A 69956-nucleotide genomic window follows, 5' to 3' on the forward strand; every position below is an offset into this window, starting at 1 on the left:
CTCAGTTACCCGGCCTCTGCTGGGACGCGGGTCCTGTAGGGCTGAAATCAAACGCGTGGCTTCTGCAGAGAGAGAGGAGAGGAGAGGCGGCTAATGAGCTGCTCTGCACATCCTGAGTCCTGGGGGTTAATTCCCGAAGAGCCAGATCAGAAACATGCCTAAAAGCCCAGTTTGATAAATTTCCAGGACGCCAACCCCGAGGGGAGCAAGGAGAGCTTGAAAGGAGGCGAGGCCATTGATGTGTTCCTGTTTGTCTTCGCTGCCGCTGCGGCTGAGACGCGGCTGGGATGTAGCTGGGATGTGGCTGGGGACGTGGCAGGGACGTGGCAGGGACGTGGCAGGGACGTGGCTGACACGGGGCTGGGCCAGCCTTTGAAGTGCTGTCTCTCCTGCATTCTTCATCTCACTATGTCCTCCTTCATCTTCACCTGCCTCCCCGGGAAGCTAACTTGGGAATCCGCGGTGGGTGAACACAGCAAGGTCCTCCTTGGTGTCAAGGCCCATCCTGAACCCATGTTCCGGGAGCCTGGGGGGCCGACCCCAGTGTCACCTAGCTGGACCCGCAGGAGGTGCGGAGACAGACTGCCCAGCTGGGAATCAGGGCTGCAGCGATGGGCAGTGGTCCCTGATGGCCCCCAGTGGGCCCTGGGCTGGCAGCCAGGGACAGTACAGTGACACTGCCATGGACCTCGTGCCCAGGAGGTCCCCAGGAGTGGCGGGAGGTACTGATGCAGTCGGAGACCTCGGGGTTCAGTCTCTGAGGCTCCCCGGAGAAACCCGGTCCAGCAGGCAGGAAACATCTCTGAATATGGGAGGACGTCCCTGGAACTTAGCGGGCCTGGAAGGAGCATGCGGCCTCTCGGCCTCCTGAAAACCCCGTCCCCGCTGCTCCCCAGGGTCTGCTTCCCTACACACCCGTGCTCTCCCACCAGGGCACCTGGAAATCAGGATAAACAAGCCAACTTCTCCCAGTCCCAAGCCCTGGGTTCCTGTCCTTGTTAATATTCCTTCCCTTCCGCTCAGTCCGTTTCAAAAAAAGAGGACACAGAACAAGGCGGGTGGGCCTGCTAGCCCCTGAAGTCTCCCAGGAGGGCACGGGGGTGGGGGGAAGAGCAGGGCTGATGGGGCTGAGCCACCTGGTGGCAGGACGGGGGGGGCGCGGTGGGGGGTGCACAGGACGGGTCGTGGCAGGGCTGCAGGCTGCGGGCTGTGGGCTTTTCTGTCCCCCAGGGCCCCTCTCCTGCCTCCTCCTCCACTTCCTCTTTTTCTCTCCTCACCTTGCCCCTGCATACGGGGCCACTCCCAGCTCCTCTCCTGGCCGGCAGCCTCTCAGGCCCAGGTCCATGTGCCCGTGGCAGGTGCTGCCCGCTCCTACTCAGGATGGAGAGGATGGAGTCAGGCACCCAGGCTTCCGGGACCGCCGTCCCCAGTCTCACGGCTGTCTGTGGGGTGGGGGGGGCACAAGGAAGGAAGGAGAGGGAGGCTTGCGGCCAGCTGTCCCCTCTTCTCTCTAGAGGAGACCCCAAGACCTAAGCACCCCAGGTCTGCACTGGGAAAGATGCTGTCCGCATGCTGCTGGACCCTGCCGATAGGGGCCACCCTGTGCCTGCCCCCACGGAGGGGACTGAGCCCAGCCTGTCCTTGCGCCCCTCGGCCCCCCCCGGCCTCCCAGCCCCTGCGGCTTCCCCTCCTCATCACCCAGCAGCCCTGCTGTGCCCTCGCCTCCAGATGGCCCCCTGGGTCCACTGTCCCCGAAACACCAGCTCTGGAGCCCACGTGCCAGCCCCGTCTGCTGCTGTCTGTCACTGCCTCCGCGATCCCACCCAGGGCCTGTGTGTTTAGCTGCTTATTTCCGTACGCGGGACGACAGAACGGCAGCGGGGCCCCGTGCCCCTCCCCGACGCCTGTGGAACCGGGAGGACAGAGGCTCATTGCTTCCCCCACAGACTGAGCCAAGCCCAGCTCCGCTGCGAGCTCGCCGCGGACTCGGCCGACCCACAGCCTCTCGGTCCTCAGTTCCCCCAGCGGTGGGGGTGGGGCTACCTGAGCTCCTGGGTCCTCGTCATCCCGACGATCCTGGCAGCTTGCGGAGCAGCCGCTCTGTGCCCCGTGCTTTGGAGGGGCCGGGGCGAGCCCTGCGGGCGCGGAGGGTGTCGCTGCTTTCACGTCCATCCAGAGGCCAGAACGTGACCTCGTTTGGCCACAGGGTCTTTGCAGGTATAACTCATTAAGGATCCCGAGATGAGATCCTCCTGGGTTCGGGTGGGCCCTGCCCTGCATCTGAAGACTGGGGTGCTTGCGAAAAGAGGGGGGTGCAGACACAGAAGGACAGGCCGTGTGACGGCCGAGATCGGAGGCCCGTCAGCCACAGGCCCAGGAACCCTGGGGCCGCCAGGAGCTGGAAGAGGCAGGAAGGGTCCTCCCCTGCAGCCTCCGGAGTGAGGCCCTACCCACACCCGAGCTCCAGGCCTGCGTGGCAGCTGTGGGGCGCTAAGCAAAGCCCCGAAGAGATTGCCACGGGGAGAGCCCCCTGTCCCTGCTGCACGGAGGGGCCCCGGCTGCAGGTGGTTAGTGAGCGGGAGCGCCCCTCCCCCTCCCACCGGCGGGGTCAAAGGGCATCTGGTGTCGGGACGGGCTCCCTTGAGGGGGCCACTTTGTACTTTGTCATAGCTACTCAGGCTCACGGCATCTGTGCGTTCCTTTGTTCCCTGAAGGGGAAGGTGGCTGGTTCTGGTCCCAGCAACCCCGATGTGGGGACACGGAGAAGGTGGGGAAGAGACGGGACCACAACTTGGCTGGTTAATGCCTCTGGGCACGGGGCTCTGGAGCCCGCCTGCCTGAGCCCTCCGGTGACCCGTCCAATCTCGTCCCTTCTCTCTCTGTGAGCCTGCAGCGCCGGGCAGGGGTCAGGGCAAGGAGCAAGGGGACAGCCGTGGCTCCCGTGGACAAGGGACAGCAAGCACACTGTGCAAGGGGCAGGCCACGTATGAGGTCAGACAGGTGCCAGGGAGGTGACCCTGGCAGCCAGGACGGCTGGGTCTCCCGAGGAGCATGGCCGCTTGTACCCCCTGCAACCTTGTGCCTTTCTCATGGCTGGGAGGAGGTTTCTAGCTCTGTCCCCCTTCTGACCCTACGCCCCAGCATCCCTGTGTGGCCGTGGCAGGGGTCCGTGGACACACTCTTCCCTAGAGGCACAGCCCAGCCCAGCCATGCTCGCCCACAGTCAGTAACACCTGTGCTCAGACCAGGTGCCACAGTCCTGAGTTGGCTCCGGGACTCCCAGATCATTCATTTAGTCATTCACCAAACATTCAGTGCAGACTTCCAGGGACTGGATTTGTGCTGAATCCTGGGACACAGCCCGAGTCCTGGGTTAAGGGGAATCCGCCCCATGGAAGCCTGGGGATAGCTGGGATGGGAGGCACCTAGGACCAGAAAGGGGATGGGGTGGAGTGTCTGCCTCGGCGCCCGCGTCCAGGACAGCTCTTGTGGGAAAAGTGGTGGGGGGCACAAGGTGTGCAAAGGCCTAGAGGGGGTGAGGGGCATGCAGGTAGTGTGTGGACACCAGCAGGAGGACGGGGACACCAGCAGGAGGACGGGGACTCCAGGCCATGAGCCCCGCACAGAGGTGGCCCTGGAGGTGGAGCTCAGGGGTCTGCTTTATTCTGAGCCTGCAAGAGGCTTCAGGCAGGAGAGGGTCCCCCAGGAGTGGGGACAGACTGGGGATGAGACTGAGGTGTGGTGACAAGACAGGCATCGCTGGGGTCCTCCAGGCAGCAGAGGGACGAGGGACGGGGCAGTGGAAGGACCAGAGCTTGGCAGTGGAGGGCGTGGGGTGGAGTGGTTTGTGGGTGAGTGGTGGGCAGGCGAGAGCACATGAGACGGTGTAGGGGGAGATGGTGTCTCCCCAGGTCCTGCTGGGGTGACGTCCTCTGCTCCCACCACCCCAAGCCTGTGCCAAGAGCCTGGCATCACTGTGGCCACAACAGAGCCAGGCCTCGCCCCTGGGCTGCAAGCTCCCGGCTGCGGGAACCCTGTCTGCCGGGCGTCAGCATCCGGGCTCTGCCTGTGCCCGGGGAGGGGGCATTTTGCAGACAAGAAGACGGTGGTCAAAGGCATTCAAGCAACGGGCCTCCCTGGCAGCTGGTCACCGTGTCTCCACCAGCGGTTGCTAATTCCAGAAAGACCCCAATGCAGCTGCGCGCAGGCTTCGCACGGCCAGCGGTGGACTAGTGGCGGCTCATGTTGATGCGTCTCAGGAGCATTGCTGAGGCCAAATGGGCCGTGGCTCAGGTTCTCCCGCAAGCCGGCCGAGGGCCACCCCGTTACACGGATTAGGAAGCCGGGCTGTGAGCAGAGCTGGGGTCCACACTCTGGTCTGGTGGCCGGGGAGCTGCGTCCATCTGCCCCGGACACCCCCGCAGCCCCGAGTGCCACCTCTGCCACTCCCTGGCATCTCACGCCCCGCGTTCTGCAGACACTTTTCACTTTGGCCTGGCCAGGGGCGTGAGGGCCCTTGATGCAACCCGCTGGTGAGCAAGCAGGGACATCGGGCACCTGTCCTAATCAGTCTGAGGTCAGGGATCTCTCGGAGGCTGCGGGCCAACCCTCCGTCTCCTGCCGCGTCGGCCTGGGGGAGCTGCGGAGCCCGGCCGATGGCCGCCTGCCGGCTCCAGGCTCCCAGCCAGAGTGGGGGACGGCGAGAGGCAGCCGAGTGAGAGGAGCCTGCTCTGTGGGATGAAGGAGAAGATGGTTTTCTAAAAGCTCATTGCTCTTTGAGACCAGAAAAGGGTTTCCCTTAGCTCACCCGGGATATGATGACACACGGGCTGAATTATAGGAACTTCCCAGATCACAGAGCGGAAAAAAGCACCGTCCATCACAGAAAAGGAAACCACACTCTGCCTGGAGCGCCGAGAGTCCCGGTTGGGGGAGCCGAGAGCCTGCACCTGCCCCGAGGGTGTGGGGGGGCGCCCTCCTGAGCAGAGCCGCCGCACGGGAGGTCACGACAGGACAGACCAGCCACCAGCTGCTCCGGCGTCCGGCGTCCGATTCAGCCAAAGCACACCACAGCCAAGGCGTGGGGTGGGGTAGGTCACCTGGCTTGGAGTCAGTCCCGAAGTCCGAGCTGGAAGGGGCGGCGAGAGCGCCCTCCTGCAGGCCCTGCCGATCTGGAGAGACGCAGCTGGAACCAGGCTGTGCTCCCTGGGGCTGAACCACGTAGGCGGCCAGGAGGGAGCCCTGCAGGTGCCGTGGGCGTGTCCTTCTTTGGACTCGGGCCTGGGGAAGTGAGGGGCTGGTTTTGCTGGAGCCAAAGGGAGTGAAGGAGGCCGCCCTGGACTCTGCCCATGGGCTTTGGATGCATGAGCTCGTGGATCCCAGGCTGCCCTGGCAGGGTCCTACTGAGGTCAAGTCAGCATTTGGAACCCCAAAGAGGATAGCTTGTGGGCATGGAGTGCATTACTGGGCATGGGGGGGTGTCACCTTCCAGAGACGGGCCACAGATAATCTAGAGCTGGCTAGAAGTAAGTCACCTGGTAAGATTCCCTTGCTGCCCTGGAAGGAAGTGAGCATGCTGTCACTGGAGGTGTGCAAGGGAGTGCCGTGGTTGTGAGGGAGCTGTGCACACGTTGTCGGAGAGGAGAGCTGCAGGGGTGCTCAGGGATCATTTGGTCTCACTCTGTGGTTTCCATGAGGAAGAACCACAGCTGAGAAGATAGCGTCCTCCCGCAGAGCCTGGCCAATACGCCAGCTCGATGCCTCGGGGCCCTCCTGGAGGCTCCTCTTGTCCTGACGCAGAGAGGCCCGCGGCAGAGAGGCCAGTGGCTGAAGATCAAGGGCAAGACTGAGTCCCAAAGGCAGGCGGGAGGAAGCCCCAGGCTACCTGGGACTGTAGGTCTGCTTCTGGACGCTGGACCTGCTACCAGGTCCCTGTACAGCCCCAGGATCATGTCACACCATCTCCTGGCCATGGCTGACATGTCCCCACCTTCCTTATGCACCCCTAGGTGTGCGCCTCAGCCGCTCTGATTTCAGGAGGAGACGAAAGCCCAGGCCTGGAGCCCAGGGTCAGACCTCCCATGTGGCTGAGCTGGGGTTTAAGGGGGGGTCTGGCTGCCCCGCCCCCCAGGCACTTAGGAGGTGATGGGGCAGGGGTGAGGGAGGGAGGGAGGGAGAGTGAACGTGTGAGAGGAGCCCAAGGAGGTGCAGAGGAGGTGATGGTGGGCCAGGATCAGGGCCTGGAGGTGGGGGACAGCTGTGTGGGAGCACCCTGGGGGAGCTTTGCTGGGCTGGGTGGCCTCAGAGGGGACAGCAAGGATGGGGCTGATGACAAAAGGCCACTGGGGAGCTGGTCTGGGGTCTGAGCTAGTGTGTGGCAGGGACACAGTGTGAGGCAGCACTGGGGCTCATGAGATGGGGTTGGGGGTGGCCAAGAGTGGAACAGATGGCCAGGACACCTACGGGACATCGGGTTCAGGGGGCACACTCAGGGGAGAAGCAACCTCATTCCCCTTCCACAGAGGGGTTTGACAGTGCCCTCCCCTCCCCCCGGACACACACACATTCCAGATTTCTTCCCTAAGCACTGAACATCCCTGGCAAAGGCCCAGAGGTGCTGGTGGCTTCTCCCCACCACCCCTAGCGTGGCCACTCCCGTACCTCCCTGCTCCCGTAGGCTGCCTGGGGAGCCGCCCTGCCCGGCACCCATCTCCAGCCCGCCCGGCTTGGAGGCACGTGAAGGGAGACGCTACTTGAAATGCACAGGGAAGCAGAGAGGCGGGCCTGGCCGGACACTCTGCAGGTGCTGTGCGTTGGGCAAAGGCACGGGGGAGAGCAGTCACACCTTCCAAAGACAGTGACAGGGGCTTTGCTCTATGGGAAACAGAGCGAGGTTAGATACGTCCTTGAAAATCCTCCCACCTGGATCCCCAGCGATGGTTGGATCTCAGCCAACTCCCACTTTGGGAGCAGAGCAGCCACTGGCTGTGGCCGGCGCCCATGCCACCCCCGGGCACCCAGGCCAGGCAGGTGGGTCTCTCTGGGTTGATCAACACACAGGGGGCCGGTGCCGGGGCCGACTTGGTTGGGGCTGAGCCATCTGCCCAGTTCTTGGCTGGGTGGGTCTCCTGACCACTACCTATCAGGGCCAGAGCTCCCCCTTCCCCCCGCCTCCCACAGCCTGCCGGCCCCTTCCTCCTGACCAAGGCATAGGCAGCAGGCTTGGCTCCCTTGGAGGGAGCCTCCAAACCTGTCCACATGGAGGCGATGCCCTAGAGGTAGGGGCACCCCTTTCGGATGGCTCTGGAACGGAGACTCAATGCCGATGTGTCAGGCTTTGGAATAGACTGGCCTGGCCTGATAGCCTGCTGGGTCCAGCACTTTCTTGTAGGGTTTCCAGCACCTCCCATGGGCCGGCCCATGTCCCCGCACGTGGCTCTCCTTGGCCTGGTGGTTACTGCCCTGTTTCAGCAGGAAGGACACGGAGGGGAAGCTGCTTGTCCCTGGTCATATGTTAGGAAAAGAAGGGCGGATCTGGAGCCCGGGCTCCGACATCTGTGCCCCTTCCACCATGCTGGCGGAGCTGTGCTGGAGATGACCTTGAACATCCCCGGGGACTTGAAACGAAAGGGAGGATCCAGTGATACCAAGCAGAGGACCCTGGATCCTTTAAAATGCATGTCAGAGGCGTGGCCTCTTTCCTGCGCCTTTTATGTCTTACCAATGCACCACCAATTCTCCAAATAGCCAGGATCCCCCGCCAGGATCCAACCCTGGAAATAGTCAGAAATTGGGACGGGGCAGCGGGGAGCGGCTTTCGGCAGAAGGGTGGTTTGGGAGACTCGTGCAGAACGGGGGAGCCCGGGCTCCCCTTCTGGAGCCGCGCGAGGGGGCGGTGTCGGCTGGGGGGCGGGTCCAGCTGGAGGCAGCTGGGACCGGCTTTATATTTAGGTGGGGTAGGTGGCCGCCCACTCAGTGCGATTTCACAGGCTCTGGGGCCCCTTCCAAGCCCCAAAATACCTCCTCCACCTGCTCCCTGGTGCCAGCAGTCTCTCTGGTAAGAACAGCTTTCTGCTTCTGAGTGAGAAGGAAAGCCGGCCGCCCCTTGGTGTCGGGGCTGACACTGATCTCGGCCAGCTCTCCTTCAAGGAGCAGGCGCTCCACAGACGTGCGGGCGGGAAGGGGCACTCCAGGCCTGTCCCGGGTGCTGTTGCGACTCCCCTCCATGGCCTCTGTGTCTCCTGGGGGAAACACTAGGGGCTAAAGGCCGTGGATTCTTAATGCACACTGAGCCCTCTCCTGAGCCAGGACGTCTGCCAAACCCTAGGGAAGCTCCTGCATGTTCCACGCATCCCCGCTTGGAAGGACGCTGCTGTCCAGGGGGAGAGACGGAGGAAACGGACAGCCTCACACGTAAGTTGCTTCACATCTTGACATGCCGAGAGAGAGAAAGGACAACGTGCTACAAGCCACACGACAGGGCACCCCAGTTTTATACGGTTGATCAGGAAGGGCATTTTAGCTGAGGCTTTGTGGGTGAATAGGAGTTCTCGAGGTGATGAAATGGAAGGAGGCCTCCGTGCAGGGAAAGAGCACACGAGACAGCTCGAGGCAGGAGGAAGATGGGATACTGAAAGACCTCACAGAAGCTAATGGGCCCAGAAGGGAAAGTTGGAGCCGTAAAGCTGATAGGCGGACAGGAAGCACCTGTACCTGAAGCCAGCCCACGCACAGCAGCCGCACCTCCGAGGTCTGGACACCTGTCGGGGCGTCGCCGTCTGGCCCGCTCCAGCATGCCATCTCCGGGTGACCCCCCAGTAATCCTGCACACCTTCGCCTCTGAGATGTGCCGCTCCAGGTGGGAGGAGAGAAGACGGGCTTTGTGCAGAGACGATGGGATCAGCCTGAGAAGCAGTCATGTGCTCAGCCGCCCTCCCCCCGCAGGGCCCCCCGCCCCCGCCCCCGCCCCCGCCCCGGCTCAGAGGGCGAAGCGCCCAGCTGTGGTCGGTGCTTCCCGGAGGTGCTCTGTTACAGATGAGAGCCTTCCACAGACGGGGACACGCATGTGGCTTTGCTGTATCCTTCAGAGAACACGAATTCATCCTGGGCCCGGCCAACATGTGTTGAGGACTCACTGCGGAGTGGAAAGCAACAGAGACCCGGCCGCCTGCAGGGCCGTGCGCTCAGATTTCTCTGGTTTACCCTTTTGTAAACTATTCTTTTTCTCCTTCTCTGACAATAAAAAGCTTCAGATCATTAGGACAAAAATGTTCAAAGCAAAGTAAAAATTCATCAGTTCTGGTCCCATTATTTGGGAACGTGGACTATGAAGGCTCCAAGCATCTGCTTTGATGAACCAATTTCCAATGTAAAACACTGACAATTTTTAGTTTTCCCAAACACCAAAGCCAGCTGTCTATCCCACCTGCTAACCCTGTGGTATAGAATTCTGTGATCACACCAGTGGAAATGTACTCACCGAGGGGTTGGAACGCCCTTCTGAGGTGCTCACGTGGAGGGGGAAGCTGAGATCAGGTGGTGGGGCGGGGCTCGGAGACAACCGGGGACCCCCTTCCTGCAGCAGACTCTGTATATCTGGACCCTTGCTTCATTCCTCACCGCCCTACGTCTCGATGGCTGCCCTAGGTGGGGTCCCCCTTAATCCTGAGTACAACCAGGTGTGGAAGGAGGGGTCAGGTGGTGGACAATCACTAAGCAGAACTTGCTTAGGCCTCCGAGGTGGGTGTTCTGCCAACCTGGCCTACAGGGCTCTTCCGAAGGGCAGCCCGGGACTTAGTTGTGGAGGGCGGGGATGAGGAGCCCCGTGGGTCTCAAGGGTGGGAGATGCTCCCCACCACACTGATGTAGCAGCACGTTGCTGAAACTGGGCTTTGGAGGATAGAGATAGGCCTCAGGGTAGAGCCCCCTGAATAGAAGGCCCAGCGAAGCCTGTCGAACATTTGGTCAAGGTGGGAGTCCTTGGCAGTGTGCTGTGGTGAGACGACAGGGGGAGGGAATCAAGTCATGAGTCCCTGTTATGGGGCCTGATGCTCACAGACACCGGCCATGGAGAGAAGGGATCTGGGTAGAAAGCACATCTGCCACTTACTCAGGGACATGGGTCCCTTCTCTCTGACCTCAGGTTCTGCGTCTGTAAAGTGGGGACAAGAATTCCAGCTTCACAGGATGTGGAAATGCTTGGCATGGGAACTGGACAAACAGTGTGCTTTGTTTGCTATCAGTGGTGTTACTACATAAATGGTAAACACATTTTAATCTTGAATTATTCAAGTAAAAATGTCTTTAGAATAAGATTTGGAAGTTCCTTTTCTTTGCCATGTGCTCCGCCTCAACCACCTTAATTACCTACATTTTGTTGTGTCTCCTTCCAGTTCTCTGTTTCTATGCATTCACATGTCTCTCTGATATCACCATTATCATTACCGCCGTCACCATCATCCTCACTGTCACCATCATCATCACCATCACCATCAACACCATCATCACCATCATCACCATAACCATCATGACCATCACCACCATCATCACCATCATGACCATCACCACCATGACCCACCATCACCACCATCATCACCGTCACCACCATCATCACCAGGTTCATCATCATCACCATCATGACCATCACCACCATCATCACCATCATGACCATCACCACCATGACCCACCATTGCCACCATCATCACCATCACCACCATCATCACCATGATCATCATCATCACCATCACATCATCACCGTCATCACCGTCATCACCATCATCATCATCATCATCACTACCACCATCATCACCACCATCACCACCACCATCATTACTACCACTACCATCACCATCATCAGGATTGTTTTGCATGAATGGAATTATCCTATACATATCCCCAGCTAATCAATGTGTCTTAGGAGTCTTTTCATGTCAGTATGAAGAGGTAAGTTTAATTCTTCTTAATGATTGAATAGTATGCCATTGGATTGGAGCAGCTTCTGTCTTTTCATGGATCCATTCCCATAGTGATGGGCCTTGGGTTTTCCGGTTTTCTACATTTGCAAATAATGCTGCAATTAACATCCTTGAACAAGCTGTGTGGTAGACAGACTAACGGTTCCCCCTCCCAAAGATGTGCACTTCCTAATCACCAAAACTGGAGAATGTGTTACCCAGCAAAAGGCGTTTTGAAGATGTGATGAAGTTAAGTGCCTTGAGATGGAAAGTTTATCCTGGTTTACCTGGTGGGGCCCAAAGTAATCACAAGGGTCCTCCTAAGAGTCCTATCAACACCTTGATTTTAGATTTCTGATCTTCACACTGTAAGGAATAAATTGCTTTTTGTTTAAGCCATGACGTTTGTGGAAATTTGTTACAAAAGTAATTGGAAACCAATATATCCACATTCAGGATCATACACTAATTTCTGTACGTTACAATCAAAGGGTCTGCTCACTTACAATTTTTCTTAACATTGGAAAGTGCCCAATAAATAGAGTTTACAAACATACACACAATCACACATATGGTCTGACTGGTTTCATCCCCACACAAGAGCCAGCACTGGATATTTTCACTATTTTCCAGTATTTGTCAGTTTAGAGACAAACTGTGATCTCACTAAAGTTTAATTTTAATTTCTTCGAATGATGCTAATTGCATTTTCTCCTCTGAGTTGCCTGTTTGCTGTTTGCAATCTTTGCTCTGTTTGTTATGAGTTTCTTATTTACTTGTAAGAACTCTCCGTATTTTCTAAATAGTAATCCTTTATTTACCTTAGGGATTGCAAATATTTTTTCTCAGTCAGTTGCATGTCTTCTGAATTTTTAAAACAGTGTCTTTGGTCAAGGAGAAGATTTAAAAAAGGTTTTTTACAAGTAAAATATGTCAATCATTTTCTTTATAGTTTCCAGGTTTCTTGTTTACTTCACACATTTTTCTTTCCCAAAGGATATAAAAATGTACCTCTCTGCTTCCTTCTAAAATCTTTATAGTCTATTAAAATGTATAAGTCTTTAATTATTTTAATTTCTGTGAGTGGTGTGAGGTAGGGATCCAATTGTTTTCTTCATAAGGACAACAAATGTCCATGCATTTGTTGAAAAGATTATCCTTTCTCCATTGTGTTTGCTGCATTTTTCGTATGTCAATGCCAGGTATGTTTGGGTCTATATCTGGAATTCCTGTTCTACCCCATTAATCTATACATCTGTCTTTACATCAGAACCTCTTTGTCTCAATTACTATGACTTAATAATAAATCTTGAAGCCAGGTCACGTATGTCCTCTAGATTTGGTTTTTTCTTTCTTTCTTTCTTCTTTCTTTCTTTCCTTCTTCCTTCCTTTCCTTCCTTTCCTTTCTTTCTTTCTTTCCTTCTTTATTCTTTTTTTTCCTGCAAGTTCTGAAATTTTGTTCTAAAATATTCCAGGGGTTTTACTTGTCAATTTCTGGGATTTTGATTGGGATTGCAGTGAATCTATAGATTAATTGGGGAAAATTGATACCTTAACATCACTGAATCTTCCAGCTCATGACCATGGTCTCTCTCCCTTTGCTTAAAATTTCTGCAACGTCTTTCAGCAAAATGGTGTCATTTTCATCACACAGATCTTAAGCTTGTTCTGTCAAATTTGTTCCTAAGTATCTCATTAATGCTGCTTCACTCAGTATTTTAAAAAAATGTCACTTTCTGATTGTTTGTTGCTGGTGCATAGAAATAAAATTGATTGCATCTCCTCGTGTCCTTGGAATTGATACACCGAGTTTGTCTATTAGTTTTTCCTGCCTAGACAATCTTGTTCGTTGTGAATAGGGACCATTTGCTGTCTCCTTTCCAATCTGCATGCCATTCCTATCCTGTTCCTGCCAGCTGCACTGAGTGCGATCTCCAGGACAGTGTGGAAGTGATGAGTGGACACCATGCCCCATTCCGTCTCTGGTCACACCACTAGGTCTGTCGGCACCGAAGGACAGTGGCAGCCCCAGACACCCGGAGGTACCCTTGTCAGACTGGGCAGGTTCCCTTCCACTCCTGAGAATTTTAATCATGACTGGATATTGGATCTCGTGAAATGACTCTTCTGCATCTGTTGAGTCGCTCAAGTACTAATGTCAGTGTCTACGATTTGGAGTACTAATGGAGCAAATTACCTTGATTGATTAGCAAAGGTTAAGCCAGCCTGCGCTCAGGGGATAAAACCTCCCCGGCTATGGTGTGTTATCCTTGCTGGGTGTTGTGGGTTTCCCTTTGCTAACGCTCTGTGGAGGGTCTGCGTGACTGCGCTGTGAGGGCGATGGGCCTGCCATTTCTTTGCCTGCCATGTCTTTGTCTGGTTTTGTCTGGAATCAGAGTAACAGCAGCTTCATGGAATGAGGTGTGGTGTCCCCCCACCCCCTGGAACTTTCTGGATGAATTAGGGTGGGAGCTGGGTAGCATCTGGTGAACTTTGACCCCACCACGAGGTCGGACGTTCCGCGCTTCTTATCGTGCCACATGTACCGGGAGTCTGGGCTGCGGCCCAGGGACCTCTCCAGGCACCGGCTGGGCCACAGGCAGGGCTCCTTGCTCGCTTTCCTGCTCTCGGGGGTTGCTGTTTCCTGCCGCTCATTGGACATTGTCTGAAAACCATCCCTTCCTCTCCGTCTGTCCGCGTTGTTGTAAGCGCCTGAAGCAAAGGGGTGAACCCAGCCCCCGCTGCCATCACAGCTGGCCATTGAGGGAGGTTGAGATTATCATTGCAAAATGAGTTTCTCTCTGAAGGAGTCTGGGAGGGGAGGGAGGTAGACTTATCTGCTTTGGGCCATCACCGCAATTAAAGCTTCCGAATTTTTATCTGAAGCTTACAGTGGGTCCAGGACGGTCTTTGCTCTTAGTGACGTGTCCCCAGAGTGCCTCGGGGTATGGGAGAACGGTGTTTCCATCTCGCGCAGGGGGAGGTGTGCTGAGCCCTGCCTCCGATGGGGACATGGTCCCGCCCCCACATGTGGCACAGGGAGGGTCTTGTGGACACACCTGTGCTGGAGTTAGGGACATGAATGCGGGCCCCCAGTCTGCTCCAGCAACTTCTCTCTCACACACTACTCCCCTCAGCGGTCCTCAGGTCCATCGGAGCCCCGCGGGCAGGACCAGATCCAGAACGGTGATGCCTGGATCCATCCACTGTGTTGTGCCTCCCAGGCCACCTCCTCTAGGGCCCGTGGGGCCGTCCAGGGGTTGGCATGGGTCATTTGCTCACAGGGACAGGAACGGCTAGCCAGGAAGACCACCCCGGGGGCTCCCTGCAGGTTCTCCGGGTAAGGGACTGGGGGTGAGGAATAAACCGGGTGTCTTCCCGCAGCAGCCAGGGAACCTGTAAACCGTCTCCACTCCTTCCTCCTTATTTAACTGAGGGGGCCAGGGATAAGGATGAGACAGAAAGGAGGATGATTTAAAAACTTGACCCTCACATCTCCAGGCTCAGCCACAGTCAGAGGGGTGAGAGAGAAGGCAGCGTAGCTGGAGGGACCCGGACGTGAGTCTGCGTTCCCTTCTTGGGCCTGGGCGGCCCACCTGCCCTGTCTGACCACGTCTGTCCACTCCCAGCAGCAGGATAAGAATCCTACCTTACAGGAATTTGGGACACGAGCGGCCGTCAAGGGCGTGACCATCGTACGTGTCACTTATACAGCAGCTCTGGAGACCCGCAGGGGAGCAGCCACCTGGGTGCTCTGTGTGGGGCAGCCTAATCCCCCTGGCCTTCCCCATCTGAGCCCTTCTGCCTCACCCTCCGCCTCCCTGGCCTGGTCCTGTAACTAGTCCTGCTGGCCCCAGCGGAGGTGACAGCCACGACAGCACAAGGAGGTGAGAGACGCACTCTTCCCCCAGGAAAGAAAAGGAAAAGAGTCCGCTGGGCCTGGTCTGTCTGCTTCCCGCCCACCCCTGGGGCAGGAGGGAGAGAGCCTTGTGATGAAGCCACAGTTGCTTCTGCCTTCCATATCAGGGAGCATTCTGGAGGTCACACAGACAAGAGAGCTAACTGCTCAGCTCTGTGCCTCTGGATGGTAGATGGTCAGCCTCCCTCACCAGTAGGGCTGGTGCCCTCCTGGCCACTGTGAGGATGACAGGTGACTCAGGGCTGTGCTCCCAGCCCCAGGAGGCCACTGTGGATGCCCCTGGCCCTCTTCACCATGGCTCCCCAGGCTCACAGCCCTCCTGCTCTGCCTTCCTTACAAACCACCGTGCTCTGCCCCGGGGACTTTGCACAGGCTGTTCTCTGGGCCAGTGTGCTGCTCTCATAGCATCCCCGTGGTTTCCTCCCTGTGCCCTCTCAGAGGGACCTTCCTGAGCCCCTTGCATATGGCAGCCCCTCCCCGTGCCTTATTCTAACGTGCGTATGGCACAGCACGCCACGTGGAGGGGCACCGAGCCCAGTCGTAGGCGACTCGTCTCCACTGTGGAGAGCCTGGCAGCAGCTTCAGACACGATCCTGTGAATGCACAGAAACTCACGTGACCAGGATTCCGAAAGCAAGGAGGACCTGAGGCTCCTGGGGCCTGAGCTCACCCGGGGAGAGAGTAAACAAGGGGAGGCCACTGTCAAGGCCAAGTTGGCGTCCAATAAGGGAAACGTATTCGGTGTGTCCCGGACAAGCCAGAGCGCTGGCCGGTCCTAACACAAAAGGGCCCGTGGCAGCCTGTGCAACAGCCCGGGTCCTCCCTGCTTTGGGGACTTGAGTCAGGCAGCCGCTGGGCCCGGGGGCACAGGCAGACCAGCAGCTGGTTGCAGGCGGCAAGCGGTCAAGGGCAGTCAAGGTCACTCACCTGGTAGTGGGGGAGGGGCCGTGACCAGGCTTGGCTTGGCATGTGAGGTTGTGTTAGGGCGCGTGGGTCCTAGGGACTCACCCACCCCCGCGGGAGCCCCCCGCAATGAGTCTGCATCTGGGGTCTCTACACCTGCACACGGGGCAGGGGAATATCGGCCGCAGGACCGTCGTGCCAACAGCAGGGCCACCGCCTCCCTCCCACGCTCTGTGGTTGGCGTCCCAGGAGATGCGCAGCTCGCTAGCCCTGAGCCAGGAGACCGGCCGTGAGACTTCCAGGAACGCCCCTCTGCCCCTGCTCTTGACCCAGGCTGAGCACGGACACTGGGCTCTGCAGGTGCTGAGTGCCAGCCGTGGGCCGGGAAAGCCGGGGAGTGCGGGCTGGCCTCCGTCTGAAAGCTGGGGCCGAGGCGAGAGCCACTCCCTCGGGAAGGGCCCGGGGAGCCCTGAGCTGGAACAGGTTGTGGCCACTTGCTGGCTCTGTTGGGTTTTAAAGCAGGGCTCAAAGGTGAGTGGGTGGAGACCCAAAGTCATTGACAGAGGGCATCAGAAACCCCCAAAGCCTGGAGCCAGTCTCGGGGGGCATCCTGTGGGTGGAGCCAAGAGCAGGGCCAAGGGGGCCTTTGGAATCTGGGCACCGTGCCGGTGAGGTTGGGGGCCGGTTCCCCCGCCGTGTCCTGGTGGCCATTTGTCCTGAGAGGCCTGTTTCATGGCTGAGTTGCAAGTCTCCTGTGCTCCAGTCACCCTGGGGGCCCAGAAGAACCAGGCAGTGCTGCTCCCAGAGCCTTTCAGAGAAGGGGCTTCTCTTGCTGTGTCACGCTTCCTGTCTTGCTTGATGTGGCACGCTCACCCCACGTGTGGTCTCCTGCCTGCCCCTCACCCTCTCTTCCCCTCGTGCCACAGGAATAATCTTTCCAAATGCACGCGGCCTGCCACTCCCCTGCCCCCACACCCTCCGTAGCTCCCTCGTGTTTTGAGGCTCGAGTCCTGCAGCGCACCCTTCCTTGGACCCCGTCCCGGAGGTGCTGCCTCCAGGAGCGGGGTCCGGGCTGGCCTCTGGCGCCCCCTCGCACCCTGTTCAGGGGTCCTCCCCCTGCACCCATGCAGCCCAGGCGCTCAGAGCAGATCTGCTGAACGGATGAAAATGCAAATTACAGACACACTGCATTTCTTGGAGGTGAGAAATCAGGCCTCCGCAGGGAGGGTGCAGATGGGATGGGGTTTCGGCCCTGGAGGGGCTGCCTAAGGGATCCTCAAGCCAGCGTCCTCCTGGACACCAGCGCTCTGGGCGGAGCTGCTGGCGCTTCTCTCATGGACCGAATGGGACAAGGATGTGCCCCAGGCTTCCCGCCTCCAAACTCCTCCTTGCAGGAACTTGAACCATTACCCTGATGGGAGTTAGTGAGAAGGAATTTGCACTGGGGGAGGCTCCAGGATCCCTAACGTGAGGCTGCGGGGGGCAGGGGCAGCAGCCGTCTTCTTCCAATCAAAGGAGGGTCCGTGTTGCCCCTGGACGGTGGCAGAGACCGTGGGGCAGTGGCGGTTGAGGGCATGAGTGTGGGTGCGTGCATGTGTGTGCACACGTACACGCGTGTGCACGCACGCTCATGTGCTTACGCATGTGTGTGGTGCTCACTGCGTCTGCGCGTGTGCGTGCGAATGCGTGTGCATGCATGCATGTGCTTACGCGTGTGCGCGCGTTTGCCTGAGAGCGCGTGCTCTGACCTCGCTCTGAAACCAACCCCGCTACCTCACAGGCGGCACCGGTGAATATTTACTACCTTGTTTTCTTCCCCTCCAAAAAAAGTAATTTCGCTGTTGGGTTATTAAATCCATTTTTATTGCTACAAAAAGGCCTCCCATCCATTAAGAGGAGGGGGCGCCTGGTACTCGAGGCTGATTGCATCTCGGCTGCCGGTGGGCCACCCTGTTGTGCAGGAGGGAGGCTGGTGCAAGGCCTCCCAGCCGTGCTTCCGGGGCCCCAACACCCTCTCTCTGCTCGGAGAGCGTGAGAAGGGCAGCCTCGTAGGCAGCTGCTTGTGGAGAGGGTCCTCGGGCGGGGCCACCCCCAGACCAGGAAGCCCCCGCCAGGCCTGCTGGAGAGAAGTTAAATGATGTTCTGTTTGCCTTAGCAAGCTGTGGCCATGAGGGCCTCTGGCCAGGCGCCAGGGCCCCTCGGCCCTCAGAGGCTCAGCCCACGCCTGCTCCGCCCGGCCGGCAGCCCTCGGGTGCGGGGCCCCTCAGATGGACCCAACCGCAGTGACCCACGCGGCGCCTGACTCAGGCTGCTCCACAGCGCCCTCCTCTTGTCCCGAAGCTGGTGGCTCCCACACGCCCCGACCCCAGTCCGGAGCAGCCTGGGCGCTGGTGGAGAGGGCAGGGCGACCCCTGTGCCACGCTGGCTCTTGGCCCGGAGGATCCCGTCTTTCTCCTGTGAGCTGTTAGCAGCCCATCTCTGTCAGCATCTGCCCGGATCACCCCGGGACCAGGCCCTGTGGGGCAAGGGGCCGGCTCCCACCTCTGTGCAGGGCCCTGGGGTGGGCCTCGAGAGGCTCAGGTCCAGAGCTCCCTGCGGCGGCTGAAACTCAGAACCCAGCCCAGCACGGTGGAGGTGTCGGCTCCCCGCGTGCGGGCTCCGAGGCCCGGGTCCCTGGAATCAGGAGCTACCTTGGAGCCCCGGCCCTGGGCTGGGCGGGTGCACTCAGAGCAGGGCCGTCCTCGTCTGAAGTCCCCCTGCCTGAAGGGTCAACACTCCCAGCACAGCAAGTGCGTTTCAGAGAACAGTTGTCAGTGGACGATATTTACTGACCCCCGACGTGGCGCCGGGGTAACGGGCTCACAGCGCCCCCCACCTGCGCTGGGGAGGGACCGCCGTCCTCTGCACGTGCAGACAGGGGCTCAGAGAGCCTAAGGATGTGGCCCACGGGCGGGCGCGCAGTGAGGAAGGGACCAAGCTGGGATCTGAACCCAGGCCTCCTGCTTGTACCCTCTGCACTGTCCCCCAACGCACCCCACGCCAGCAGCGACCTGGCCCTCCCACAGGGCTGCGTTTGACCTCCACGTGCCCGCCGGCTGGAGGGGCGTGTTCTCCATTTACGAGGTAAGGCTACACAGAGGGTCTACCTGCGGCCAAGGCCACAAGGACGCCCAGGCTTCGGGTCCCCCATACGTCCACCAGGGACTCACGGTCCTCAGCATAGAGGCCTGCCCTCACCTGGCCCAGAGGCTCCTGTAGGCCGGGCCCCTCGGCTGCCGCTGCTCAGCAGGGCCCCAGCCACTGTCCGGCCTCTGGTCGCTTCCTCCAGGGGTCCAGGCCCTCCCCAGACTCTGTTCCCCGCCCGGGATCACCCGCCCCCTCTTCTTGGCCCTATACTCTTTTGGACTTCAGCCCCAGGGGGCCCAGAGAGGTTCTGACGCTGGCCCATGGCCACACAGCTCTGAAGCCAGGCCGGGTGGAGCCAGGTCTAGCAGGTGTCAGCTCAGGGGTCTGTGTGCTGTTTCCAGGAGCCCGACATGCTGGATGAGCAGGACAGGATGGAGGGAGGTGGTCAGTCGCCTACCCCGTTTACAGCCGCCTTGGGCACCCGGCCAGGTTCTGATCCAGTGGCTGGAACTGGCAACTCCAGGGGAATGCTGCAGAATGCCTCCTCAACCTTCCCATCAGTGATGCACCAAAGGCGCCTCGGGGGGACGGGGGCAGTGGGTACAGTTGAGCCCTTCCGACGCTCTCGGGCCCGGCTGGACCGCCCGACCTGCCCTGCCATCAGCCCACCCTCACTGGTCCCTCCAGAGCCAGGCCGCGCCGGGCTTCCTGGGAGATCCTGGTGCCCCGCTAAAGCACGTTGCACCGCACGATGGCCCGGTCCTCTCTTCTCCCGGGAGAAAGGCTGGGCCCACCCCGTGACCCCGTGTTCCCTCTCAGGGGCTGGGGCACAGGGACGAGAGCCCCGCCAAGGCCTGGGAGGCAATTGGGGGAGGGGATGGGGCTGTTGGCCCCTCTGGGCAAGTCCCTGTGCATGTATGCCGTCGGCCGACTCCGGTCCCTGGCGCGGGGCTCCAGTGCACCCGCCATCCCCAGCGCCCCCCGCAGCCGGGCTTCAGCCTGACAGCTCAGCGCGGCCTCCCCGGACAGCTGATCCGGCCACAGGGGCCTCCCCGCCAGGCCCCGCTGCCTCTGCTCCACCTGCAGGAGCCACGTTCTGGGGGCAAAGGGAAAAGAGGCAGAGAGGAGGAGGTGGGAGGACGAATCGGGAAACTGGGTCTCAGGTCTGAGTCTGCCGAGGCCTGGGCTCAAACACGGTCGGAAATCTGGCGCGAAAACCTCCCTGACAGCTCTCTTCGGACCAGGAGGAGGGTGTCCAGACTGCGCTGGGGGTGGGGGCTGCAGCTCTTCAGCATGGCGCGGGGGCAGTGACTGTCTGGCGCGGGGTCGGGGCAGGACCGCTCTGACGATGTGACACGTGGAATTTCAAGGTGAGCTTCTCGGGTTTGCCTGTGATGTTTCTGAGTTTGCGGGGTAGACCCCGGCAGGTTGAAAGGGCTCCGAGTGCGGCGCGCCCCGGCTTTGCCAGGCTGTCGGAGGAAGGAAGTGCTCGCCGCTGGGGGCTGACGACACCTGGGGGAAGCCTCCCAGGCTGGGGCTCGGCTACCAAAGCCGGCCAAACCCCGGGGGTCTGCCAGGAGGAGGCCGCCCTGGAGCTCACCCCTCGCTCCTTGAAATCCAGTGTATCCAGGGAGCTCTCTCTCTTGAGATTACTAGAAAGGTGACCCACGAGTTCCAGCATTTTCTTACTTGTCATTTCTGTGTAGATGTAAACGTGTCCGATTTATCAGTGTTTTTTTTTTCCCCTCTTGGTCGGGAAATGTCACTGGAACACCAGGCTCGGTGTTTAGAACATCCAAATGCACACTCCTTGCTCCCACCCACCTTGCACACACTCTCCCTCCTACTGAAGCTGCCAGATTTAGAGGGAAAAGAAACAAACCTATAACAAAACGGGACACCCTGTTAAAACTGAATTTCAGGAAAACAACAACAAGTACTTGATCAGTGCAAATATATCCCACGAACTATCTGGGACATACTTACACTAACAAAATGGCTCATTGTTTCTCTGAGATCCAGATTTCACAGGGTGTTATGGTCCCACGCCCGACCCACACCCACCCACATACCAGCTGCGATCGTGCACTAATCGCCACCTTCCACGTGCTCACCAACCGCCCCGCCCCCGGAGTCTGTAAGTGGGGCTCTTCGGGGCCCCAGGGAGGAGCATCCTGGAACTGAGCAGAGCCTTGTGCACAGACCCCGTTTCTGGGGCCCGGGGACCAGTTTTGGCAGTGTCTAAACGGACCCCAGAGGGACAGGGTGTGACTGAAGTGTAGACAGGTGGCCCAGGTGCCCACCGCCTTGGCCGCATCCCAGGGGAGGCCAGTGGGTGAAACCGTACGATGCCCCAAACTCCTCAAACCCAGTGCAGCAGGCTGGGGGTTGAGCTGAGGCTGGGCCCTAGAGCTCGGTAGGACTAGACGGCCCTTCCAGCGGGGAAGCCGAGGCTGGAGCACATGAGGGGCCTGACGAGGGCGCCTCGGTCTCCCGGTCTCCCCCGGCCCTCTCCCGCATCTCGGGGCACTCTGGGCTTCAGTCCAGGCTCCGACACCGTGTGAGAGTCCTGCGACCACAAATTTGGTCACGTAACACGACAGGAATTTATTCCCTCGTGGCTCTGGAGGTCAGAAACCCCAGAGGGGTCTCACTGGGCTAATTTAGTGTGTGGACAGGGCTGGCCTCTTCCGGGGACGCCAGAGAAGGCGCCGTGTCCTCGCCTTCCCGGCTGCCAAAACCATCTGCGTTCCTCGGGTCCAGGCGCCGGCTATGGCCCGGGGGTCCCATGCTCCGACTCTGCCCTCCTGCTGCTCTCTGGCACATTCAGGGCCCTTGGTACCATGAGGTTTCACGCTGCCAGATCTGGGGCAGCACCGGGCGACGGACACGACTGTCTGGTGGCTTTGCTCAAGTGTCCTAGTGACAGTCGCGAGCATTTTGTCATTTTGCAGGCTCTTAGAAGCCACGTGGCAGCCAGCCCCCCACAGCAGCACCCCTCCCCACCTCGCCCCCACACTGCCCCCACCCCGCCCTCCGTGGCAGTGAGCAGACTGGTTTCTAGAACAAGTGTGGGAGGCAGAGGAACGTGGCACAGATCCTAACAGCTCACCTGCTACCCGAGGGGCCTCAGAGGGTTTCCACATGCCCCGTGCCTCAGTTTCCCCATCTGTAAAGCGGGAATGATGCTGCGGCCGAGGATTTGATAGGACGATGAACGTGAAGTGCTCCTTGCAGGGCCCGGCTCCAGCTTTGGTTAGCGGCCAGCGGTGTCCCCTTGGTTTCAGCGTCCCTGAGTCGTGGCTTTCTGGTCTGTTGAATCACCTCTGGGGCTGGGAAGCTCAATCTCTTATGGGACCAGCACATGGCGTTTGAGGGTCCAGGGGTGGGTGTCAGGAGAACAAAGTGGCAGGCCCAGCTTTGACACAGATACCGGGGCCCTTCTGTCGCTCTGGGCCTCAGTTTCCCCAACTGTGAAGCAGAGGCTTGGCTCCGACTTTCCTTTGTGGGGGTTTGGAGATTTCAGGATTCTGTGAATTCAGGTCAGTGCTACACTGTTGATCTCATATGTAATTATTTTTTCTCAGGATTACACATTCTTGAATAAAAATGAAATAAGACCTTCAGAAACACTGATGAAATTCTCTTTGACCTGACATTAATATGCCACATCCGAGGCAGGGAAATGAATCAGGAAGATTAAAGATGCGGGGGGCCCGGTAGTGTAAGCGCCGGCCGCGGCGAGGCGGCGGGGGAGGGAGGGAAGTTGTTTCCATGTGTATTTATTTGCTCTGACATGAGTGGGTGAAGCTGGTGCATATGAAACCTCACATAAACACGAACACCGGTGGGATAGCCCTCCACTCGCTGCGCGGCCCCTATCAGCGGATCAGAGCCTTCCGACAGATGCCGGAGGCACCAGGCGCTCCCAAACCAAGGGCACCTGCTGAACATTCTTCTCGGAAGGCTTGATTTGGGAGGTAGGGGTGGGCTGTGGGTGCCTAGGAGGGATTCTGATAAGGTGGGAGGAATGAAGCTGGGCAGAGATGGGGAGGGGGTGTCACAGCCAAGGGACAAGGGACAGCTCTGCTCCTGTCCCCACTCTAAGAGTCAGCAAGCAGGCCCTGTGCTTCAGGGACCAGGGCTGATGGCCATGGCTCAGGTCACGTCAGATGGGTGTGATGGGCTCTGTAGGGAATGACAGTTGTCTGGGCCGGCACCTCTGCCCCCTGTCCTCCCACCACTCTGCACTGTCTTTTGATCTTAGCGATGGCACCTGGCAACAGGTCAAGGGGCTGGTGGAGGTCCTTATGCCCCGGGCTGACCCAATTCCAATGGTGCAGATGCCTGGAGAAACCTCCAGCCCTCCACCTGGCTGACGCCTCCAGGCCCTCAGGCTCCAGGTGACCTGGTCCTGCCTGAAGATGGACCTTCCTTGCCGTGTGATGGAGGTAGAGGGCTTAGCTGTGCTCGCCGGGGGTTCCCAGACCGGGAAGGTCAGACGAGAGGGCCTGTTCTCCCGACCAGTGGTCTGTAAAACTCAGCCCTGACCCAGCTCAAGCCAGACAAAGCCAGTGTTAGGCCTGAGGCCTTGAGGGGGTAGAGGTCCCCTCTGTCCTGCAGCTCTCATTCCTCCCCGTGGTGTGGGCAACAGTGGAGAGCTGAGAATGTGCCAGTAGTGGGGTGGGGGGTCCTGCAGGGCAGCCTGGGGCTGGCTTCCAGAAGTTCATTAAGCTGGGTCTTCCCCGAAGGGGAGGGCAACTTTGGCGCATGGGCAATGAGGGTGGGCCCAGAGGGTCATTCCTGGGGTGTGTTTCCAGGGGCAGGAGATGTGGATAGCGCCCATGGAGGGGGCAGGGTGGCCGTGGCGGGATGCGGAGTGGCTGTGGCGGGATGCAGGGTGGTCAGCTAGGGACACCCCTGGGCAGGCTCTTCCTTCGACTGCTTTTGGAGCCTGCCCAGTGAGGGTGGGCTGGAGAGTACCAGGGCATCCACCTCCAGGGTCCGTGCCAGGCGTCGAACTCCTCTTACACTTTGTGCCCGGATGCCTCTCCTGCCTCAGCCTAGTCGGAGTCAGATGTCGCTCGAGGTCAGTGACGGAGTCCCATCTGCAGAGCGGGGTCGACAAAGCCACGACTGGGGAGGGCAGGCTGCTGGCACTGTCCTGGGAAGGACCTGGCACGGAGCCTTTGGCCGGTGCTCCCCAGAGGTGGGGGCTGCCCGGGGCCGCAGGCCCATGGTTGCTGTGGTTACAGGACCCAAGCGCCAGGCCCGCTGAGCTCCTTCCAGAGGGAGGGCCTGCCATGCTGGGCACCCCCTGGGAAGGGCTCCCGGGGCTCAGCGGTGTGCCCATGAACAGAGCCGACCACAACCAGCGCTCACGTGGAACCAGAGGCTCTGTGGACCCCCCGTGCGTGGTGCTCTGCTCCAACATGGGCTCGCGAGCTATACGTGCATTACAGATTTTATTTTATTATTTATTTTTTAAAAGATATTATTTATTTATCTGACAGAGAGAGACAGAAGAGGGAACACAAGCAGGGAGAGTGGGAGAGGGAGAAGCAGGCTTCCCGCCGAGCAGGGAGCCCGTTGTGGGGCTCGGTCCCAGGACTCTGGGATCATGACTTGGGCCAAAGGCAGAGGCTTAGTGACTGAGCCACTAGGCGCCCCACGTGCATTACAGATAAAAGACCCGCCTGCCTGCTTCTCCCGAGGAAGATGTCGGACTTGATACCCCACAAGAGAGCACCGTGTCCTGGCCGGGATCCCGGGCTCCGTCCTCTCCTTTGGTCAAACCCCGCCTGGCCTACACCTCCAGGCTTTGCTCCTAGCACGGAACAGCACACATGGAACCGTGCAGTTCTAGAAAGTTCTCAAACACGGCAAGCGGAACCTCCTCACCGATACCGTCATTACTACCGTCTTATCAAGAAGCGCACAGGGGGGTCTCACGCCGAATTCAGGGTCCCAGGCATATCTCGGGGAGTAGGGTCCCCTCCCCACTTTTAAAGTAGGCAGAAAGCAATCTCAGAATAGATTTGGGGTGAGGCTTAGGGACCGAATTTGCCGTTCTCCTGGGGCGCCTGTCAGGCCCCCTCCAAGCTGCTCCCAGTCTGTCTGGGAGGCAGAAGCAGTTCAGTCTCTGAATATTTCCTGTTAACAGCCTAAAAAAAAAAAGAAAGAAAAAAAATTAATAGACTTTTTTTTCCCTTTTTTAGGCCAGTTTTAGGTTTACAGAAAAACTGACCAGAGAGCAGGTTTCCCATACACAGCCCCACCCACCATTTCCTATGATTTTAGTATTACTTGGGGTTTTGGGGTTTTTTTTTTTTTGTAAGTTGGCTTTGCTGGAACTTTTCCTCGGTTTTTCAGAAATTTGACTTTCAGTTCCCTGAAAAACTGAGCCGCAGGTACAGAGGGTTCCCTTATCCCCTCTGCCCCCCAGTGTGTGCACAGCCCCGTCCCCGGTCGACACCCCCTGAGTGGGGCACTCGGCACAGCTGAAGAGCCCACCCTGACATCATGTCACCCAGAGTCCACGGTTCCCCGCGGGGGCTCAGTCCCGGCCACGCACAACCCGTGCGCTTGGACAAATGCGCGGAGCCCCGTGCCCGCCCCCGTGCCGTCCCGCTAGCACCGTGTCGCCGTGGCGCGGGACTTAGGACCGGGGAGTGGCTGTGTCCTGCAAACGCGGACTCTGTCGCATTCTCGGCTCATGCGAGAATCCCAGTCAAACGCCCTTCACAGCCGAGGCACGCCTGTCTCGGTTCAGTTTGGTTCTCACGGCGGGAACCACAGCCCTAAACCCCCTTTTCTCTCTCCTTTAACCTTCGACGTGAACACCTGCCTCGTTAAGGGAACGGCGTGGCTCACCGTGGGCCCCTAGGAGTCATGCAGGGCCAGGGCTGGACCCAGCTCTGTGAGGACGTGGGACAAAAACGGGGCACCGCCCTTGCTCTCCAAGGTCCCCTAGTCTTTGTGGGAAGATGAAGTCTTCCCAAGGAGCAGGGTCAAGGCCCCAGACTGAACTGTCTGGGCCCGATGTGTCCCCAGAGTGGACGCCCATTCTGCCACAGGTGTTCTGCTCCCCGTGCCCACACGCCCCGGCTCCGATCCCCTCGGACCCGCGTCCCTACTGCCCAGACACCCCGCTCTGATCCCCTCGGACCTGTGTCCCCGCTGCCAGCATGCCCCGCTCCGATCCCTTTGGACCCGCATCCTGGCTGCCCACACAGCCCTGGTCCAGTCCCCTCGGATTCTTGTCTCCGCTGAACACACCCCCCTGCTCTGATCCTCTCGGACCTGCAAGGGCCCGTCAGTGACAGTGACACGGTTCCTTTCACAGGGGACCGCGCTTTGTGTCCGGGGCCGGGCAGGGGATCAGAGGTGGGGGGCCCAGCTGGCGGCCCCTGCCTCAGTCTGATCAGCCGTCAGGTGCCCTCATCCACGGTGATGTCCTTCAACGGCTCCTCGCTCCTGGAATCCATCTTGCTGTTGCCCTTGCCTGGCGGGGCAAGCACCTGAGCAAGGCCGACCACATGGCCCTCCCCAGACTGCGAGGCTGCAGCGGACAGGGGCAAAGACGGGCGGTGGCTGGAGAGGATGCCCCTGGCAACGCCCCCTCCCCTGGAGAGTCTGAGTGGCGGGTCTTTGTCTTTGCTCCCAAGCTCCCTGAGCTGCCGCAGCTTTGGGCCCTTCTGAGCCTGGATCTCCCATGTTCCTTGGACGCGGTGAGCAGCCTGTGGCCTGAGAATCCCCTGCTAGTCATTCAGGCTGTGGGCTTAGGCCGGCCAGTGGCGGCTTCTGCTGCCACCAACCGCACAGCCGTACACGGGACTCTGCTGTCCTCGCCGGACTCAGCAGGAAGGAGAGGCAGATCGCTCGGTGACGTCAGCGCCGGGAGCGACCTCGGCCCTGGGAGTGATGTCAGTCCCTGGGAGACATGTCTGTCTCTGGAGTGACATCTGACCCTGGGAGTGACGCCTGTCTCGGGAGTGACAGGAGCCCCTGGGAGTGTAGTCTGTCTTGAGAGTGATAGCGGCCTCAGGAGTGATGTCAGCCCTGGGAGTGACATCTGTCTCTGGGGTGACGTCAGCCCCGGGAAGTGACGTCAACCCAGGCATAAAGGCCCACGTGTCCGGAGTCTCAGGCTTGGTTTGGGCCACCACGACCCCGTCCTCCCAGGAAACAAGCAGCTGGGGCGGCGGCCTGGCCTTTCATGGAGGTCAGTTGCAAAACCTGTCCTTGTGGTTCCAGACACATCGGTTGGGAGTCCTCGTGGTTGTCCCCTCTACGCCCCTCCCCAGACAGCGCTCTACAGTAGCCTCTGTGGTCCTGCCGACAGAACCTGCCAGAAGAGGGGCTGGAGATGCCAAATGCTCCTGCATGAACCCCAGACACACTGGGTCCCTCAGGATGACTCCATTTCCCTCCTCCCCTCGCCCCTGGGGAGACACCATGTCCTGGGGGCGGTGGGGCGCCCGTCCCGCTCGGCGGCTGTGTCTGGCAAGGCCAGGCCTCCCACGAGCCTCTGAGCAGCGTCGCCCTCGCCAGCCAGCGCGGGAGGGAGCTGGGTTTGCCCTTGAAGAGAGCAGGAAGGGGTCTCGGACCATGCAGAGATCCGTTCCTCGGGATGATGAATGCCTTTGCGTCGGGGTGCCCTTGCTTTCTGCACCGAAGCCAAGACACGTGTAAAAGCCCTTTAAGGGCACTCATTTACAAGGCCAGTACACAGCCCGCAGAATCTCGTATTTTACTGTGTTTACCGCGGGCCAGGGCTAGAGCCTGCCCCTCTCGGCCCTGCGTGTCATCAATCTTGGGCTGGAGCTGGCCGGCAGATCGTGTCTGCTCCCCCAACGTGCCCTGTGGCCAGGCTGGAGAGCGTCTCGTCTGGCTTTTTCCACTTTCCTCCTAACAGGGTCAATATTTTAACAGATCCAAGTACTGTATAAACTGGGGGCGGATTCCAGGAGATGGGTGCTGTTCCTTACACCCCGCACGGTGATGAATCCCGTGGCCCGTGCCTCATGGACTGCAGGGCCTCCCAGCCCTGCTGTGTCTCTCCCAGGGCCACGAGGCCAACGAGCTCCTTGTCCGGGAGCCCAAGGGCTTCCGGGCCCCCCTCAGTGGGGCTTGTGGCACCTAGTGACCCTGCTGGTGCTTGTGGGCTTCCTGTCTCCAGAGCTGGGCCCCGAGGGACACTCCCTACCCCCGCCCTCCGGCGCTGGCTCCCTCCCGCGCTGGCAATGGGGGGCTCCAGGGCCCCGGACACACACTCCACAGGCCACACGCAGGACCCAGCCCCATGGTGGGCCACCATTCTGGGCCTGGGAAGGGAGGTACCAGCGACCCAGTGGGTGTGGTTCCCGAAGAAGCTGGGGCCCTGGGAGGTGAGGTGGCTTGGCCATGAGGCATGGTGGCCCCAACACAGTTAGGACTCGAGGCTACGCCGTGTTCCCATGGTCTGTGTGTTGGCTGGGGAAACAGAGGCTTCCCTCTGCTACTGGGGACTTCGAAGACGTCAGGGAGGAGACGCATGGCCACCTGAGCCAGGAGGCCCCTGGGGACTGACAAGGGTTTGCTGATCAAGGATGTGAGATGTGCTGCCTATTGATAAGACGGAATGGAGAAAGTCCTCCCGGGAGCACCTCCCATGCTTCTCCTGGCGCTGGTCCCCACACTCATGGTGCGCCGGCAACCCGCTCCCCACCAAGGCAGCTGGCGGTAAGGCTCAGGGCATGTGGTAATGAAACATCTCGGGCAGGGCCTGGCCGTGGTCTCTCCCACTTCCCAGGATGAGATCCCGGGTCTAAAAGGAGTAGAAAGGACAGCAAATGCTCAGGCCAATGAGGGCATCTCCCCGGGGTCAGCGGCATGGGCAGAGGGCAGGAGGGACCTCACCCTGCAGAGCACGAGGTTGGCAGACAAGGACGAGTCCGCCGTTCCCATTTCACAGATGGCGAACTGAGGCAGCTTGAGATCGCCAGCTTCCCAGGGAGACCTCGGGCACTCCCGTGACGGGGTCACACTTGTCAGGGCAAGGCCACGGCCCCGGGCCCCGGCCTGGGTTCTCGCATCCCAGCCGCACACATGTCCAGAGCAACTGGGCCCTCTTTCCGGGAGCAAGGAGTCACACACGCGTTCTGTGTGTTTTATGTCGCGTGACTCATTAATTAAAACACCACTTCCAAGAATCGTGTGAGCAAGGCTCAGTGTCCACAATATTTTTTTTGATGTTTCCTGTGTTTTGTGGGGCTTTGGGATGAACTGAAACAGTGATTCAGTATCCAAATGTCACACTTGGCTGGGGAGACCGTTCCCATGTGAGCACATATGTGAATCCAAGATTTAACAAGTCAAAGCCTTCTGCGGCCGTGGGAGGACGGAGCAGCCACATGTCACGTTGGCAGCGGGCAACCGCGGCCTGTGGGGGTTGGGATTCAACCTGGGTCGATGGCTCCTGCTCCCCCTTTGGGGTCATCCCAAGCATAGTGCTTCCGAAGCATGCTCTGTGGGACCGGCTGCAGATGTATCAGCTGAAGAGGCCCTGAGGCTTCTGGGTCCCCCTGGGGGCACAGGTGGGGGTCCCCATGGCCATGGACCTTGCTCTGGCCCATGAGACCGGGGCAGGGGGTGAGAGTCAACTCTGGAAAGAAAGGTGGAGAGCCAGAGGGCAGTTCCCCTCTTCTGTGGGGGCTGATGGGGTGTGAGCAAGGAAGGACCTCCACGAGGGGTCCCGGGGTCCCGCCAACCCACCCTGTACACAGCAGGCCTGAGGGCCTTGGGGGGCACGTACTACAGAGACGTAACCTGGCCCAGCCTGATGGACGTCAAGGCCGTCTGGCACTGGGCCTGGGAAACAGTGGGTCACCCCGGTCCAGTGCAGTGGGGGGTGTCTTCAGGCCCCCACGGACCGCAGTAGCAAGCATCAGAGACAATGCTCCCACGTTCCTCCACTGCGGGTCTGCACTGGGCCCCCAGGTCATCTGACTGCACCTCCCCATTGCCCTTGGAGACCGTCATTAACGTCACTCTACAGAGAAGCAAGTGTGGGTCACAGAGAGGGAGAGACTTGTTCGGTGTCAGCCCAGGCAAGACCACGGTCAACGTCCTGGTCGTGGCCCCCAAGACGCTCCCCTCGGGCTGTGTCACTCTGACTCCTCCAGGTTCTGTGGCCAAGTCTCCCTGCCGGCCGAGGGACCCAGGCGAGGTCTGATTTCAGATTCCTCTCCTGGGCCGTAGGGGTCATACAGATGGTGATGTCACCATCCGAAGCAAAATGGAGATGTCCAAGGTGCTGAGCGGGAGGCAGGGCCATCAGATGGACGGGAGTGAACTGGGCAGGCTCAGTGCCCCGGCACTGTGGAGCTGCCGGAAGCATGGCCCGGGCCGATGCCCCGCTGTCAGCCCCCAGACGCGGCCAGGCCGGGCAGTGAGTCGCTGTGGGGAGATGCTGATGTGCGTTGGGGTTGGGAGAAGCAGTAGTCACCCTGCTCGCACTGGGGCCGTCTGCTCTGTGCCCCCAAACACACTAATGTTTGTCCAGCCCAAGACCTGTCCTTGGCAAGGACTCTGTAGGCCTGGGGGACGCCTTGCTGGGACAGCAGATCATGGGACCCTGGCTGCCTTCTGGCTCTGCCGGCTTTGAGATGACCTTCCCTCTGAAAGGGGCTGTGGGACCCCTGTCACCGGACACACAAGGTCCACCAACCTCCTGCAGGTGAGCAGTCAGGGGTAGGTATGGTGACAGGCCGCCGGGGGCTGTGTCCCTGGACCCCAGGATCACAGCCTCGACCTGGGGACTGCACTTGCCTGCGTTCCGGGGTCCAGACAGCAGGAGAGCAGATGCTTCTCTGTCCCAGGTGAGGCAGGTGGGGACCGAGGGCCAGTTGTGAAAGGTGCGTTGAAGTGTGGCTCTCAGTGGAGGCCGGTTTAGGCGCAGAGGAAGTGTCCTTGTGTCCGGGTACCTGAGCTCAGTGGGGCTGAGCAGGGGAAGGGGCCATCCTGAAAACGAGCCAGATAATGACCAGGGGACCTGAAACCCTGTAGGCTCCAGGACATAGCTCCTGTCTGCAGAGCTGGGGGGAAGCAGCCCCCGCGGACCCCCTGTGCCTTCCTTTCACCTGGCCGCCGGATGCCCTGGGGTTTGCTCTGACCTGCCTGCCTGTCCTGTGCTGAGATGAGATCGTGAGCCCGCACCCTGCTGGCATTCCTCCTGGCCCACCGTGAGTGCTTCTGGAGACTCCTGGGAAGGGAGGGAGGGTCAGGCTGACCACGGGCAGGAAGACCAGGACACAGCACCGTGGACACAGCACCGGGGCTCCACGGCAGGCCCCGAGTCGGGATGAGGCCTGCATAGTGGGACAACCGGTGGTGGCAGGAACGGGAGGCTGGTGGCGGTGGTCGGGATCCGCTTTGCTCCCACTGCTCCAGGGGGCCAGGTCTCCGGCTTTGGCTGCTCTGACCCGGCAGCTCCGGCGATCCTGCCCGGCCACTGAGTCCATGTGGACTTGCACAGCCTGTCCTGCGCAGAACCTGGGTCTCCCCCAAACCCAGAGGCTTGTCTCCTTGGGCTCTCGAGTCCCATGGGCCTGCCACAGCCCACCTCTCAGTTGAAGATCTTGTCGCTTGAACGAAATCAGTGACACGCTGAGCTGCCAAAGGGGCAGAGCCACGTGACAGCCTGCCTGGCCTTTCGGCAAAGTCACTTGTCTGGGGAGAAAGGGCCGGGGGATGAGGTCTCCTGCCAGTTGCCTCAAGAGTGGCCGTCAGACAGAGCTCTGTGAGAAGGAGAATTCGGACCCCAGGGCAGCTGGGACTCCAGGACCGAGGAGCTGGGTCTCATCGCCTTTCCTCCAGAGCGAGCCCAGACAGCAGCTCAGACGCGGGGGCTGCCCAGTGGGTGGCAGGGGTGAAACAGCTCAACCAGGCAAGAAGAGTTCATTCCCCTGCACTGGGAGCCACTGGACCTTCTCCTGCGGTCAGTGCAGATGGGCTGCATGGAGGCGGCGTCAGAGATGAAGGCTCTGCACACATGGGTGCATGTTACAGCAAACAGCTGATAGATGCATCCTGTGTGCCAGGAGGCGTGGTCACTAGGGCAAGCGAAGGTCCTCCCGTCGTGGAGCTCGCCTCTAAAACAGATGTGAGGCACTAGTAAAACCCAGCAACTAATGTATACTAATATACAGAGCGTGTTGTGTGGGTTGAAAAGGGGGTGGAGAGCTGGGGAGGACAGGGGACTCCAATTTTAAATGAGGGTAAGGGCAGGCCTCACAGATGGGGCATTTGAGTAGAGGCTTGAAAGTGATGGAAAGAACACACAGATATCCGAGAGGAGAGCATTTTCAGAGGGAACAGCATGTGCAAAGGTCCCGTGGTGAGAACAAGTCTGCTATGTTTATGAGCAGCAGCAATGAGCCCAGGAACACCAGAGGGAGGGAGCGAGGGGGAGAGCACAGGGAGGGCGCGATGGTCAGGGAGCCGGAGGGGCAGCTCTCGGGCCGCAGGGGCCAAGACTCTAGTCTGCCTCCCAGTGAGAATGGGCCTCTGATGGGTGTGAATTGGGTTACGAAGTGATCAGGCCAGGGGTGCAAAAGCTACTCTCCAGCTGCTCGTGGAGACCAGGCCGAGTTGGTGACCCGAGAGAAGGATGGGTTGGGAGGAAGGGCAGGTCTGCGGGCAGGTCAGCAGCCACGTGTCCCTTCTCCGAGGCCGTCTCCCTGCTGTTGCGTTCACGATCTGTCATATTTAAAGGTCTAGGTGGAGAGCTCAGGGTAAAGCAGCCACAGTGGCCTCAGTGGCTCCAGCAGCCTCAGTTTCCCCAACAAGACCAAAGGGGCCAGCTTGGCGGGGAGTCCAAGCCCTGTTATGAGGAGAAATCTAGCCCAAACGCAGCTTGGCAAGTGCCCGCGCCCAGCGCCCTTTTTACCCTGAATCCTCCGTGACCTTGAGGCCTGTGGCAGCCGTTCCGGCCCTGCCACCCCCAGGGACGTGGGACCTCGAGAGAAGCTCGGCTCAGTGGGACCCCAGGAGAGACTCAAACCGCGTGTAACAGAGATGGCGCGACGTCACCGGATACACAGCGAGGACACAGCCTCTCGATGTCAGGAGGGCCCTGTGTCCACTCGCTCACCACTGGGATGTGGCCGAAGTCACGTGGTTCACAAGCACCTGGCCTGAGCCCGCCGTCCACTCCCTTTCCAGCAGGCCCTGGGGAGGCTCTCAGGCAGGGGCGGGAAAACGCGCAGGGAGCTCTGTGTGCGCGGCCGCCGGGTCCCCGCCTCGTGAGGGAGAACGAACTTTGTTTCAGGACTTGGAGACCAGGGGTGCTTGGCACAGCAGCGGCTCCTTAAGGACACCAGTCGGGAGGCGTCCACGCATTAGGGCCGTGACAGTGAGGGTGAAGGAGAGGCAGACTGGTGGCCCCGAGCAGCCTCCCAGCCATCTGTGCTCATGAGCCCTGCTGTGAAGGCCTTTGGGCCACGGGGTACAGTTGGTCCAACCCCCAGACCCACCCAGGCCACCAGGAGGACTTGGAGGCACGTGGTCCTCTGAGCTCAGTTTCCCTGCTGCCGTGCGGGCCGTGGGGATGACTGTGGGCTCCAGGCCAGGTCCTCCTTTCCCAGCCAGGCCCCTCAGAAGCAAGGACTTAATCATCTCTGTCCCTGAACTTCCCCCATCCACTGCCCGTGTCACTGTCAGGACACGGAATCCGCTGCGGCCCAGGCGTCGGGGGCTGTTCTGAAGAGGTGGAAACATAGAGGCCCAGGTCTCTGGCGACTCAAGGCCACACGTCCCAGAGAGCGGCCGGGCCAGGGCTAAAGCTTGTCCCGTGGCCGTCCCGTGGTCCCAGCCTGCCTCTGCGCCACAGCTGTGGGAGCTCCGGGCAGGGACACGGAGAGACGGGCGTTCAGATGGCCCCAGGGGCCCGGCCTCCCAGGATGACACCGGCAGGTCCTGTTCCTCACCGGGCCCGGCTGTCTGTGCGGCTGACGGCAGCCCGCAGAAGACATGCCACGGCTCTGCCTGGTCAGGTTGGAACGGCACCGGGACGTCTGCACTGGGGACCCGTCCTGCGGTTGTTCAGAGGCCCTGCACTGGGGCAGCCCTGCCTCCAGGTCCTGCGTGCTGAGGCTTCGGCGGGCACGACGGCCACCTCCCGAGAGACCGGGACCCCCAGGAAGCTCCTTCCCAATTCCTAGCCCGTAGGAACTGAAATCCTGACTGTTGCTGTCATCTCGTGCAGCTAAGACTTGGGGATAACCTGTCCCAACTCTTGCAGGACTAGGGTAGTGGATACCACGCACCTGACAGATGCTAGAAGGACAGGCAGGAGGGGGGATGTGGAGACTCGTCTCCAGCTGGTCCCGGACCTCGTGGCTGGCGTGGTTGGCATGGACAGTGTGGCAGGTGTGCCTGGCACGGCCGGTGTTGTGGGTGTGGCCAGCAGGGCGGGTATGGCCACTGGGACCACCATGGCTGCCGTGGCCGATGTGGCCGTTGAGGCTGCCACTGTCCTCTCCTTACACTTGCTAATGCTTGCCAACTGGGAGCCCAGTGTCAGCCTTCCCCTCTTGTGTGGCGTGGCTCAGGAACGTGGGTGACTTGAGAGCAGGCGCGGAGGTCACGGAGGTGCTGTCTTTGGATGAAGCTGGGGCATCACCAGCGGCCGCGGGTGAAGGCGGCGGCTCTGCTCCACGCGCGCCATCACCCGCCTTCACCAAGAAGCTCAGGGCTCCTCCGTCCATCCCGTTCGGAGCAGGAAGAGGTGGAAATCGCATTAGTCTGCACATTTGGGCTGCTGTGGTTTTACTCAAAGCCACTTCTCTTGCTCATTTTTATTCTCCCCTTCCATTTTTAAACAGCTGGCAGCCGAGTGTAACTCAAGTGCACGTCCCAGGCATCGCAGCCAGGCTCCTCCGCGGCCTGATCCCCCTCCCGCGCTTCCCCTGCAGCTGGTGGGAAGGAGGGCTGCACCTGCGGGGGGCTGAGGAGAGCTCCCAGCGGGTCTAGCAGACGGCGGCTGGAGGACGGGCCGGAAGGAAGGGCAGGGGCCCCACCCCGAGTGGGAGACCACGTGCAGGGATGAGGCAGGGTCCCGGGGTGGGTCTCAGGAAGGCCATCGGCCTGGACTTGGGCTGTGGCGGCTGGTGGGGGGCAAGGGTGGGGCAGAAGGGCAACATGCCCCCAGGAGAATCCATTGCCCAGACCCTGCCTGGCCTGGCCGTGAGCCCCTCGGCCCGAGCCCCGCCGCTCCTCAGACCCTCGGCTCTCCAGTCACACTGGCCAGGGTCTGTGTGGGGCGGTCCCACCCTATGCCGGTCCTGGGGCAGCTCGGCTGGCATTGACAGTTTCTCCACAAGGAATACAGACCTCAGATGCCCTGCTCGCTCATATTTGCAATTAATGCTACTTTGTATCTTTTTAAAGCAGTAGATCGTCCCTAATAAGAGTTGATTCACTAGGAAGGCACAACCCTTGATTTAAAAACGGATACGAGTCCAGATAAGAAGATTAAAGGGGAGGTTGGTGTCCCGTCTGGTCTGACATGGCCACAGGGTCAAGGCGTCCAGTTGGGCGGGGGTCTGGGGTGGGCTGGTTGTCCTAGAGCGCACGGGACGGAGGCCACGCTGCATCCCCGCCCAGCCCCTGCCTTTCTCACCACGGTTCCACCTGTTAACAGATGGGACTATTTTTAACCAGCCTGCCAACACCTCTGTGGTTTTGTATTTTTCATGGCGAAATCCGCATCTGAGGGGGAATTAGGGCTTCTTAATACCATAGAAATCTGGGGCAGCTCGTGTGGGAGGAGAAGGAGGAATTTCAAAGGGAGCCCCCGAAGATGGGCTCTGGGTGACCGGGGGGTGGGCACTGCGAGAGTGGACTAAGGTCCGTAGAGTGTTGACGTCCCCGGGGGATGAATGAGAACGGGTGTCCTGCGGGTTGTGCCCTCCTGCGGGTTGTTCTGGGGTTCCAGAGAGGACGAGGGGGTGATGGTGTCCCCAGCTCTGGACTCGGGATGGGGAGAGTAGAGGGCATTGAGTCCCTGAGACTCACTTCTTCGAGAATAGAGGGGAGGAGCTGCCCTGGTCCTGAGGAGATGTTCCTGGGAAATGTCCCCGTGGCCAGATATCTTCTCCTGTTTCAGATCGGGGCTGAGACAAGCCCCTGACACCAGCCCCAGACACACCCGGGCCTCGCGTGGGCTGCACGGCAGGGCTGCACCCCAGCCGGGGCGCCCGCCGACCCCCCAGTGCCTGGATGGGAGACCTATAACCTTGGTGGCCTGGGGGCATTTGCACACAGAGACCGCTCTGAGACCAGGCCACTCTCCAGGGCAGCTGCCCTCCATTTCCTAACCCAGCCAGAGGCCCTCCCGGCCTGGGACCTCCCGGCATTTCCAGGGGGACAGTTGGGGGGCAGGGAGCGGAAGAGCAGGAGAGGTTCCAACCACCTCCACCTGGACCAGGAGACCGCTCACACCTCATTGGCCAGAACCGGTCACGTGACCACCACTTGGTCTTGCCCCCTTCCCAGCCCCAGAAGGAGGACTTTGAAATGGGATCTGATGACAGGAAGGACAGCTCTGCCCCTCACATTTATCATAAATGAGCAAACAAAGGAAAGCTTGCTAGAGCCTGGGTCCTAGTCCTAGTTGTCGGGGTGGGACCACGGCCGGGAAAGCCCAGCGATGACTTAGATGATGTTCAGTTCTGGGAGGGCAGTGTCGGTCCGACACCTGCCAGATGCCTCACTGCACTTCAACTGAATCCCTACTTAGGACAATGGTTAAAAGGCGTGTCTGAGCCGGGAGCTCTGGCTGCAGCCTGCCCGGGGTGATGGATCGCCCTCAGGGAGCTCGACTGGCCCTGGGCAGGCGGGCAGGGAATGAGGCGTTAATGATGGATGACCCAAGGGGGCTGCTTTAATTTCCCACCATCACTTGCCACTCCGCGGCGTCCCCAGCGGCGCCTGCATCGCTTCCCAGGCTCTGCCCATCCATCAAGCAAACACGAGGTCAGAAGTCCTTCTCATTTTCTCATTTCATTGCTGGGGGAGATCTCACGCCACCGGGGAGGGGGACTGCTCTGGAGCAGTCGGGATGTGAGCGGGATGTGAGCCTTCTCGGGAGCAGAGGTGGGAGTTCAGTGAAAGAGAAAGAAAGCTGCCGTTGGACACCAGCGCCTGGCCCAGGCTGGCCTGTACAGGGGGGAGAGCAAGCGGTTATTTGCTGAGACCCCGAGGGACTCGGTCCTGGCGGGGCCACATCCTGGGGGCCGGCTAGCTCGTGCAGACCCTCCCCGCCTCTGGAGACGCAGCTCAGCCAGCACGTTGCGCCAGACTGCCTGATAATCGCACGATGGCGCTGAACCTTCCCTCCCAGCCAGGCGCTACTCCTTCGCCACGTTGCTGTTTCAGAATGGACACGGCAGAGGTGTTGCACCCATGAGTGCTGTTATGTGTGTGTTGCTGATTTCTCTTTGTCGGCGGAGAACAGCCAGGGAGAGAAGAGGGACGGCCCGCATGTTGATGACAAAGCTGTGTCGTCGCTGTCAGGGACCGGTGCCCTCTTCCCTCTGCCCCAGCGCTCTGTCCTGGGTGCGTCTTCTGAGCCCCCCCGCAGGGCCCCCCCTTGGTGAGTGCTTGGTCTGTCCAGGCAAGGTGGGAGGCCTTTGCCTTCCCCTGAGCGCCACGCCTCCCGCTCTGGTGCCCACACGTGATTCATCCCACAGCCAGCCTCAGCCTGCCACACTCCCCTCCCCGAAGTGTCATTGCCAGCCTTTAAAAATAGCGTTATTGTTTCCTTCTGGCTATAAAGCTAATCTATAATGATTGCAAAAAAAAAAAAAAAAGAAAAAAGTTCAGAAAATTCAGAAAGCCTGAAGGAGGCAGTCTTGCCCCCCACCGGCTGCTGCTCGGTTCTCTGCAGAAAAACGCACATGTCTGGACACGAGGAATGGCTCCGAGGACACTGGTCCACGTCCACGGACGTGCCATGGGGTCGCTTTCATGGCTACACCAAGACACAGCTGAGAACCTGCATTTGAATCAGCCTGGGCGCGCCCACAGGTGCAGCAGGGAGCCCTGGGGGCCCGTGTCTCCCATGTGGAAACGTGGACTGAGGGCGGTCCCGACCACAGAGGGCAGCTCCGCAGCCTCAGGGAGAAAAGCTCCTTTGTGCACGGGGCTGGGTGCAGACTTTGGCCCTGCTGGCGTCCTCCACGCCCTGGCTCCTGCTGGACCTACCGCCTTGGCTCCTCTCTTGGACCCCGAGCTCTGTGCAACCTGTCCTGTTCAACGTCCCACAAGACGTTCTCCGTTCTCCTCTTTAGACGACACAGCTGCGGTCCCGGGCCCACAGGGCACTGAGATCGCGTCCTGCAAGAGTAGCTGTGGGCCCATGCGTCCCTCCTCGTCCAATCCTGAGTGAGTTTGAGGGGCAGATGGGGGATGTCTGACGTGATGCCTAGAAAGCATCGCTCAGCGCCCAGAGCTCGCACACAGGCCACACAGCCCAGGGTGGAGGGGCTGGCCAGAGCCCAGGCCAATCCGAAGCCCCGGCCTGGACCCCGGGGCGCCCCGTGAGCTGCGAGCCAGAGCCAGGCCCGTGAAGCCACCATCATCCCAGGCAGTTCCTGGAAAGTGCTCCTGACTAGCCTTCTTCCAGGCAGCAAATAAGGCCCCAGGAGAGGGCGCAGGGCCTCCAGCCCCCAGACTCTGGCTCCCTCTCTCCAGGGCAAGAGGATGGCTGGTTCGGGGCTGGCTTGCCCAGCGTGGGGCAGCGACCTGGCAGGAGTTAGTGCACAGATGAGGCCCACACGCCTGACACTCGGACACCTTTCTCGTCCGGCTCTCCTGGCCTCCCCTTGGCTGTGGCCTGGAGGCCAGCTGGAGCTGGAGCCGTGAGCGCCTGTGGAGCCCCCGGACGCAGGGAGAGCAGCTCGGAGCGAGGCGGCCCTCCACGCAGGCTCACAGCCGCCGCAGGAGCCGCTCCCCTGTCCGCCCTCGGCCGGCGCCTGCGCCACCCGCCGGGGTCTCGCCCGCACCGCGGACACGCTTCGCGCTCTGGACTCGGCCTCCACCCGACTCTGCCAGTGCAGTGGCGGCCCGGACGGCCCGGCGGCGTCGGCACTGTGGGTCCCGGCGAGATCAGCTCTGGCGGCTCCGGGCGCTTCAGTCATGGTGTGACCCTGAGCCTCAGGCCGCGGCTTCTCGCCTGCTCTTGCACCGCCAACGCTGTCCGTGGACAAGATCCAGATGACCGGCAAGGACACGGCCACTGCCCTCCACGGAAAAAAGGTACTGATGGGAGGGACGGGGAAACGCTGCGCTTTGAGTCCTCGTGACCCCAGGGCTCAGCACTCCCGCCACACCTGCTCGGCCCCTTGCGGGCCTGGCCCAGGGTGGGGATGGGGCAGGTGTGGGAGCCGCAGGGCACGGGGTGCCCGACCTCCCCCCTTTGGTGTGGCCACGTCCAGACCATTTTGCCGAGAAACTCAAAGTCCCCCGAAACTCGGCCCCAGGCACTGGGCTGGCTCTAGACACTGCCCTCTGTTTCAACTCCCCCAGCCCTGCAAGGCATCTTTTCTAGATGAGGGAAAAGTTTTGGAGAGGCAGAAACTTGCCCAAGGGCCCAGTGGGTCAGCAGCTGGGATCCCCAGGGCGGAGAAGCCAGGTGGGGCTGTGGGCACTCTGGAGGGGCCGGATTGTGCCCTGCATCCAGCCGACCCCTGTGGCCTCCTTCCAGGACCCCAACTCCCTTGGGACCCCGCCTGCCCTCCCCGGGGACCCCACCTGCCCCCGGGACCCGCCCTACCTGGGAACCTGCCTGTCCCCCTGGGACCCTGAGCCCCCAGACCCCACCTCCTCAGGCCTCGCTCTCTCCAGGCGCCAGCAGAGAGAGGTTGTGCTGCAGGACACGTCAGGCTTCCTGGCAGACAACTTCAGCACCTCGAGGCCACCCCTCCCTCCCGTTGGGGGCCAGCGAAGGGTGCAGTTGTGAGCGAGCAGTGTCCAGCCAAGGAATGCTGACCCGTTACACTGGGACCCCGTTACACTGTGGTTACCCCCACCACCAGGCTCAGGGAGGGGCCGACCACAGACCTGCTCTGTCGGGAGCCACCCCCCCAGCTCCTCTTGGCACTAGTCATTCACCCCCAGTGGCCTGGACTTCTCGCTGAGCGCTGACCCTGGCTGACCCTGGCCCGGGGGGAGAACGTGGCTGACGCGGTCTCTGTCCCCAGGGACGTGTCCAGCCCCACCCGGAGACACCAGGACTGCAGGTGCATCCACAGCACATGGCGATGTTTGAACTCCATGCTTGAGCCCCCGCCCTGCCCTGGGGACACACAGGGGGCAGCTTGTGTCCAAGCCTGGAGCCGTGACATCCAGCTCAGCCCTGCCCTCTCACCTATATCCCGAGGACAGACTGTTCCCGGTCAGAGCTTTGGGGCCGCAGATCTGCGGACGGGTCACTTGTGGGTTGATGGTCCTGCCAACAGTGCCTGGCACCTGCCACCCATACTTGTCCTGTCCCGAAGAGGCAGCACGTGTCCCACAGAGAGACAGAGATAGGCAGGGACAGAGACACAGAGACAGAGAGCCAGAAAGAGGGGAGTGGGGTGCAGTGAGAGGCCAGGACACTGGCGGCTGAGCTGGGACGGGCTCGTCCACCTGGGATGTCAGGGACGTCCTCACCACTGAGGTCCTTCCTCCAACAACCCCTGCCCTGTGACAAACCGCCCTGGGGCATGTCCCACTTTCCCAGAGCTTGTGCCACAGGGGAGAAGCAGGTAGTAACCAAGTACACCACATCAGCTTTTATGGAAATGATCATCGAAAACATTTTTTGCTTTTTATGGGATTTTACGGTGTCAGAGAAAGAGGACAAGGAGCTTGTGTGCCCGGACAGCACCGCCCTCCCCTTCCCCTTTTCCCAGACGTGCTCACACGTGTGTGCACCGAGTTTTTCTGAACCGAGAGTAGTTTGGAGCCACAAGGCTGGCCGGTTGCCCTAATGCAAGAGCGTGCATTTCTTAGGAGCGAGGACAGGCCCCCGTGATCTCCATGCAACGGGGACAGGCCCCCATGATCTCTGCGCAGTGGCCGGAGTCAGGAGACGGTAGTTTGCGCCAATGCTTGTCCACGCTCGTGTCCACCCAGCAGAGGCCCTGCCTTCCTGGCGGGGGACCCCGGTGAGCCTGGCTCTGTCCATGGCCTCCTCTCAGGAGGCAGATGCTGTCTCTCCAAGAAATTCAGAGAAGGAAAAGCACATCCTTGATGATTTCCCACACGGCTCTTGGGCCCGGGGCTCTCCGCTCCTCCCGCAGATGGGAATTCCCACCCAGAACTGGGTCCTTCGTCTTGGGGGACTTTCTCCCATGTCTGCTGTCCCACAGGCTGGGAGCTCTCTCCACCTGAGTTCATCTGTCAGCCTTTTCCCGCCTCCGCCAGTGAAGGGGAGGGTGTCGGGCGTGGGACTGCGGACCGTCAGAGGCACCTCCCTGCATCCCGTCACTATGAAGATGGAGTCGGGAGCCAGGGACCGTCTATGCTGCTGTCCCCAGTGGCACAGGTCCACCTGAGAGAGTTTATCTTCCTTTGCTCCCCAGCGGTCTGGCGGCATCCCTACGTTTATGTTTGCCCCCAAATCTCGGGGATGTCTGACCCGTGTCCTTCTCATCTTTCTCATCCCATCCTTTGGCGCAAGGAGACTCTGTTGGGTCTCTTGGCATCTTGCCGCTGGCCGTGGAGGCTGCGCTCCTGTCCCCAGCTCGTCCCCAGAACTCGTCCCCGCCTGCCCCTCAGACGGCGGGCCTCACGTGGCCCACCCTGTGCCCCGTCCCTCCTCCTCCCTCGCCGGCTCTCCAGGCCTGGAAGGGCCACGTGATACTCTCTCCCGTGGCTCTCCCTTGCGTGTGGCTGCTTCCTGCCCTCAGACCCGGCATCCCTCCTGCCGGGCACTCGGCCACACCTGTCTCAGCGGCTGTCCCAGCCTCGGGGGCTCTTGGGGCAGCGTCCACCACTCCTCCCTGTCCACAGGCCATGTCTTCCTGCGTGCACTGCCCAGGCACTTGCGTGGTGCTGGCCCGGGCCGCTAGGGCGCCGAGACTCTGGATGTCCTGCCTCCTTGTCCTGCTGGACCGTGTGTGGCGTCGGCTGGACCAGCAGCTCATTTCCCGGCCAGACGACGGTTTGATTCTTTGAGGCTCAGCTTTCGCTTTTCCCAGGAAGGTTCCGGCCAGGCTGGTCCCACTCCTGAGCGGAGCCTGTGGCTCCCCGGCCCTGCCCGTAAGCCCCGCCCACCCCGACCCCGCCCACAAGCCCCGCCCCACCCCACCATAAGCCCCGCCCCAGCCATAAGGCCCGCCCCAGCCCTGCCCCTAGGCCCCGCCCCTCGTCACTGCTGGCCCAGAACTCCCGTGTCCTCCTGTCCTCCAGAGCAGGGCTCTGCTCCCACCTCCCGCTGCCCCACGCATCTACTGGTGGGGGGGGCGGCGTACACCTGTTCTCACCTGCTGTGCGTCACTTGGGAAAGGTCGTGTCCACCCCCCCCACCCCCCCACACAGATGCGCCACCGAGGGGAAGGAGCCCGCCATGCGGGAGATCCCAGTGAGTGGGGGATGCGTCTAAGGAAGTGGGAGCCACAGAGGGCCACAGGGCAGGGAGGAGCCTGAGCGCCCCTGGTGGGTCCCTTCAGATGAGGATCTGGGCTCCCCTCCAGGCCCCTCCCCGGGGCGCTCCTGGCTGCTCGCTGCAGGCCCTCACCTGAGCCTTCCGGCCCCATGGTGGACGGCTTCACGGAGGGCATTTTTTCCAGACAGAAGGAACCCTAGATCCTTGGTTGGGAGAGATTTATGGGCTCTGTCTCCAGGCCTCACAGGCCCTTCATCTTCCGTGACCGAGGTGCCCCATCTCCACGAAGCCCATGACCCCTCCCTTCCCAGAGGGACCCCAGCGACCGAGCCTGACACAGGGCGTGGAGTGATGGATGGCTCCAGTTCCCAAGCTCTTCTGCTCTCTGGCGCGGGTGTTGGGAGCAGGAGGGCGCAGGCCACAGGCTTCCCGCGGCCTCGCAGAACTTCACGGGTCCTTCTAGACTGGGGGCCCGGCTCTGGCCTGCCTGAGACACCTCCATGGCCATCTGGGGGCTGCTCCCCTTCCGTGGCTGCCCTTGTCGTGGGGGGAAGGGTTGGAGGAGGGCGTGCTGGAGCCAGAGCTTCAGACCCAGTCTCGTACGCAGGTCCTTCTGTCTCCTTCTCCAGGTCCCTGAAAGCGGGCTGCGGGGGGTCCCCCTGAGGCCAGCAACACCAGATCAGGGGACACCCATGAGTGTGGCCGGCTGTGTGGTCTCTGCAGAGGCAGGGCTGAGGCCGTGGCTCCAGGCTGAGCCCCACAGAGCCATGGGCACAGGGCCGGCCATGAGTGGCCGCCACATACAACCCGGGTGTCCCCCAGAGCAGGAATGATACAAGGCCCGAGAAACAGACTGTGAGAACACAGCTGCTGCCCCCACCTGTTTGGGACACATGTCCCTGTGAGCCCGGACATGTTGGTGTGTCTTTGGGGTGGATCATGGTCCAAGGAAAGGGCTCATTGTTCAGATGCCCCGGGGACCGGTGGCCCCAGTTCTGCTCTTTCCGTGACAGGATTGACTTGCCAGTTCTGGGTCCTGTGACCCGGCTCTGTGCGTAGGTCGTACTCGGAGGCCGTGGCATGTGGTCAGCAGACCCCACCCTTAAGAGCTCCGTGAGGATCTCTGCCCCCTGGGACCCCCGGAGAACCCTAAGAACAGAGAAGGGGTGTGTCTCAGTTGCAGACATCCCAGGGAGGCAGGGGGCCCCAGCCCCGTTGCTGAACTTGGAAAGCTGTTCAAGCCGCCGGCCTGGAGCTGGGGAAACGTCATCCGAGCCCGGCATCCACACGCTGCTGAGGGTTTGTCCCAGGGCCCGTGGCCACCGTCTAGGATGTGCATGGGCTGCTGTGGACTTCACTCCCCAGGAACCCCAGCCACGGCCAGTGTCCCAGGGAGGGCCCCGACTTGGGCCCTTCTGATCCACTCAGCAGCAGCCCAGGCCCGGCCGCCGAAGGGACTCAGGACAAGCTGCTGGCCTGGGCCGACGGACACGGTTCTTGCTGAGGGGAGGACACAGGGTCGGTGTGTGGAGGGGCAGCCTGGAGCTCGGCTGACTGGCTGCATCGACATGGAGGTCCACTGTCACCGCACGTGCCAGCCCCCACTGGGGCAGCAGCCCTGGAGGCGGACAGCAGGGGCGAAGGACAGCCTCGCCTTTTCTCTAGTTAGCCTGGTCTGAGGGCCTTCGAGGCTGGCGCTGAGGGTTTGTGCTCCTGACCTCGGCAGGTTCTAGCTGCATCCCTGTCCCTGCTCAGCTCTTATGACCAGCAGCCAGCGGGGAGGGACGGCATGGCCCTGTCTTCTCTTCCCTACATATAGCGTCTCCTCTGTGACGCCAGGAGACAGTGGGCTGTCCCTGAACTATACTCCTGACTTGCCAGGTCCTGGAGCCTCTGACGGCTGTCCCCTGCCTGGGTCACCCCCTGCCCAGGTCGCCGGGTCCCTCCCCACCTGTCCTGGACCCTGTCCAGTGCCAGACACAGGGGCCGCTGACAGGGAGCTGGCATTTCAAGCGCTCCAGAGACTCGCCTGTCCATACGCGGTGGGTGGGATCCTGTCCCCACAGGGATGCTGAGGTCCTAAGGCCTGGCACCTGAGGATGTGGCCTTATTTGGAAATAAGGACTTTGCGGTAAGTAAGGTGTCGTTAAGAAGAGGCTGTGTTAGGGTGGGTGGGCCCCGATCCTCTACCTGGTGTTTCTGGTGTCCTATTAGGCGCCTCAGGGGAAGGCACAGGTACAGAGGGAGGAAGGCGGGATGGGGGTGACCAGTACAAGCCAGGGCGCTGCCAGCCCCACCAACGCCGAGATCTGGGACTTCCAGACACCAAAGCCGTGTGAGAACACATTTCCCCTTGATGAGCCGTCCGGCTGGCGCACTCGGCCACAACGGGGTATGGGTATGCATGGGCACCGGGCCTGGCTCCCACCCGTCCTTGCCCACGGCCCGCTGGAGAATGGCCACAGTTTTATCTCCACCATGTTCGGTGACCTGAGCCAAGCCTCCCATGGCCCAGGTGCGGAGCTGGGGCTGAGAACCATTCCCTGTGCCTCACGGCAGCAGGTTTTTGAGAAAAACCAGTGGACCCTGGCCTGAACTGGAGGAGGAGGTGAGGGGCCAACAGGCCAGCGAGGGGGCGGGTCTGCTGCCTGTGGGTCTCGGGGTCCTGGCCGCACCACCCTGCCCCTTCTGGGGTCATAGTGAGGGGCAGGGACACACTGGGAAAAGAGGGGACCGGAGTCTGGATCCCTGCCTGCAGCCCCGAGACCGCCCGTGAGCAGCTCCGGCCTTGGAAGGAGCAAAACAGGATAAAATAACAACAAAGACGGAAGGAAGAGTGTCAGGAGCGCCTCCCGGGGGTGACAGCTACTCCCTGTGTGAATGAGCTACCGCAGGACATTTGGTTCAACTCTGCTGTGGGCGTGTCTGGTGAGGGTGGGCCTCGTCCAAACTGGTGCCGGCCTCCACAGAAGGAAAAGGCAGAGGGGGAGGGGAGTGTCCCCCTATCTGCCTGCTGGTCTTCAAGCCTGCGCCAGTCCCCTCCTGCCTCAGCGTGGGCTGCACTGGGACGGACACCAGGGCTTAGCTCGCTGGCCGCAGATCCCCGGGCCTCTCGACCTCTGTGACTGTGGGAATCTGTTCCTCACGACTCTCTCCAGACGCACCTCCGACCGGGTCTGTTTCCGAGTCACACAGGAGCTAGGAGGCGCTGGCAGGAGGTAATGGGGGGGCCAGCTGGGCAGAAGGTCCCAGGGTGGGGAGCCCACCCACCAGCGGGAACAGCGGCTGCCCTGACTCCCTGACTCTCTGCCCCTGACTGCTCGCTTAGGGGCAAGACGGGTATCACAGAAACCGCCGGGGTTTCTGAGGACGGAATGACATTGTCGGGGGCCAAGGGGCCAAAGCTGGCCTGATTTTGTCCATCAAGTCTTATCAGCATGCGGCCACCCCCATTGGCTGCCCCATCCTGGCTTCCCGCTGCCCTGACTATTAGGATGGGGGCCCCCGTGGCCTGCGGACCTGGAGTGCCCACACCGGCCTTTTCTGGAGCGCGCCAGCCCCCCCGCTACAGGAGCTGGTGGGCTCGGGGGCCGCTGCCTTGTGCCCCAGCCTCACCCACACATCAGGACTCCCTATGCTAAGAGGGACCCCCCGAGGTCGCTCCCATGGAGATCGCCGCGGGCAGAGGCCTGGCGCCGTCTTCCCTCGGTGTCCCCTCCTGCCTCTGGCTGACCCCCTGGCGACCATCGTGGGCCAGCGCCGGGCAGATGTGCTTCCGCTAATGAAAGCCCTTAACGGGGCTAACGGACCAGCCATCTAATGCATTAACCTTTCGAAAGGGAAGTCCGAAGGGCAGAAAACCTGGCAGGATTCTGAGCAAGGGAGCGGAGCCTGGGGAATGACGAGGCAGCCGGAAGTTCGGGGTCGAGGGCAGCGGCTCGCAGGTGGGGACTGTCCTCCCGCCCCGTGGGGTGCCGGCTCGCACGCATCTCTTTCAGAAAGCGGACAGGACGGTGAAGCAGTGATGACGACGTCTTTCCCCCACCCAGGGACGGGGGTCTGCAGGGTTTGCCTTGAGAGCTGGGGACGGGGGCGGGCGTAGCGCACAGCTGAGCCCCTCCTCCTGCCTCCTTTCCTTGAAGACCGTCCCTGGAGTCCCAGAGGACAGGTGGCTCAGGGCATCTGAGGACGTGGCAGCCGGAAGCAGGTGGCGCTCCTCTGTTCCACCCGCCCTCACTACCGCTGAGGTCGTGACCGTCACACAGCTCCGTGCGGCACCTGTGGCCTGGACCGGCACCCTGGGAAGACCCCCGAACCATGCTGCCTTCCGTTCTCAGGTTCTTGTCACCCAGTGCCCACTGTGCACCCAGCTGGACGCAAGAACACTTGGTCAGAGAAGCTTTAAGGAGATGAGTGTGAGAGGGTGGTGGGGGCCTTCCTGGAGGAGGGGTTGAGCCTGTCACAAAGGACGTGGGTCCTCCTATCCTCCTTGGGCTGCAGTTCGCCAACATCCCTTCCTCCCCGGGCCATGGGGACATCGGCCGCCTGGAGCCCAGGCTGGGTCTGACTGCTCAATCCCGCATCACCCCCACCCCAGGAACCCCACCGGCCAGGTTGGGCTGCACCCTGGCCTTTGTCCCTGTCATGCCCGGTCCCTCGAGAATCTGCCTGCAACCTGGGACACTTTTCTTCTGTCCCTCATGCACACTGAGCCTGTCCCCATTGCAGCCGACACTCTGGGTGACATGCCCTCCCCAGACGCCCACACTCCCTGAGGTCGGTCCCCTTCCTGCCCCTCTCAGGAGGCCCGTGGCCAAGGTGTCTGCCCCAGTTGCCCTCTCTGTGGGGACAGGACCTGTCTTGCCCTGTTGTTCAGAGCCTGGCACACAAGCGGCATCTACAGACAGTCCCCGACGGGGCAGTGGGGGGCTCCCGCACCCAGAAGTGCAGGGAAGTGGGCTTCCCGGCACCGAGTCTCCCAGCCCGTCTCTGGGGGGCAGGTGGGATTTCCTATCGTAGGCTCCCTCCGCACAAGAAAAGCTGAGGTGTGGGGGTACCGTCTTCTAGGACTGGCATCAACCTCCCGTCTCTCCAGCAGGAATATGCCTGATGTTTACTGAAATGAAGTGCATTCGGGACTGTCAGAATGTTGGTTAAAATAACAAAATCCCTTAAACGTCTTGTTTCCTGATGGCTGCTCTCCTGGTGGCTTTGAAAGGCGCTTGGACACAAGCGGCAGGGCCCTTCCCGGCCCGACAATGTCAGGGGCTGACGGATCGAAATGAAAAACGGCGCAAGAAGAGGAGCCTGATTGAGAAATTCTCCTGATAAGCATTTCAATGCTTCCCCAAATTGATTTCAGATACCAAGATCCCTGATAAAGTGGAAATTTACAGTCTGACTCCTAAAATTCCTTCTCTATCATCGATTCAACAGATGGTATTTCTTCAGGCCACCTTTAATAGCCCTAGAAATTAAATTAGTGAAAAATGGAGAGCTCCCGTAACATTAAAAGTCATCTGTGGCTTCAGGAACCTGGTGAATTTCCACCCACAGAAGCAATCCTATATGAAAAGAGGTTGGAAATGACTTTCTGGTGTAAAATAGAATTGCGTATCTGTCACCCGCCTGGCTCTTTGGGCCAAACCCAGGGGCTGGGGCTGCAGCCAGCCGCTCCCTCCCGTGAATGAGCGGCTGAGTCAGCAAGGGTGACCTCAGGGCCGCTAGCGTGTGCGTGATGTCACGTCCCTCTGCAGGCAGAGGAAAGAGGCACCGAGGTTCCTGCGGGCACACTGTGCGTCAGGCACACACGGACACAGACCGCTCATCGGGGTTGGCACCAAAGTCCCCAGTGAGAACGACAAGAGACGGGGTTTGGGTTCTGGCCATGCCTGGCTGTCCCTGCGTCACAGGCTAGGAGGGACACAGCCAGCCCCAAGCCTGTGTCTCTCGGACCCCCGACCCAGGTGATTTCCTTGGCCCAGGGGCGCGTACCATGTGACCAGAGCCTCTTTTGGCCGGAGGCCAACGTCAGCCTCCTACGAGCAGGAGCCAGGGGTCCCTGGCCTCTTTCCCCACTGCCACATTGGACATGAACCTCCGTTCTCTGGTGTCCTGTCACGCAGTCGTGTGAAGCCATCTGCTGTTTGGAAACCCTTCCCATGAAACACGTCCCCACTGACCTTTGCAGCGAGCCCCATTACTGGGACCAATGTAATGAATAACCCTTCCCCAAGCTCTGTGGTCCCACGAGTGCTTCACGCCTTAGGAGGAGCCCTTGACGTGGCTCGGACGGGGTCTGGCGCCCAGCGGGCGGTCCGCGAGAACCGGGATGCGTCCTGTTTCCTCTCACGTGGACTTGCGTTTGTCACGTGTTCCTTCCTGTTTCGCTCACCCAGCTGGCGTGCCTCTTCCGTGGGCTCCTGCTATGGATTCCAACCAACTCAGCTTCAAAACTGGGCCAGGAGACCCACCCCCGAACATGGGGGCTCCCTTCCTGCCCGATAAACTCAGGTCCACAGTCACGCGCACCGGGAGTGGGGAACACGGGCGACACGGGTGCTGCTGTCCCAACCCTGGGGATCGCCAGAAGGCGCCCTCCCATGCACGCAAGACCCCCCGGGGGGGGATAACACATGTGGGAGCCTCAGGGACCCGCAGCAGAACATGCGTTCTCTGCTGATGCCCGCAGGTCAAGGGGAGGCCAGCGGGGAGCCCAGGGCAGGTCTCCCTGCCCTGGGGCCAAGGGCATGAGGAGTCAGGTGCAGGTGGGGAGGGGGCAGGAGGGGGTGCGGCTTTAGCTCTTCCCAGACTCACTGTCGGTGGAGGCCCCTGCGCGTGGATCCCGGGTGTCCAGCTGGGGAATCGGGGCCCCTGGGGTCACAGTGACACCGCACACCCATGACGTTGAGACTAAGAAGAGTTTGGAGGAGTAGAACTTGGAACAGCACATCTCTTGAACTCCCTCCAAGCCACTTCTGAATACCACCTGTTCCTTCCTAGGGTTCCTTCCACCAGGCAGCTCCGAGAAACCCCCGGCCACCAGCTGAGCTCTTCCCTCGCCCACCCCCGACACTCCCTGCTGGAAACTGGCTCCACTCCCAGAACATTTTCATGCATGGCTGTGGGAACCATGAGGACAGGTACATTTTTTATCTGGACAGGGCAGTCTCGTGACCTTTCCTTCAGGGCAAAGCGCCACTGTGCCCCATCCCCCTGCACACGTGCACACCACACAGACACTCCCGCCAGCCACCGTCCACCTGGCCGTCAGGGACAAGAAGACTTCCGGTTGGCATTGGGAGGCCTGTTCCCAGCTGGTCTCCCATGCCCGTGTCCCCTACTGAGGAGCTGCCCGGGCTGGGACTGTCTTCGGTCCCCAGGCACCAGAGAGAGGAGCAGGTGCTCGGTGGGAACCTGCATCTGGTGTCCTGGGGGTGTGATCCCTGGCACGCCCCCCGGCTCCTCACCGCCCAGTCCCCTGGTCTGTGAAATGGGAAACGCAGCAGCTCCCAGGTCACAGTCAACCGTGCACATTAACGAGATTGCGCACCACGGTGCTCTCAGAGTCTCAGATGTACGTGGAGCCCAGCAGAGTTGCTCTGGATTCTCCTGGATCCATCTTCCCATGCGCTGGCTTTGTCTTTGGGCCAGTAGCCCTCATGGTCGCAGTGTGGTTGCCAGGAGCCATCCCTTGTCGTCAAGTCTCCTCCCTTCCACCTTGGAAGAGCAAGAGCCCATGACATCAGGATGCGCCTGTTACCGCTTGTCTTTGGGCTGCCCCAGTCACCCGAGGCCCAAGAATGGGGTCCGCACGCTGTCTGGTCGGGGCGGGAAGATCAGGTAGAGCCTTCCTTGGTAACTCGTGCTCTACCCCAGTCCTGCTATCGTTCTTGCCGATGCCACGTGTGGCCCATGACCCAGGCTCCATTCCTGAGCCACCTTCATAATCCATAATCTGGTGGCCTCAACCTGGGAGCCCCCAATCTTCAAATAACAGACTATGGGTGATTTTTCTTCTTCTCGGCAGATAAAACCATTTTTTCCCCAAAGCAATAGAAATGTTCTTGCTCCTTTCTTTGCTGTCCGTGATAAACGGAGAACCCTGCGGCCACATCTCACCTTCTCTTCTGCCCCCAGACACCTGTTAGCTTGGTAGCTGTTGCCTGTGTAACGGGGAGTGTCGACAGTGAATCGGGTTCCCCTTGTTCTGGCCAGCCCCAGCGTCTGCCTCATCAGCCTGACCAAACAGGGTGAGCTCGGGGCACCCTCCTTACCTCCCCCAGGTCTGGGCCTTGTGTCCATGTCCTTGGGCTCCCGGGCAGCTCCGCACCTTCCCCGGCTCTCCTCTGTTCTCGTGGGAGAGAAACGGATGGAAACCAGTCCCATCACTGTCCTGGGGCTGAAGCAGGACCCCTCTCTGGAGCCAGGCAAACCTCTTGGGGCAGGGGGGAGGCAGGCATCAGACCACTCAGGAGTTCAGCATGATGGACAGCTGTCCTCTGCAGGGTGGCTCAGTGGGGACAGTCTTCCCTGCCCTTTTCCAGGCACCCCTCATTCCTCTGTCTGCTGATGGAGACGCTGGGCCCCTGGGGGGTTCAGCATCGCCGGTACAGCTGGGACTGGAGACGGATGGGGGCCATCACCAGCCCCCTAACCGCACAGCTTGAGCTCCTTGGAGGGGATGTCATGTGAGGGTCCAGCCACCTTGGCCGTGAGACCCTCCCCGGTGCCTCCATCAGAAATGGTCTCACTGCCACACCCAGGCGCACTGATCTGTCCTATCTGTAGTGCTCTCAGGGGCGGATGATACCCGGTTTATTTGCCCCGTATTTCTCAACGATGACCCCTCCCCCCTGGCGGCACCCTCTCGCAGGCAGCCTGCTAGCCTGGGCCCTGGCACGGAGGGGAGGGAGGACAGAGCGAGGGAGCGCACACACAAGTCAGCAGACTCTCATCCGTCGGCCAGAGACACCTGCCAGAAAGCAGGAGCATTTCCAAAGCAGTGGGTTTTGCTAAAAATACCCCCTCCCTCTCTCGGGCCTCCCCCTGAATTCCCCCTTGTACCATTCCTAGGGCATTTGGGTTATGAGCCTTCATTTGGGTACAGTGTATGTGGGGTCCCGCAGGACCCCGGGCAGCACGGGGAGCTTTGTCTCCTGTCCAGGCAGGGACACCTGCTCCGCCTTCCCGTCCACTCCCAGCCCAGGAAGATCTCCAGGAGCCAAGCGGCCAAGGGGACTCTGGGTCCCGGACGCACGTGTCTCAGGGAAGTGCCAGGTGACTCACCCCTGCCCTTCAGCAGGGAGGAGGTACTGGGACAATCCGGGAGCCCACGCAGCTCACAGCCTCAGGGAAGCACTAATTAGCATGTTGGAGATATTTTGGCTCCTGGAAGCTATTAATCCCGAACTACACCCCCACTTTGCAGGCAGGCAGACGTCTGTCCCAGCCCCTCTCACAGCTCATCCTCAGGGCTAGGGGCCTTTCTGGGGACACTGCTGCGGGGCTGGTCTTGCTGGGGGGTGGGGCGGAGAGACGGAAGGGCTCCCAGTCCAGCAGGTCTGGCAGAGGGACCAACAGGCCACACCTGTGTGAGGCAGGGTTTCGAGAGACACCTGGCCAGCCATGAGACAGACCGAGCAGGAGACTCAGGGGCCACTGCAGGCAGCCACACCCATCTGGCGCCCCTCGGGCCTGGGGCACAGCTTCTCGGTTGCTTCCCCAGCAGCAGGGCATCATCCCACCTCTGGGCTCGGGGTCTTCTCAGGTGGCGTCTCTGTCCTACTGCTGCCCGGCCCCTCGATCCCAAGGGCTTCCCCCAGCCAGGGCAGGGGCCACGCTCCCCCCGGAGGGTGGCGATTTATGTGGGAACATTGAGTGTCCAGCGGTCTGGGGTCAGCGGACCAGGGGTCACATGAGTCTGGAGGCGGGTAGGACGCTGCGTCTGGAAGAGGAGGTTCCAGCCGGAATAAGAAAGCCCTGGGGCTCCCCTGAGGGATGAACCATTAGCCCCCACTCCCCGGCTCAGGGGCTGCTTCTCAGCAGGACCCTGTTGTGAAACCACCGCGTCAATGAACCGTCACGCATGCGTGTACTCAGCACACTTCCCGTGGCCCGTGGGTCAGCCCCGAGGTAGGAGCAGAGCCCACGAGCCCCAGCAGCTATTCTTATCAGAACGGAGAGACGGTCCCTAAGTGAGCAGCATGACTCGGGGAGTGCAGGAGAGAGTCGGGTTCTCTGTGAGGTGAGGAGTGGATCTAGCCATGCAGAATCTGGCTGACCTGCTGTGGGCAGAGGGCCAGCACGTGCAAAGGTCCTGAGTCGGAGGCCAGCGGGACAGGTTTGATGAAAGGAAAGGGCAGAGTGCTGGGGAAACCCAGATGCACTCTTTGCAGGGTGGGGCTCTGGCCGACTCCAGAGTGGGCTTCTTGGGTGTAGCCCCGGGGTCTGTTTGAGGACCCACAGTTTGATCGATATGGCCCTCGCCCGTGTGCTCCTAGGTGTAGGGGAGCCCAGTGAGTCCTGTGGAAATGAGCAGGTCAGCGCCTTTCTCCTGCTTGGGAGGTGAGCAATGAAAAACGACCCTCCCTCCCAGCTGGGCCAGAGCTCCCGTGGTGAGACGGACTCCCCCGGCGCCGTCCAGCCTCCAGGCTTCGAAGCTGGGGGCTCCCCGGGCACAGGGCTGCAGCTGGAAGGGCTTCCTGGGTCCACGTGGCTTGACCATCCTGTTGTACTGACAGGGGCGCTGGCCGGGTCCTCCTCCCTCTCCTTCCACCAGATTCCGCCATGTAACCATAATGCATGTTGTGACCTCAGCCTCTGCCTCTACCTCTGGCCTCCACGGGCCGGCTCCATGGGCCTCCCTTGGGGCCAGGCCAGAGAGGCCGTGCTAGCCTGGGTGTGGGGCACGACATCCCAAAGTAGGGCTGGTAACATGCCAGGCCCCTCACAGCCTGTCCCTGGCTCCAGCGGGCTGTCCCTGGGGCCCACGTTCCTTTGGCCGAGCTCACTTTAATGTCCAGGGGAAAGGGCTGCATCCACAGAGGTAAGGGGCTGGGAGGAGGGAGACTCTGCCGAGTCATAATGGACCTGCCTTCCGCCTCCACTCCGGCCATCTCTGTGTGGCCTCCCACTGTCGTTGGATTCTTTAACGGCAAGACTGGGCAAGGGGCCAGGGGCTGAGCTCCTGCATCTGGCCAGTGCCTTGGATGCCCGTCCTCTCCCCCGCAGCCCTGCTGGAATGCCCGCTGCCTCACTCCGTGGTGCCCGCTCCTCCCGGAGGCTCTTCTAGCCTCGGGCTGCGGGCTCTGGGAGCCCAGACAGGAAAACGTCCAGACCCAGGTGCGGAGGCAGCTTCTGAGGCCTCGTCAGACAAATGCGAGGCTCCATCCCCCGCTCCTCCCTCCCTCGCCCCAAACAAATGAGCTGCCTGTCGGGAGGCGGCGGGAGATCCGTCTCCCCTTGAGCGGTGGGGCCGCTGCGCACCCGACTTGTGCATCCATCTCCATCTACCTGCGAGAATCCGTCTCGTCCTCCTCCTGAATTTATGGGCGGCGGCACATCCCCTCCTGAGAAAATGCGTTAGCAACGATAAATACAGGCTCTAGCCGGCAAACAAATGCCCGGGCGTGAAGTGAAGCCACCGCGCTGGGGTCCCAGCAGCTCCGCAGAGGCCTCGCCGGCTTCCGCAGCCTGGCTCTGGGGGCCTGTGTGCGCCTCGGCCAGGACGCCACTGAGCGCCACAACCCAGACCTCAGAGGGCTGGGGAGGACGCGGGTGGAGGAGGATCCGTTAGAGACAAGGCCGTCCGGGGGAAGGAGAGGAGGAGAGGCACCTCCCGGGGGCCCGGCTGGAACCCAGCGTCCACGGGAGCCACAGCCTCAGCACTCGGCCGGGTGCTTATGGCCGAGGAGAAAGGCGAGCCTGCCAGGCAGCCCTGAAGCTGGGGAGTGGGACAGAGTTGGGACCTGAGTCCCTGCAGCCCGACATTGGGCCCGACACCCGGTGTAGCTGCCCCGGAGGCACTACCATGCCACCCCTGCGGAAGGGGCCGGCTGGGGTGCGGGCACGCGCCTCGTCTCCTCACACCTCCGTAACTTGGGGGCGCCGAGAACACGCCGTGCCGGCTGAGAAGCTGGCTCCATCTGCCGCACCCTGGCCCATCCACGCCCGTCTGACCAAATCCGGTGTTTGCAAAGCACTTTCTATCCATCCTTCCCTCCTGGGCCCCAAGACTCTGCCGTGACTCAGACCCGTGGAGGATAACATCATCCCAATGTGTGGGCACGAGCCCAGCTTGGAGCCTGCACCGCACCCAGGCCCCGGTGCCCGCTCGGCCCCTTCCCACCCTCCCAAGGGCCCCGGTCCAGCCCCAACATCGGAGGGGAGCTCTCCTCTTGTTCTTGGTGCCAAACACTGCGGCCATCACCAAGGGACCGTCTCTGCTAGAGAAGGGGGACACGGAGAGAGCCGTCCACACCGGGGCCAGGGTTCGGCTGTAACAGAGGGAAACCAGTGGGCCGTTGGAGCCGTGATTAGTAGAAGCCGGTTGTGCGCACACCGGACACTCAGCAGAGCGGAGCGCGCCAACCAGACCACAGACCGCGGCTCAGGCCCGTGATTACAAAGCAGCTCACGTGGCGGGAAGACGGTGACTGTATCCTTCCCAGGGACTGGCTACAATGTTAGAATTTTCTTTCTTTTAATTTGATTTACTCATTTAAGAGAGAGACAGAGAGAGCACAAGTGGGGGAGATGCAGAAGGAGAGAGAGAAGCAGACTCCCCGCCGAGCGGGGAGCCGGACACGGGGCTCCATCCCAGGACCAGGGGATTTTCTGAGGTGGCAGAGTCCGTGGATGGCTACCTCGTGTCAACCGGTTTTGCTTGTGGTTTCCAGAGACACAAGCAAGAAACACCCCGGGTCAAGGGAAGCTAAATTCGGCTCTCTTGGCACGACTGTACTGGTTTTGTCTGTCTGCTCAAGGAATTTTAAGGCTGGTCTGTTTTGTTTTTAATTTTAACAGTTGACCCCCGCTGTCTGCCCTTGGCCACTCGCTCAGCGGACGGAAAGGATGACCGGGTAGGACAGCGCCATCCAGTCACCACTGTGGATGTCGTCTTGCTCGGGGGCCACATTTGGGCCTTTACTCCAGCCACGTCGGCAGACTGGAGCACCGCGGGGTCCCCGCCTTCCTCGCTCTGCGGTTACTGTCACCCAGTCGTCCGATCCCCCATCACGGGCTGCCCACAGGCACATAAACCCTCGGCGTGCACACACACTGGACAGCAGGGTGCCGACTGCGGGGAGGACAACAGACAAGGATCCACACGCTTCCCAGAGCAGAGCTTCCCGGGAGCCAACACCAATCCATCAGATAACTCAAATGGGCTGTAATTTTTTTAAAGATTTTATTTATTTGGCAGAGAGAGAGCACAAGCAGGCAGAGTAGCAGGTAGAGGGGGAAGCAGGCTCCCCGCTGAGCAGGGAGCCCGGTGCGGGACTCGATTCCAGGACCCCGGGATCATGACTGGAGCCGAAGGCAGAGGCTTCACCAAAGGAGCCACCCAGGCGCCCCGAACGGGTTACAGTTTTTTAAAAGCTGCTCACAGAGGCACACAATCACGTGCCCTCACGATGACTCGGGACAGGATGGATGGGAGCACGTCTGATCCCAGGAGGGGGTGTTCCGTCCGCCTGACTTAGACCTCTAAGTCAGTCTCGGGTCTCTAAGCAACCGGGTCATCTGATGAGAACCATTTGTATGGAAACAAAAGAGAAGCAAAGGGTCAGAGCCCCAGCAAGTCACACACCCGCTTTCCGAGTGCGGAGAGCAGCGAAGGCTCCAGACGTGGGCTCTGCGCACCCTTGAGGGTGGGTCCTGCTCCAGGAGAGATTTGTCTTGGCCTCACGCAAATACATAAATTGTCATGAAGAACGAGAACACTTCCTAAGAGTCTCTGAATTCTGGACGAATGGGGTAGGGAGGAAAAGATAAATGTTTTGACCTCTTTTAAAAGACTTGCTTTGCCAAGTTGTCGTAAGCTACAGGCAGCCACAGAGAAGAGCAGGGGAGCTGGGCCCCGTGAACCCAGGAACGAAACGCCGAGGGACAGGGACGCGGAAGCGAGACCCTCCAGCTCTAATCGCCATCCCCGGCTCATCTAGCCTCCCGCACTCCGCTCTCGCTTGGCTTGGTCCGGTTCCCCTCCAAGGCAGAGAGGAGTGGAGTGCGGCCTCCTTGTGCAGCTCACAGGACAGAGAACCGCCTGCTTGCCGGGGAGTCGGGCGTCCTTCGAACCCCTTCATCGGAAGCACAGGCCTCGCCCTCAGCCCAGCACAGGCCCTGTCCGGTGGGGTTGGTGGAGTCCTCCAGCGGCCGGCACAGCGGCCTGCCCCCTCTCCTTCCACCCTCTGCCCCCTCCTCAGACACAGCAGCTTGTTGGGAAGATGTCCACAACTACATAGGCCCGAGGCTGGGGTGGCCCAAGACTCCGTGCTGTCGGAAGGTGAGCACACGTCTGGGGTTGGGACTCTTGGAAAAGCCTATATGTCCCTGAGGAAGGGACGCAGACGCTCCTGCTTCTGTCTTTTGTCCTCCAAGGCTCCCCCTTCCTCCAGCCTAAGATGCAACTGAAGTCCGGGGCTACTGCAGCCATTTTGTGTCTAAGAGGCTGAGAGTGGGTCCCTGACGTCATTGTGGCATTCCCATGCGAACCCTGGAAGCAAACCTCTGGATTTATGTTGTGTGGCGAGAGAGAGAATCTGAATTTGCGGAGGTCACTGCACTTAGGTTTCTGAGACATAGAGCTGGGTGCCGTCCATCTGGACCCCCACCTCACCTAGCCTGGAAGGAAGGAACGCGTTTACACAAACCTTCTCAGTCTGTGCCTGACGGAGCCTCGGAAATGATGGCTAAGACGAAATCGTCCCTCTGGTCAGTTATGAGGGCAGGTTCTTTGCATGGACAGACGGAGAAGACAGCCAGCCTGGCTGTGGGTGGCGGCCTTCACGGGCACCAAATGCCCTGCACGGAAACAATAGACCCTGTGTTTGACCTGGGTGTCCACGAGAAACGTCAGTATGCCGAGCACGGAGCGGGGTACCGTCCCCGCGTGGGCACCGGGGGAGGCCATTGAAAGGGGTCGCCGGGCCTGGCCAGAGCCTCCTAATCAGAATCCCTGGGGGGTGGAGCAGACTCTGCATTTTTAATAGTCTCCCCCTTCCGCAGGGGAGTCCTACACCCTCTGCAGCCTAAGAGCCCACGACCTGGTCCAGTCTCATTTCACCTCAAGAAAAGGAGGGCCAGGCCTCACCGAGGTGTCCCACGGCCAGTGCCCGGCCCAGGGCGGCTCCCGGAAATGCAGGGAAGGGGCTGCTCAGCGGCTCTTCCTCCCCGCCCAAGGACACCCAGAGCAACTTAGAGCAGAACTGGCATTAACTGGCTGGAGGAAAAGGTGCTGCCCTCCGGGTTCTTGGCAACCTGCAGCCAGAGACAGAGCTCGGCGTGAGCACGACCGTCTTCCCTCCGGGGTAGGGCACGGCTGGCCCCTGGACCTCCTCCCTGCACCGTCCTGTGTGGGGGTGGGCGTGTGCACACGTGCGTGAGGCGGTGGACGAGCCCTCTCCCCACGAGCAGCACGCTGAAGGCTGTATGGACTCAGGACATACTGTACGGAGCGGGTAGCGATGTCACCTCTGGGGACATTTGCTGCGTCTCTTCTGGGGTTCAGCCTTGAGCTGGAGATCTCCTCATCTGGAAGCCGCTGGAGAGCTCCATGGGCCTGAGCCAGCGGGAAGGTGAACCCCGAGGCCCTCCCTTCCCCAGGAGGGGCGCCGGCCGTGGTGCTGACACCCTCCTGCGGCTGCATCTAACTCCTCCCGGCCTCGGGGTCACCTTCACCCATCCCTCTATGAGAAGGGCACGGGCTGCAAGGGTGAGCCCCACGGCCAGGCGCCACAGAGCCCACGGAGAGCTCTGGGTGTCTCTGGCCTGAATCCGTCCCCGACACCTGGCAGACCCCGCCTTGCATGAGGCCCTAGTGATGGCCTCAGCGGGCAGCCTACCACAGAGTCAGAGTCGCTGTGATGAATGTCATGCAGAGGAAAGAGACACTGGTTCCAGCCCTGGGTGACAAATGCCCTGGTGACATGCGGGCTTTGGGTGGAAGAGGAGGGGAGACGGCCAGCCGGGAAGCAGGACAGCACAAGCAGACTGTGGAGTGTGGGGGCGGTGAGGGGCCCACAGGCAGGGTGGGACTCTGGGGGTCTCCCCTAACTGGTCACAGTAAGGATCGCCCCGCAGCCACAGCTCCAGCCGTCTCCTCTCTGGTGAGCTGCACAGCCCCCGTGCAGATGGCTCTGTTTTACAGAACAGCTTCGGCTGACAGGCTGGGCCTGGGCCACCGTGTTGCTTTGCATCGGAGGCTACCTTGTCTAAGCCACAGTCACGAGCAGGGGCCTGATGTGCTCAGATCTGAGTCTGGAGTGGTCCTGAGCATAAAGGATGGGGGCGCGGGTGTGGCCGGAGAGGTGAGGGGGGACCGTGGAGGGCTGCACGGAGGACTCAGGAAGGCAAGCCTTCAGGTCCAACGGGCGAACAAGGTGCACACACCCGCCTTCACTGTCTGCTCCGTCATGGAGGTGGGAGCCGTGGGGGCTGGCGGGAGCTCCCCCAGCCACGATGCAGGAAAGGGATTCTGCCCTGAGCCCAGCCACAGTCCCGGGAAGGTATCATGCTGGGGGTTCTAGTGTGCGTGTGACCACACTTCCAGGAATAGTCCCCAAAACCCAGACAGAGAGCAGACTGCCGCTTCTGGTGGCCTCTGCCTTCAAAGAACATGAAGTGTCCTAGGTTTTAAGGGCGGCCTGATTTGTTAATTTAACAAACATTGAGTGCCCCATCTGGTCCTCAGTCGGGGTCCCTGCCTCTGCCCTCCGGGAGCAGGGTGCTGGGAAGGGGGCATAGGTGGTGTCTGGATGCCAGTGTGTGCGTGTCTCCACTTGCCAGGTACCACCAGGAGGTCACTTCCTGGGTTCCTGTGAGTGGTCAGGCCACGTGACCGCTTCTGGCCAATGCGCTCTGAGCAGGAGGGGGCGTGGCATTCAGTCACAGGGGCAGGGCCTCCAGGACCAGAGCTGCCCACAGGGCTGCCCTGTGGTGACCTGCACCAAGAGGGCAGAGCCCTCGGCTGACCCCCGGTGCCCGTGTGTGGAAAGGGCTAAGACCTTGCCTTCTCCGTCCTGACTGATTTGGGCACTGAGATGTAGTCGGTTGGTAATCCCCGACTGCAGATCAAGATGTGTGTTTTCCCAAAGAGATTTCTGGGAGTTGGTTTTAGGGACCCAGGTTCTGTCACCTGTGGGAAGAATGGAAAGGGACAGAGGGGGCCGATGAGGTGGGAGAGGGGCAGGTACCCGGCCCTAACCTAGGACTGGTGAGGGGCTGTAATGGGGCCTCTCCAGGAGCTTGACAAGAGCTCTGCCAAGTCAGGGACACAGGGACAAAAGTAAGGGACAAAGGCCAAGTGTTCCAAAAGGTGAGACAAGAAGGAGAGAGCCCTCCCGCAGGGGCCACCCTCAACCCTGGCGCTCGTGATAGAAAAGTCATAAAGGGTCGTCTTAAAGGGGACCTGGTTCCCGAGGACTTCTCCCAGAGGTGTGCGTGTGCCGCCCTGCAGAAATAAGGAACAGTCGGGGCCGGGGAAGGAGAGGGGAGGCCGTGGGGACAGGGACGCAGTAGGAGACCCCCTATGGGAGAGTCCCCCACATGCTCCCAGGCACGCCAGGTGTGAGTGCGTGGATTCTGAGCACTTGCTGGTCGGGAGACTGGAGCCCCTTTCCTACATGGCAACCCTGAGGGTGGGCAACCAGGAGCGGGGGCGGGGGGCATGGTGGGTGTGCGACGGGGGAGAAGGCCACGTGGCCTGGCAGCCCTCCCGCTGGAGCGGGGGACATAGCGGATGGTCCGTGCAGCGCGTCAGCGTCTCTTGACCTGGAACAAGACCTTCTTTCTGAACCGAGGCTGTGTCTTTGCGCCACGCTGAGTGTCATAGGTCTGGGAATCAAGGAAGCCGGCCTGGAAGAGGAGGTGTATCCGTTAGCGGCCAGCCTCTGTTCACTGAAGGGCTGCCTCAGGGCCCGGGAGACAGTGCAGGCTCAGAGCAAGGTGGGAAAGAGGGGGTCAGCAGAGGGCAGGTGCTGGGGTCTCTGAGGGCAAGAGTGGGCTGTAGGCACTGCCCTGGGGGTTGAAACCTCCATCCTCTTGGCAAGAAGCCTTGTGCCATTGCTCCCAGCTGGAACTCACTTCTTGTCTGTGTGGCCGCCTCGGGTTGCAAGGGAGGAAGCAGAGCTCGCCCGCACGGCAAGCGTGCGTTTGGGTATGGGCTTGCAGTGGGGACTCTGTGAACAAGTGCCCTCACCCTCCCACCAAGGCCTGCCCTCCCGCGGTGGCACAGGGATGGGGGTGCGTCACCCCTCAGCCTGCCGTAGGGGCAGTGGGGGAGGGGTGGGGGGTGAGCAGGGTCCTGGCATCCTGGAGGTGACTCTGCGGTCCATGGCCCCGGTGCCTCCTCTGGGAACGGGGATGGGGCACCACGCGCAGGCCACACGTGGACATGTTCGGATGCGACGAGACACCCGAGAGCAGGGGCTCAACACCCACGTCCTCGCTCCTCCTGTTGCCCCAACTCAGTCGCCTGCCCTGTCCCCTGTGCATGCGCCCCCCTGCGTGTTTCGGTACCAGGCCCGAGGCACAGTGAGCCGGGGCGCGCTGGCTGGAACAAGGCCAGGCTGGCCAGACCTGGTGGCTCTCACACAGCCGGAGGGCCAGCTGGTGTGGGACCCTTGAGAACCAGAGGAGAGGGTTGGGCACAGGCCTAACTCACGGCCCCAGCGGGCACATGGGCACAGCTGGCCGCGGAGGGTGGGGTGCACAGCATGGCCCCTGCAGACAGAGTCGGCTTCTCCTCCTCCCTGGCTACAAGAGGGGGAGGTGTCTGCCCCATGAATGTCGCTGAGGAGGAGCCGTGGGCTGGGGTAACAAAGCCCGGGCGTCTGGTTGCCATGGCTTTTCTGCCAGCGCCCATGCCCATCAGTTGGCAGAAGTGGGTCACGCACTCACCTCCTCCTCCTTTCTGAACTTCTGTAAAATAATGAGTCAGAGCCAAGCGTGTGCCCTGCCGCAGCCGTGATCTCGCCCCTTGACGGCTCCTGAGAGGCCCTAAGGAGCTTGCCAGCCTCACGAGTTCCCCGCCCCCCCACGCAAGTCCCCTCCGGGTGCCTGCGGACCTCCGAGTTCCCAGGCCTGCTTGTGGTCCCCACTGGGGAAGTCTGGGCCCCGGCCACACGCCACCCGGCAGGTCCTTCCGGGAGCCTGGACTTGGTGCTCAAAGAAGGACCAGGGAGGCTGGGCTGCTGCCAGTGGGGGCAGCTCTGTCCAGTCTGTAAAGGTCTCCCTGCAGGATTTTTATTTGTCTGGGACCAGGGGGCCCAGCAGGGACTTCTGCTTGCCACCTGCACCCCACCTGGGGTTCCCCAGAGCCAGATAGAGGTATTTTCACAGCGGCCACCTGTTCTAGGCATGGAGGAGAGCGAGACAGGCCGACAGACACGGTGCTGCCCTTGGAAAGCGGTTGCAGGTGCAGGGGGACCCGAAACTGGGAAGGAACGAAGACGCACGGCGGTGGGCTGGTCTGTCCAAGATACGCCTGCTCAGAGCCTGTCACTGTGACCTTCCTTGGGAAGAGTCTTTGTAGATGTAATTAAGTTAAGGATCATGAGATGCGTTCGTCCTAGTTTAGGTGGTATCGAATCCAAGGGCAAGTGTCCTTAAAAGAGAGGAGACTAAGTGAGGACAGGGTGACGCCCAGTGATGGGGCCCCTGGGGGCTCCAGGAGCCGGGAGAGGCAGGAGAGACCCTCCCCTGGAGCCCGTGCCCCACCTGGATCTCAGACTGGGGCCTCCGGGGCTGGGGTGGGGGGCACGTTCCTGGGGTTGTAGACCCCCAGGGTGTGCTGGTTGGTTGTGGTGTCCCCAGAGCACTAATCCACACTGGCCGGAATGTGCTGGCCCAAGAGCAGCAAGAAGGACCCCCAGCCAGGAAGGATTTGGGCAGAGGAAAGCGAGGCCTGCCCTCTGTGCCAAGCTGGGGCAGGTGGCTCTGGAAGAAAGCCTGCGGTGGGGTCCCGGGGGACACTACGTGACATCACGGGCCAGCTCAGGACATGGGGGGCACCAACTGTGAGCAAGGCCCATGCAGACTCTCCATCGAAAAGCTCAGACTGCAGTGGGGGCAGGGGCGTGGTGAGCAAAACAACCAACAGGACGGGTGTCAGGGTGGACCAGGCGGGATGCTGAGGAGGCTGCGTGGGAGTGGGGTTTGGGGGCGCGGTCCCCCAGGACGCGGCACTGGGCTGAGGTCTAACGACAGGAGATAGGCCTTGGAGACTTGGGGAGGGCGTTCGGGCAGACGAGCTACTCCCCCCAACCCCGAGGCAAGAAGGAGCTGTGAGGGAGAGAGCCAGTGGGCGGGAGTGGGGGGTGGGGCGGGAGCGGGCCGGAGCGGCTCTAGGGAAGCTGATGCAAGCTCGGAGGGAGCAAGAACCTTCGGCCTCGTGTCCAGTGTCCAGGGATGGCTCGCGGAGGCTGGACCGTGGAGCAGCGGCGTGGGGTGGGGACGGGCAGGGCATCTGCTCAGGCCCAGAGGCGAAGGTGGTTCCTGTGAAGACGGAGGGACCTGCGTGGTTTTGGGGGTGGACGAGTGAGGGAGGGCCTCCGGCAGGTCCTGGGGTTCTGGTCTGAGCTGCTGGAGGAATGGGGTGGCAGGAGGTGAACAGGAAGGTATGGGGGCTCTGGGAGTGACGGGGACACAGAGTGGACATTTCCACATAGACGTCCACGGGGAAGTCTGAAGTGAGGAGGAGAGGCCGGCGGGGACGGGGCCTCGGAGCCCTCCGCATGCGCCTGCCTGGAAGGACCGGGCTCAGAGCGGGCGCACCGCGGGTGCCGGCCGGCCAGCCTGCAGACTCCGTCCGCCCTGGCAGGGGGTAGAGGCGGGGCTGAGGGTGGCGGGGGCCGCTCGTGGCGTGGGCCTTCTCCGGAGGAGTCTCCAGGCGGCACAGACGCCTCCTGCAGCGGCCGTGGTTCGGGGAGCACGCCAGCGGGTCACCTCCCTTGTCTGCGGCCTCCACTCAGCGTCTGCGAACCCACCCTCCGGGCCCGTTGGAGCCTGGGGACCTGACGTAGACCAGTCTCACTGCCAACCCTCTGGGCCTTGGCAACCCTCGTCCCCCCAGACACAGGGAGTTGCATCAGCCTGGGGCCTACCTCACTCCTGCGGTTCCGGCCTGAGGCCCCCGCGCGGCTGTCCCCTGCTGGTGCTGCCTGCGGCCCCCCTGCTCCCCAGACCCTGGGAGCCAGGGAGGTGGGACTTCTCGCGTGATTTCGGGAGCCAAGGGGCCGCTGAACACATGTGGGTCCTGAGAACCTTCGGAGGAGCACAAGAGCTCCCAGGACAACACCTGGCCCCCCCTTTGGGCTCCCGGTCCTGGGCAGGGTGGGGAATGTTGAGGGACACGGTCCTGGGTGACCTGTCCTCCCGGCCTGCTCACCTGTGCCCACTGGGCAGCTCCCCCTCCTCCCTGGGCTGTGGGTCTCCTGGTTCCTTCACCCGGATGGGACCGTGGAGGCTTCTGCAGGGGCTTGGGTGTGGCTTCTGTGGAGCAGGAAACACCCCCCAGCTGGTGGGTCCTGGAGACAACAGGGCCTTTGTTGGAAGTGCCCGCTGGGCCAAATGCTCCGGTTCCCAGCTCTCAGGCAGACAGCAGGGGCTGGGGTCCTGTACTGCCCGGCCCACCCACCTCCTCCCAGCACACTCATTCTCAGGAAGGCGTCCCAGGCTGGTCTCTGCACCTGCCTGTGACATCAGCAGGGGCTCCTGGGACCCGTACCCCTTCCCCAAACCAAACGAGAGCTCCCGTCCTCTGGGGATGGGCTTCAGACACCACCGAGGGAAAGTCCTGACGTGGAAGCCTTCCGCCTGAGCGTCACCACCGGCCAGGACCAAGGGAGTCCTGGGCCTGGGGAAATCCCGGGCTCCGGAGGCCAACAGAGCCCCTCCCGACGCCCGTCCCCGCTGATGTGGAGAAGCCCCCGTGGCCTCCAGTCGGCCTCCTCAGCCTGCTCCCGGTGAGGCTGGTCGCTCAGGGAGTCCCTGTGACGTCCACCCCCCGAGGGTCTCTCAGGGTCCGTTCCTCGGCTGGCTATGCTGGGTGTCTCCTCCCGGAAAGCGCCCTGGGACGTGAGCCTGGCAGTGCGGGCCGGGAGGCCTTCACTTCTCCGGGTCCCCGGGGCTGGGCTGCTGACGAGGGTGGGGGTGAAGCCAGCAGGCGGGCTGGTCCGGGAGCAGGGGGCCCAGCTTCGGGACCCCGTCCTGTCTGGTCATGTCGGAATGGGGCGCCCGGCCCCTGGACCTGTCCGGCTGCGCTTGCCCCACCCCCGCGGCGGTGGGTCCCAGGACGGCCACCTGCAGATGATTGCTAAGTGAGCCACTTGAAGTCAGGGGCCACGTGCCTTGCTCAGACCCGGGCTCTCACCATCCCTGCCTGCCTCCTGCAACCAGCGGCCCCCACAATGTCGCCTCCTTCACCAGCACCTTCAGCCCCCAGAGGCTTGGTGGCTGCCCGCCCCGTGTCTGCACCTGGACTGTAAGCTCTGACTGCAGAGCTCACTCACATCCTAACCTCCCGCGGCCGGGGCGGGAAGAAGGTGGGGTGCACGTGGGAGGAGGGATGGAGCTGGCAGTCCCACAGCCACCGTCCAGGCTCCCCATGACTCCCTGGAGGGGCGCGCGCAGCATGACTCACGGGGCAGACACCTGGGATTTCTAGAATCCTGCTCTCCCTGGGGGGGCCCTGCGGCGTGCTCTGGCCTGTCCTCTGCCCCGCCAAGCCCGCGCCCGCCCTGGGGCGTCCTGCCACCAGGACTGCCGTGGGCTGAGTGGCAGCAGGTTTTTTCCACTGCTCCTCCCGTCCCTCACACTAACTTAATTAGCTTCTGTTTTCCAAACAGGCGACGTGACTCAGCACTTCCGCGGTCTAAATCTGTCCCTAAGCCCCAGGTGTCTCTCAGCTCAGTCCTTCGTGACCTGAGATCACAGGGTTAGAGCCCCACAGTGGAGGGTGATTTCCAGCAGCTTCCTGGGAGGACCAGGCTGGCCCCCACAGACAGCCCTTCCTCCTGACCAGCTCCCCATGGGGCCACGGCCACAAATGGCCCAGGTTCTTTCCCTGGGTTTGTCCTTCTCCCGGGGGGCAGGGGGCAGGGGACACGCTCAATCCCCAGGAGTTGTTGGAGGTTAAAATCAAGGTCACCATCCACACTGTTGCTCTGCAGGCATCGGGACCGGAAAGACCTGCCGAGCTCCGATTCAGCTGCTTGGGGTGAAGGGCGGCAGAGGGGGATGGGGTGTGGGGGTGGCTTTGGCAGAGAGCAGTCAGGGGTCAGGGTCACAGACCAGGGCGCCCTCCCCGCCAGTCTCAGGTCCATTGCTCCCTCTCCCTTCTCCCCGCTGTTCTCCCTCTGCCCTGCCCCCTTCCTCCCTCCTCTCCCTTCCCCATCGGCCTCCCTCAGTGCCAGACCTTGGGTGGAGGCAGGACCTGTGGTGAGGGGTTGGACGTGGCCCCCGCCTTCGTGGCTGTTAACAGGATGCCAGGCAGTAAACCAGCCTCCTGACAGCCGCTGTGACGGGGCGGGGAGGCGGGGGGAGGACCTCTGTCCACCCACCCATGGTCCCTCATTCTCGCCCCAGCCCGGTCCTGAGGGTGATGTTCACGACACTTGTCAGGATGGTCATGGACACCCCAACAGCCAGACCTGAGCCTGGTGCCCCCCGACGCACCCCTTTCTCTGCGCAGGAAGAACACTTGCTCTGCTCCCACCTGTAGGCGTGGCCACGGGGTCTGTGGCAGGAGAGAGTGGGCAGCGGTGGGGGTGGGAGGGGGACCCGGGCTGCCCCGAGGGCCCCAGGTGAGCTTCCCGGGGCTGCTCTAACAGGCGCCCGCTCGCACTAACACCCACTCTAAGTCCGAGCGCCACGGTGTCAGGGATGGGGGCACTCCTTATGGAAGCTCTTGGGGAATCCCTCCCTCGTCCTTCCCGGGTCTAGTGGTGTCTCTGTGCCTTCGTTCCCTTGGTGGAGGGCCCTGTTCCAACTCCCCTCTGACACCTGCCTCTGTCCCGTGAGGACCGCAGGACGGCGCTGGGCCCGCACGCCACTGGGAGCATCTCTCATCTCGGGGTCTAGCATCTCGAGGCTCCCGCTTGACCCAGGGCCCACAGGTCCAGAGGCTCTCAGGTTAGGACTCAGGCCTCTCGGAGGCTGGGATTCTGTCCGCCATGGAGTCCCCAGCTCCTCTCCCATGGTGTTCCTCCCGGACCCTTGTCATTGCTAGCAGCCTGACAGCAGTGCCCTCGGGCCCCACATAACCCACCTGGCTAAGGCTCCAAGGGGGCCTGGTCCTCGTTAAGGCCCGAAGCAGAGGCCGCCGCCATCAGATAAGCTGGGGGCCTGGCGCTCTTTCATTACTGGTTGCAAAACATAATTACAGATTTGGAATAAATTACACGTTAACACGGATGATCACTCCCTGCTTCTCCTGCCATCATCAAGCAACTAAATAACATGGCCAGATGCTCTGGAACGGGCTACTGATGTCAGTGCCCGCCCCCCGCCCCGGAGCCCAGATGGAGCCACCAATCAGACGTTGACGGGTGAGTCCTCCCCAGATCGGGGCTCCCGGGCTGCCCCTTGGCCCTCCTGCTGATGCTTCCCCTGGGGGGCCTCTGCCGGGGCTCTGACGCCTCGCCGGCCGCGTCCGCTCCCCACCGCTCCCCACCGCACGCCTCCCTGGCCCCCAGTGTGACTTCCTGAGGAAAAACGCTTGCTGTTTTTCTGGAGACACAGAAGCAGGATCCTACTCTTTTGGGTGCACGCTGCCCCTGGTGGAGCCCCCTCCCCACCTTCTCGGTCCATCCAGCCTCAGAGGGAAGACCCTCCTTCTGATCTCTTGTGTGGTCTCCAAGAGCCACGTAATTTCCATCATCTGGGTGGAAACTGGAGCGGTGGCCTCAGGCAGTTTGCGTCACGGGGAAGCTCCGTCAACTCTGGACCCGTCTTCTTCAAAACCCAGCGTGGCCTGTTCACTGCTCCGAGCCCTCTGTGGCTCAGAGCCCTCCGTAGCCGCCCGCTGCCTGCTCTGGGTCCATCAGCCTCGCAGCTGGGCACCTCAGATGGGGATCAGAAGTGCCCCCATGTGCTCTTCTGCAAATGGGGACACAGAACCCCCCACCACAGCACAGTGACAACCGCAAGCCCGGAAGGGCACAGCCAGCATCCAGGGAAGTCCCCATAGGCAGCGTCCATCACAGACCTGGCCCCTTGGTGAGCCGGCTTGGTCCTGAACAGGGCCCACTTGCTCTCTGCAAGGACCTCGCTTAGATGTGCCCACGTGTGGGTGCTGACTGGGGCCAGTCGCCCAACCACCCTGTCCCTGACAGATGACGGAATGAAGGGGGTGCCCTGCCACGGCCACACTGCTGTCGGGTCCTGTCCCCCATGATGCTGTCAGCGTGAAGGTGACCTGTGCTGGCTCTGCTGGACAGGTTATGTCCCGTCCTCAGGACTGAGCATTGGGGAAATAAGGACGGGCACTCAGGGAGGTTGAGTCACCTGCCTGAGGTCACCCAGTGTGGCACCCCTGGCTCCTGTGGAGCTGGGCCCAAGAGGTCCGAGGAGGTGAGGTTTTTATTTTAACCACTGTGGCAAGGCCTGGTCCCCTTCCCCCGCTCCGGTCTGCATCCACAGCCACTCACCCTAAGTGTCAGGAAGATCACAGACCTCCCACCCATCACACCGGGGGCCAGACACCCCGTGACCACCCGTGAGGGTCTCTTTCTAAACCACTGAGAGCAGCACAGGTTGTCCCTGGGAGTGACAAGCCTCCAGGCAGCAGGTGGCCGTGACTGAGCTCGGGAAGGTCCACCCCAGGCCCCACAGTCTCCCCTGCAGATGTGAGGGTCTTCCTGAGGACTGAGGCCAGCTGGGACAAGGGCCGTGCCACCCTCCGCCCTGGCAGGTGCCTTTTAGAAAACCTGTCTCCCAGGGCCACATCCTGTGCCCTCGGGCAGCCTTGGGGACATGTTAGCTGACGCCTCTCCCAGTTTTGAAGTAGACCATTTGACATCCAGCCAGAGAGCCCAGGGCCCCTCCGCAGCCCGTCTCCCTGATTTATAAAGTCAGCCCTTCCCGGAGCTCCAGAAGCGCCGTGGCCGGTGTTTTATGCGGCCCTTTTAGACGCACAAGGCATTGTACGGCTTGTTTAAGAAAGTGACAGGAAAGTGCCGGCTTTTCCCTGCGCAGGAAATCGACACGCCCAGCATCTCCAATCAACGGAATAATATTTTGCTGACTTTGAGATGTCATCCCAGGGGTGGGCTGGGCTGCGGGAGCCGGGTGGGGCGTCTGGAGCTGCTGCTGATGTATGGAAAACCGATGTGGTGCTGTGCTCAGACAGATGGCTCGGGGGGGCGCAGCGCTGGGGGGGCCGCCTAGGGAAGTCACCCTGCGCCGGCCGGCGCCCACTCCCCCTGCGGCCTGCAGACCGCCCGTGAATGAGGCCCAGCGGGCAGAGGCCATGGGGGGACGCAGGCTTATATGCCATGGGGACCGGGAGGGAACAGGGGTCCCTCGATCTAGCTCCTCTCTTCACCGAGGGGGCACATCTCCTGGGCACCCCACCAGTGATTTCCTCCCCTCTGCTTGCATACCGCCCATGCTGGGGAGCTCACCACCAAGGGAAACGCTCTTCCTACATCCACTGACCCCCCCCAACCCTCCCCTTGGTGGTTCCACCCATTAAGGCCGAGAGTGTCTAGTCCTTCCTCCAGAAGTGAGGCCACACCTGACACTAAACAGGGGGCCAGCCCCGGAGACACCTGGCTTGGCAAGCCATTGCTCCCAGCTACCTAGCTGCCTGCACGTTTCTCCTGGCCCCAGCCCTCTGCCTCCCTCATCACACCCGATGCCGACCCTCGTCCCTTAGCTCACTAACCCCACTGGGGAGCACCTGCTTTCAGGGTCTGCCTCCCACAAACGCCTCCCTCCGCCTTCCCGCTAGGATAGCTGGTATCCCCAGGGCTGGGACTTTGCTCCCCGAGCCCCCCGAATAGCGGGCCCTTTCTCCTTGTGGTCAAACTCTGTCTTCTCTCCGCTCTCTGAAGCCCCAGCTCCCTCCCCGTGGCACCTGCGGGGCCTGCTGGGCACGGTCCTGCCGCAGCGGCCCCCTGGCTCCATCAACTTGCTTCCCCCCACCAGGACCACCCTGGCAGTGGGTCATGCCCATGACCTGGTCACCCCGGGC

The sequence above is a fragment of the Lontra canadensis genome, unplaced genomic scaffold (genome assembly GCF_010015895.1).
Source record: "Lontra canadensis isolate GAN:19392208 unplaced genomic scaffold, GSC_riverotter_1.0 scaffold30, whole genome shotgun sequence".
NCBI classification, from domain to species: Eukaryota; Metazoa; Chordata; class Mammalia; order Carnivora; family Mustelidae; genus Lontra; species Lontra canadensis.